Below are 72089 nucleotides of genomic sequence, written 5' to 3'. Positions count from 1 at the left end.
AGAGTTGCAGGGGTACTTTTCTTGTGATGGGCTGACTGTTCGGTTGGCTCTTCGCCCTGAGGTTTGCCAGGCCCTGCGCTGCCGGGCCCTGCCTTCTGTGGATCCTTTTGACTGCTGGTTAGCAGGGCCTGGTCATAAGGTGGCTGACTGTAGAATCTTAGGGGGCTCTGGGGCTAGAGCTAACTCGCTGGTGGGCAGAGTCAGGGTCCAAAAGACTCTGAAACTGTTGCCACCCCACTAGGTAGGTAAAGCCAGGTCCTAGAGTTCATGCCAGACTACTGGCTGCTCCTGATGCTGCTAAGTCATTTCAGTCGTGTCTGACTCTGCGGGACCCCATAGACAGCAGCCCACCAGGCTTCCCCATCCCTAGGATTCTCCAGGCAAGAACACTGGAGTGGGTTGCCATTTCCTTCTCCAATGCAGGAAAGTGAAAAGTGAAAGTGAAGTGTCCGACTTCATTTCAGTCATTTCAGTCGTGTCCGACTCTTCGTGACCCCATCGACTGTAGCCCACCAGGCCCCTCCATCCATGGGATTTTCCAGGCAAGACTACTGGCAGGCAGAGCCAAATCCTGGAGTCTGGCTGCAGGACTCAGGGATCCAAGAGCTGGTATCAGGTTGCAGGTTGGAGGGGAACCAGTTCCTGACACCATTGCATATGGGATCCAGGTTGTCCCAAAGCTTTTGATGGCTGCTAGTGGGCAGTGCTGGGAACCAGCTGGTCCCATAGTAGGGTCTGGCCTGCTCTGTGCAAGTTGGATCCACAGACTGCAGTATTCTTTTTCTTGCATCTGGTGTCTGTCCCCTAGTGGGTGAGGCTGGTCTACAGGCTACTCCAGGCTTCCTGGAGAGAAAAGCTGATCCTTGCCCACTGGTGTGTCTTGGCCCTCTAGTGGGAAGGCCATGTAGAGAGGTATGTCTAGAGTAGCTGTGGGCTCAGAAAGTGGGTGGCGCTAGTGGTAAAGAACTCACCTGCCAGTGAAGAAGACATAAGAGACACAGGTTCAATCCCTGAGTTGGGAGGATCCCCTTGAGGAGGAAATGGTAACCCACTCTAGTATTTTTGCCTGGAGAATCCCAAGGACAGAGGAGTCCAGCGGGCTACAGTACATAGTGTCACAAAGAGTTGGACATGACTGAAGTGATTAGCACTCACTCAGGAAATCCTTATAGATAGCTTGTCAGCTGATGGGTGGGGATTTGTCCCACCTAATTACTTGTTTGGCCTGAGACATCCCAGCAACAGTTCTTGAAGCTAATGAGCTAATGAGGAAGGGTCCCATATGGTACTCACCAGCACTGGCTTCCACACCATAGAATGAGCTCCCAGGTATGACTGCTGCCAGGGTCTATGTCCCAGGGTGAGTCACAGCTGCTGCTTGCCTCTCCAGGACACTCTCCAAGGCCAGCAGTTAGGTCAGGCCTAGGCTCCTATCAAATTGCTTCTTTTGCCATGGTCCCCATGCACACGAAATTTTGTGTGCACTCTTTATGAGTGATGTCTCTGTTTCTCACAGTCCTTTGTGACACCCCAAATTAAGTCCTACCGGTCTTCAAAGTTAAATCTAGGGCCTCATTTGGTATAAGACCCTTGTGCTGGGGAGGCTGACTTAGAATCTTGCCAAAATCATGGCTCTCTGTGCACCAATGCCAAACAGAAATACAGAGACAGAGTGATGGAGGAGAAAGAAAGAGTGGCTTTATTGTTTTGCCAAGGCAAAGGGGGAACATAGTAGGATAGCGCCTCAAGTACTGTGCCTCCCTCCCTGGTGAGTAGGGAAAGATTATATCCTCAGGCAGGAGTTTACAGTAAGGATCAAGGCAGTTGTTGTCGTTGTTCAGTCTATCTATCACGTTCTACTCTTGTGACAGCATGGACTGCAGCACTCCAGGCTTGCCTGTCCTTCACCATCTCTCAGAGCTTGTTCACATTCACGTCCATTAAGTTGGTGATGCCATCCAACCATCTCATCCTCTGTTATCCCCTTCTCCTACTGCCCTCTATCCTTCCTAGCATCTGAGTATTTTCTAAAGAATTTGCTCTTCACATCAGGTGGCCAGAGTATTGGAGCTTCAGCTTCAGCTTCAGCATCAGTCCTTCCAATGAATATTCAGGACTGATTTCCTTTAGGATTCACTGGTTTAATCTCCTTGCAGACCAAGGGAATCTCAAGAGTCTTCTCCAACAGCACAGTTCAAAGAAATCAATTCTTTGATGCTAAGCTTACTTAATGGTCCAAATCTCACATCCATACCTGACTACTGGAAAAACCATAGCTTTGACTATATGGAACTTTATGTCTCTTCTTTTTAATATGTAATGTCTCTGTTTTTTAATATGCTGTCTAGGTTTGTCATAGCTTTTCTTCCAAGGAGTAAGCGTCTTTTAATTTCATGGCTGCAGTCACTATCCTCAGTGATTTTGGAGCCCAGAAAAATAAAGTCTGTCACTGTTTACATTGTTCCCCGTCTATTTGCCATGAAGTGGTGGGACCGGAAGTCATGATCTTGGTTTTTTAATATTGAGTTTTAAGCCATTTTTTTTTTTTTTTTTTACTTTCCTCTTTTACTTTCATCAAGAGGCTCTTTTATTCCTCTTCACTTTCTGACATGAGTGATGTCACCTGCATATCTGAGGTTATTGCCATTTCTCCCAACAACCTTGATTTCAGCTTTTGTTTCATCCATCCTTGCATTTTTAAGATGTCCTCTGCATATAAGTTAAATAAGCAGGATGACAATGTATAGCCTTGACATACTCATTTCCCAATTTGGAACTAGCCTGTTGTCCCATGTCCTGTTCTAACTGTTGCTTCTTGACCTACATACAGGTTTCTCAAGAGATGGGTAAGTGGCCTGGTATTCCCATCTCTTTAAGAATTATCCACAGTTTGTTGTGATCCACACAAAGGCTTCAGTACAGTCACTGAGGCAGAAGTAGAGGTTTTTCTGGAATTCTCTTGCTTTTTCTATGATCCAATGGATGTTGGAAATTTGGTCTCTGGTTCCTCTGCCTTTTCTAAATTCAGCTCGTGCATCTGGAAGTTCTTGGTTCATTTACTGTTGAAGCCTAACTTGGAGGATTTCGAGCATGACCTTGCTATCATGTGAAATGAGTGAATTGTGGGTAGTTTGAGTATTCTTTGGCATTGTCCTTCCTTGGGATTGGAATGAAAACTGGCTTTTTCCAGCCCTGTGCCACTGCTGAGTTTTCCAAATTTGCTGGCATATTTGAGTGCAGCACTTTCACTCATCTTTTAGGATTTGAAACATCTCAGCTGGAATTCCATCACCTCCACTAGCTTTGTTCATAATGATGCTTCCTAAGGCCCACTTGACTTCACATTCCAGGATGTCGGGTTCTAGGTGAGTGATCACACCATTGTGGTTATCTGGGTCATTAAGATCTCTTCTGTGTGTTCTTGCCACCTCTTCTTAAATCTGCTTCTGTTAGGTACATACTGATCAAGGCAATAATAGTTTTATATTATTCCTTCAGCAAAGTTTCAAACGGGTGGAGTTGCTGGTAAAATTAGAGTGTGTCCAGGGTCCCTGGTGGCTCAGCTGGTAAAGAATATGGCGGCAATGGCACCCCACTCCAGTACTCTTGCCTGGAAAATCCCATGGATGGAGGAGCCTGGTAGGCTGTAGTCCATGGGGTCGCTAAGAGTCGGACACGACTGAGCGACTTCACTTTCACTTTTCACTTTCATGCATTGGAGAAGGAAATGGCAACCCCCTCCAGTGTTCTTGCCTGGAGAATCCCAGGGACGGGGGAGCCTGGTGGGCTGCCGTCTATGGGGTCGCACAGAGTCGGACACGACTGAAGCGACTTAGCAGCAGCAGCAATGCAGGACACCTCAGTTCGATCCCTGGGTTGGGAAGATCCCCTGGAGAAGTGACTGGCAACCCACTCCAGTATTCTGGCCTGGAGAATCCCATGGACAGAGGATACTGGTGGGCTACAGTCCAAGGTGTTTCAAAGAGTCAGACAAGACTGAGAAACCAACACTTTTAAGACTTTCCTGGTGGCTCAGACGGTAAAGCATCTGTCTACAATGCGGGGGACCCAAGTTTGTTCCCTGGGTGGGAAAGATCTCCTGGAGAAGGATATGGCAACCCACTCCAGTATTCTTGCCCGGAAAATCCCATGGATGGAGGAGCCTGGTAGGTTACAGTCCATGGGGTTGCAAAGAGTCGGACGTGACTGAGCTTTCACTCTCACTTTTCACAGGGTCTTAGGTGATCCATCTACTAATCTTAATGATCTCTGGTCCCAAGATTCTTGCCACAAGATTTCCTTGCCATTCCTCCTTTAATTATCAACTGTTCTGCCATTTGGAACTGAGAGAAGGTCGTAAGGCTGGAGTCTTGCCTATAAGAAATGGGGGACAAAAAGGCCTCCACGCTCAAGAGTTCCACAGGGCCCTGCTCAGTGTCAAGAACTCTCACTCCTGTGGGGAACCCCTGAAATATAAGTATTCTCTAGTTTGTTGGTCTCCCGCCTCGGGGTATGGAATTTGAATATATTCTGAGTCCACCCCTTCTACATTTCATTTTGGTTCCTTCTTTATGTCTCTGGGCTTCACTGATGGCTCAGCTGGTAAAAAATCCACCTGCAATGTGAGAGACCTGGGTTTGATCCTTGGGTTGGGAAGATTCCCTGGAGAAGGAAACAGATACCCACTCCAGTATTCTGGCCTGGAAAATTCCATGAATTTTATCGTCCACGGGATCGCAAAGATTCGGACATGACTAAGCAACTTCCCTGGTGGCTCAAAAGATAAAGCATCTGCCTACAATGCGGGAGACTGGGATTCAATCCCTGGGTCGGGAAGATCCTCTGGAGAAGGAAATGGCAACCCACTCCAGTATTCTTGCCTGGAAAATCCCTTGGACGGAGGACCTGGTTGGCTACTGTCCATGGGGTGGCAAAGAGTCGGACACTACTGCACAATTTTACTTAAGCAACTTTGAGAGGAGGTGAGTTCAAGGCACTCTCTACTTTGCCATTTTGGCTGATCTCTCATTCCATTTTCTAAAGCAAATATATATAAAGCTGTAACTTTAATCATAATGCTAATGCAATTTTATTATTTTTGTTTCTCATGCTTTTCATTTGCCCTGGTACAACCTAAAATATTAAATATGCTATTCCTAAATATTTTATATATTTATATTTCAGGTTTTTTTTTATATAATTCAGAAGAACATTTCCACAGAGTTCACAGAATCTTTTCTCTAAATCCATTGGAAATAAATATCAAAAGTTCAGTTGTATTTTCATAGTATCTTCTTAAGGGTAGTTGTCATTTGGACTTCCATAGAGATTAGTTTCTTAAAGCAAAATTCAGTAAATCCAGTGAGTTTTAAGTTTACTATTAGGCATTTATTTAACTCAAGTTTTATCAAAGAACTTTTTAAAAAGTTCTTAAAATTGCAGAAAATTCACCACTTAGTTGAATGTTCTTGAAATCTTTCTATTCTCCTAAATATCTTACTCATTAAAGTTTTCCCACATTCTCATATCATCATGTACAAATTATGCAGCTCTTTATTCAACATGATTAATAATTGTATTTTTAAATAACTGCATTTATCTATCATACATATTTACACATAAATTATTTCTTTATCATTTAACCTTTATATATCCAATTTTATCCATACTCTGTCACAGATTGTGGAAGAATGTTTAAATTTAACTTCTTTAATTTTCAATTTTTCCTATATGTGTTTATAGGAATTATCATCTTTGCATCTATGAACTCAAAGAAGTTGCCCTTTAATTATTCCGAAACAAAGATGTTATTTTCCTCCTGTGTTTGGTTTAGAGATAGGCACAAAACACAATTCTGGACAATAAGATTTGAGATGATGTAGGCAGAGTCTTCTCGGAGAAGGCAATGGCAACCTGCTCCAGTACTCTTGCCTGGAAAATCCCATGGACTGAGGAGCCTGGTAGGCTGCGGTCCATGGAGTCGCTAAGGGTCAGACACGACTTCACTTTCACTTTTCACTTTCATGCATTGGAGAAGGAAATGGCAACCCACTCCAGTGTTCTTGCCTGGAGAATCCCAGGGATGGGGGAGCCTGGTGGGTTGCCATCTATGGGGTCACACAGAGTTGGACACAACTGAAGCGACTTAGCAGCAGCAGCAGCAGCAGGCAGAGTCTTCTAGAAAAGATTCTTTGTGCTTATAAAAAGTCACAAAATGTACAGATGTATTCCCTTTGGACATTGCTGTGCAAAGAAATCATGCTGCTATAACCAGCTGGCAACTAGGAGCAGGGGATCCTGAGTCCAAAACTCTCAGAGATTCAATGAAAGACCAAAAGATTTAATATTTTAATGATGTTCTTGGATTTTCTAAGCAACTGTGAGACTTTTCCAGACTTCTTTTTCTCTGAGGTTAAGCAGCCCCTATAGCTCCTATGTTTGAACTATCTTGGCTATGTTTCTATTCCTTATGACCTGCAGCAGTCTATATGGCATCTCCATAACATGAATAAGAAAACCAAACTCAAGAGAAATTATGTGGCCGAGTAAGTGGTAGAGGCATAGCTAGAATATAAATTCCTAGTTGAGTTCTCTTTCTAGTACATCATGAAGTTTCTTTCTTAAGAAATAGTTAGTTGCACAAACCATCTATTAGCACATTTATTCATGTGTAAAAGGTAGAGTGTATTCAGTAAAGAATTTTATGTGATAATGAGCGCTTGCTATTGTTTAGTCACTAAGTCTGATTCTTTTGCAACTCTATGGACGGTAGCCCACCAGGCTCCTCTGTCTATGGGATTTCCCAGGCAAGAATTCTGGAGTGGGTTGCCATTTCCTTTTCCAAGGGATCTTCCCAACCCAGGGATTAAACCAGAGTCTCCTGCATTGGCAGGTGGATTCTTTACCACCGAGCCATCAGTGAAGCCCTGATATTGAGCACAGATTGCCTGTTATGTTGGACCATATGAAACTACCATTCTTTGAATCAAAAATATTTCAAATGTTAGGAATCCCATGTGGTTCAACCTAATAGTTTTATGGAATTCCCACTGCTAACATAGAACACATATTTCTAATTAGTGCATATTAAATGCTCTTTACTTAAGAGCTTGCTAGCTAAAGTTTATGTAGAATTATGTAGAATTTCCTTCATTTTTCTGTAAATAAACTTTATCAGATATCTTTGAAGGGTAAATTCTAGCTTTTTAAAACTAGGTTGAAAAGTTTATAGCATATCCTTCCAGAACAATATTCTAAAGCTTTAAGTTTCTAAAAGACATGCCTACTTTTTAAAATGAATACATACAAGGCTCAAGCAGAAATTGTAGCTTGCTCCAGATGATAAAGTTGCATGCATATAGTAGTATGATGTAAATAAGCCATTAAAATATGATGATGTAGCAAAAGTGACAAGAAATATACCTTCCTTTAAAGATGGCTACGTCATTATGAGCAGTGACCTTTTTGTGATATTATAATTTGTTATCATTTAAAGTGATATCTTATGGCTTACTGATGTCAGCCATTTGGCAGTTTATTAAATCCTTTCTGCCCCATGTGACTCGCACTGATTTGGGGAAAGTTACATACAGGAATTAAGAGTTTCAGTGCTATTTTAAATTGTATGAGAATACAAACTGAAAAGAGGAACTCAACTGTTGTGCTAAGTTTGTTCACAAGTACATTCTGTTTACTTCCAAAAGTATATTTTCAACAAATTGTACATTAACAGGTCTTACAAAAACTAAGATTATTTACTTTCAAAAGTTTAAAAACTGCTTTAAATGCATGGAGTTCTCCACAGAAATGAGATTAGTAGCTTCAGTATTGCAGTATAGCAATATTATAAAATTATTACAGAAATCAATAATGCTTTCATTTCCACACTACCCTGATGGTAAGATCTTGTTTATATAGATATTAAACAAATGCATTATTCACATTTTGTAATGATTTTCTAGACAAAAAAAGACATTTTTTAATTGTCATAGGGAAGTGATGTAATAAATGAGTATAATTTTTATTAACAGAAAGTTAATTTACATAAAACAAATGCTCATTGAATTATTGAATATGATAATATCTACATGCCTATTCTTGTTTGTCATATTTTGTGCCTTTTGGCGACATAGAATTATAACACTCTGATTTATGTGTTAAATTTAATGCATAATATGACAACATACAGATATGTATGCCTTATAATGTATAATTTAAACAAGATTGCTATATATTTCACCCATTCTTTCATGGCTTTCCCGATTTTCTCATGCAGCCAGAAATCACGATTAAAATGCAGGTTGCCAGATATGAATGTCTGTTTGAATTAATGAATATTTTCATAAAAATACTCCAACTATGAATGTTTTAAAAACCTTGTCATAACATTCACCCAACTTGCACATGACAGCAAGCATGTGTTACTGCATTTTCATCTTAAATATTTGATGATTGCCTCTTTATATCTAAGATTCATAACCCAAAGGCTTTCATTTTCTTACACCATGTGTAATTCAAGAGACATTTATTAGTACAGTCTTTTTTTTATGCATCAACAAAACATATCTGAAAAAAAGCAATATATGAACTTCCCAGAATTGGGGGCATATTTTAAAGTGTTAATTATACATAACAATATTTTGTAATATGTATACACTATTTATACTCTTTCTTGCTCTCCTTTCCAATGGAGTAGGCATAGGGTTTACAATCAAGATGGGTCTAGTTAAACATTAAAAACTACAATACAACTAGAGTGTCTTTCAAGTTACATTTAAGATGTGCAAACATTTGTAACCTACTCATATTTTCAGGAAAAGATTACAGTACACAGTTGCATTTGACAAAGCCCTAAAAAACGCCAATGTCCTTCTAATAGTAATCTTAACAATATCAGTTTGTAGATTGCAAATTCAGATTTAACATAGGTAAATAATGGTAACAGGCCCAGTACTGTCATCTTTACTATTTAAGAAGGAAACCAACTCACAGTTGTAAGAGCAATTGCATACTGGGTTACAACTGAAGGTTGCCGAGTGATGGGTCACTCTCACTTGACCTTGGGTGTGTGGAAAGGTAGCTCACCATGGTAACCTTGGTCTTGATGCTTTCCATACAGTAAATCATTTCAGTCTCTTCATGTAATTCTTTCATTGGCTGTGCAATTGAAATGTCATGCTTCACGAACAGAGAAGCTGGTAATTTCTTATGGGTGATTAAACCACCTTTCTAATGTTTAAGCATGGATAAAGTTGTATGAAACTACTGTAACACACACTTAGTTCAGTATATCCTTCTTCTGCATTTTTAAATATTCTAGGAAACATAGTTTAACATATTTTCATAATCTTTAAATGCTTACACTCTATCAATATACTATCAAATATCTGGTATCACTTGATAAGTTATATGATGGTGTTTCTACCTACAATTTCTACATTTCTTTCCACAGGAAAAAAAAAGATGTGTCTGTGTGTGTACATATGCATATGTTTATGCAAAAAACAAAGCTCTTGAGATAATACTGAAATTTCCAAAAGCAGGCAAGTTTTGAAAGGACATTATAGGCCCTAAGCCAAAACTGACATTCCACTTTTAATTATGTGAAAATCAAAAGAATATATTTTAAAGATAAATTATGTGAAAACCATGAAAAACATACTTTCTTTAAAAAGAGAATACAAAATTACTTTTCCTTCATGAACTGTTCATAACAATATCTCTAGACAATCATTCCCTTTTGCTGTATAATAAAACTCTGTTGTTTTGAAGCTCATTGTATTTTACTATATTACACTCACAATCACATCTGTCAAGACCCTATTCACCACTCCTATCTCTTCACACACCACCACCCAGCCATCACATTTGTTGAAATCTTGGCACTTAGCTTACAATTTCTTTATTCATAACAATTTCTGCCATCACTCTAGAAGATCTGAAAAGCCACATGAACAATTCATCCCAAAATGTGGCATCTCAATTCCTTCAAATCTTCATCATCAATAACTTTCAACTCCTCTAACTTTGGCAAGTTCTCTTCCTAGAACACTGTTCCCACTCCTGAACAGACGAACTCTTATAACACTTTAGATCAGAGATCCTCAGCCTCTGGGATCTAAGGCCTGATGACCTGAGGTGGAGCTGATGCAAAAATAATAGATATAAAGTGAACAATAAGTGTAATGTGCTTAAATCATCCTCAGACCATCCCCCACCCCAGGCAATGGAAAAACTGTCTTTCATGAAACCAGTCCCTGATGCCTAAAAAGTTGGGCACTGCTGCTTTAGATCTCAGTTCAAATGTTTATTTTTCGCTGAAGACTTAGCATTGCCTCTAAATAAATCAAATTTCCCTATTTTTCAGTCTTATTTTCATCAACTGTATTTCTTACTTTCCTGCATTTTTATTTGACATGTTTATCACAAATTGAAATTCTATTTACTTGGTTATTGAATTACTATCGGCCCCCCAATACTGTTAGCATTACAAAGTCACCACTATGGCATATAGTAAGAGCTCAATAAATCTTTGATAATGAATGAATACAACAGAACAAAACACTTACATAGTGTTACTATGTACCAAGCACTATATTTATTAACTCATTTAACACAGCAACCCAATCTTCATTTTATAGATGAAAAACCTTGGCTCCAGAGTTTCTGACACAACTATACTCAACTGTTCTTGAACGGATAAGGTGAAATGATTAGGGTATGCCAACCCCAAAAGGCAAAAATATTAGAGTATAACTGTGATGAGATTTAGTCCATATTTTTATGATATACAGTATAGCTATGGAGTAGCAAAGCTGAAGTACATTAAAAGTTAAGGACTTTTTCTATCTTTTGACATTTAAAACTGAAGTGTGAAAAGGGCAATGCATTTTTATATTCATCTTGGGTACTTTAATTTCATTCTGAATTTTTTAGTAGCTAGACAACATTCTAAGACCAAGTTAATATTCAGTTCAGTTCAATCGCTCAGTCATGTCCGACTCTTTGAAACTCCATGGACTGCAGCATGCCAGGCTTCGCTGTCCATCACTAACTCCCAGAGCTTGCTTAAACTTATGTCCATTGAGTTGGTTATGCCATCCAACTATCTCATCCTCTGTCATCCCCTTCTCCTCCTGCCTTCAACATTTCCCAATATCAGGGTCATTTCCAATGAGTTAGCTCTTCACATCGGGTGGCCAAAGTATTGGAGCTTCAGCTTCAGCATCAGTCCTTCCAATGAATATTCAGGACTGGTTTCCTTTAGGATTCACTGGTTTGATCTCCTTGCTGTCCAAGGGACTCTCAAGAGTCTTCTCTGACACCACAGTTCAAAAGCATCCATTCTTTGGCACTCAGCTTTCTTTACAGTGCAACTCTCACACCCATACATGACTATTGGAAAAACCATAGCTTTGACTAGATGGATCATGGTTGGTAAATTAATGTCTCTGTTTTAAATATGCTCTCTAGGTTGGTTATAGCTTTTCTTCCAAGGAGCAAGTGTCTTTTAATTTCATGGCTGCAGCCACCATCCTCAGTGATTTTGAAGCCCAAGAAAATAAAATCTGTCACTGTTTCCATTGTTTCCCCATCTGTCTGCCATGAAGTGATGGGACTGGAAGTCATCATCTTGGTTTTCTGAATATTGAATTTTAAGCCTGTTATTTCACTCTCCTCTTTCACTTTCATCAAGAGGCTCTTTAGTTCCTCTTTGCTTTCTGCCATAAGGGTGGTGTCATCTGCTTATCCGAAGTTGATATTTCTCCATGCAATCTTGATTCCAACTTCTGCTTCACCCAGTCCAGCATTTCGCATGTTGTGATCTGCATATAAGTTAAATAAGCAATATTTAAGCTTTCATGTACTCTTTTCCCAATTTGGAACTAGTGTGTTGTTCCATGTCCAGTTCTAAATGTTGTTTCTTTACCTGCATACAAGTTTCTCAGGAGGCAGGTCAGGTGGTCTGGTATTCCCATCTCTTTCAGAATTTTCCACAGTTTGTTGTCATCCACACAGTCAAAGGCCTTAGCGTAGTCAATGAAGAAGAGTAGATGTTCTTCTGGAACGCACTTGCTTTTCCTATGATTCAGCGAATGTTGGCACTTTGATCTCTGGTTCCTCTGCCTTTTCTAATTTCAGTTTGAACTCCTGGAAGTTCTCAGGTCATGTACTCCTGAAGCCTAGCTTTGAGCATTACTTCACTAACATGTGAGATGAGTGGAATTGTGTGATAGTTTGAGCATTCTTTGGCATTGTCTTTCTTAGGGACTGGAATGAAAACTGACCTTTTCCAGTCCGTGGCCACTGCTGAGTTTTCCAAATTTGCTGGCATATTGAGTGCAGCATTTTACAGCATCATCTTTTAGCATCTGAAATAGCTCAACTGGAATTCCATCAACTCCACTAGTTTTGTTCATAGTGATGCTTCCTAAGGCCCACCTGACTTTGCACTCCAGAATGTCTGGCTCTATGTGAGCATTCACACCATCATGGTTATCTGGTCATTAAGATCTTTTTTGTATAGTTCTTCCATGTATTCTTACTACCACTTCTTAATATCCTCTGCCTTTTATGTACATACCTTTTCTGTTCTTCATTGAGCCCATCTTTGTATGAAATGTTCCCTTGGTATCTCTCATTTTCTTGAAGAGATCTCTAGCCTTTTCCATTCTATTGTTTTCCTCTATTTCTTTGTGCTGATCACTTAGGAAAGCTTTCTTATGTCTTCATGCTGAGTTAATATTAATGGTGAATAAAGAAGGATTAATATTAAAATCTAGACTATAAGACACTGTTTGACAGAATTATAGCAAATTACGTTCAGTGTACATGAGTTCTTTTGGTTGGAGCAAATGGTTATATTCAAAAGAGATATGGGGGTGCTGAAGACTGAGTCTGGTTATTGACACATAAAGAAAATTCTGTAAAGGAAGAGTATCATAATGGTAGAGGAGGGACATGGAGGGAGCACTACAGAGAAAGGGGAAATTCAGTTAAATAACATCCCTCTTCCAATCCTGGCTTCATCCCACTAAATTCTTTAGAGCTGAATCTATGTAGCCTTCAAAATAAAATAAAGAATCCCACTCATTATATTTCATTTTTTACCAACATTCTATAAAGCATTGAAGACATGAATATAATATCTGATTCAATAATCAAGAGAAGAGGAAGTAATTTTCAACAAAGCCATCCTCCATGGGAAAAGAAACACACTTGAGAGAATATAAGAAGGCTTTCAACTCAGTGGGAAGGGAATGTGAAAGCACTCCATTGAAGCTCATTGTGGCTTGTGCACAGTTTGCCTGCCAAGAAATGCTCATTGAATATAGGGAAATAAATTCCCATTCACTAATAAACATCATCAAATGCAAAGTTCCTTTACAAAGTCAAAGTCTATAAATAGCTCATAAGTGGTTTATGCTTAATGTAGTTCCTCCAAATTATATTTTATCACAAGGCTTTTGTAGTTATTCTATCCTTTACTTTGACTTCAATTGTTCGTAGCAAAATCATTATATTTTTTCATATTTCCTTGGGAGAAGCTCATAATTATCCATCCACAGGGATCATGCAGTGTGGGGATATATTTAATTTTGCAGATTTTGTACTTATGGGTAAACAAGAAGCAAGATCAATTACTAGTAGTGTTAACCATCAGCATCCAATCCTCTTGTCAGCCAAGGCTCAAGTGTCATCTCTTGACCTGAACATTGACCCAGAAGTCAGGAAAATAGCCCTGGGGTTGTATTTTCCAATAATGTACTGGAGACCTATGACAAGCTTGCAGCCAAGTAGTAAAACACTTCTTAACTCACAGGACCATCAAATAGGATTAAGTGCTTTGAAATCCTTGGATAACAGGTGCTCCAAGGACTGAAGAGCTCACCAGGTCGCCTCTTTCCCTCTGGGTCACTCATCTCCTTGCTCCTCACGTTAGGAGAATATTGATGAGAGGAAAGAGACAAGATGCGCATGGCAGCAAAAAGTGATGTCGGGGAAGCCTGTCAATTTCTCATATACAGATATTATACTGTGATGCTAAAAATTCTATAATCATCTTTAAAAACATTGATTCATTTTATCATTTGCTGCAATTTTCAAAGTCCTTAGAAAATTCTCATTAAATGATAAAGCTGGGCTTTACAGACACTTATTTGCTTTCACATTAAACTTGCTCCTTATAGGAAGTTACAATTAATAGCAAATTTTAGGAGGTTCTTTTTGAAAAAAATAAGTTTGATGAAGTATAATCATACCATAAGATAACAGTACTTCCAAATAAGGGTTTAATAATACAGAAGATGATCTAAATGTAGCAACTCAATGAGGGAAAAAATCGGTCTGGAACTTAGGAAACGGTGCATTAGTTAATAGAAGTTCACCGATTTATACAACTCAGTTACTTGAAAATCCATAGAAACTTATCTTGAAATAATCTAATTTTTTAATTTTAAAAAAGACTATCAAAAACTTATTTAAAATGAAACATAGTAGTAAAATATTATTTGATTTGGAAAAGTTACTTCAATAATTTTAGAATATACCTGTGATGGATTCATTTTGATATTTGCAAAACTAATACAATTATGTAAAGTTTAAAAATAAAATAAAATTTAAAAAAAATAATAATAATTTTAGAAATCCCTGCCTATTTGTTATTTTAAAACAGAGTATGCCTGCACTATAGCATATTCATCTTCCCAAGTGTAGGTGTACTGTCTACTAAATCAGAGACCTTCAAAATGTATTTCTTAATCCTTAGAATTACTTCTCAGTGAATTAAGATGCCCTCCCCATTTTCCCATGACAATCTGAAGATGCTCTAAGGCTATATTTCAAAACCTTTGAGTTGTAGGATGACTTTGCTGGGCTGTCCACCTCTCCAACCAACTTGAGTTTTTGTGAAATAAAACTCACTTTGTGTGCATGTTTGGTTGCTCAGTTGTGTTTGACTCATTGCATTCCCATGGACTGTAGCCCACCAGGCTCCTCTGTCCATGAAATTTTCCAGGCAAGAATACTGGAGCAGGTTACCATTTCCTACTCCAGGGATCTTCCCAACCCAGGGATCAAACCCACATCTCTCATGTCTCCTATATTGGCAAGTGGATTCTTTACCACTATGCTACATGGGTTTCATTAGATACTCATTTTCCTCATAAACATCATAACAAAGAAGACAAAAAAGAAAAGACTGTGATACAGTAAAACAGTTTTTGCACTGCTAGCTTATCTTTTCTTAAACAAAATATCTACATAATGTGGTACAATAAAATAAACATTGCTGTATTTTTTTTAACACTTCAAAAGGCATAGCAAACCTCTGCAAAAAAGAAACAATATATTGACCTTTCCATCTTGTTACAAAATTAACTTGTATTATTTGTGGAAGGGAAAATATGAGGGCAGAAATCACCTTTGAAAAATACTTAAATGTGGAAGTAAATGTCTTTAAATGTTATTCAAACTAATTTACATATCTTTCTCTAAATTTAGCTGAAGGGAAAAGTACATAATTTCAACTTGGCCTTCAAGCACACATATTATGTGCAATGGGCAGCAGAAGTAACTGAGAAATTCTGACCCAAAAGGAATAGGAAGGTGGTAGAGAAGGCAATGGCATCCCACTCCAGTACTCTTGCCTGGAAAATCCCATGGATGGAGGAGCCTGGTAGGCTGCAGTCCACGGGGTCGCTAAGAGTCGGACACGAATGAGCGACTTCCCTTTCACTTTTTCACTTTCATGCATTGGAGAAGGAAATGGCAACCCACTCCAGTGTTCTTGCCTGGAGAATCCCAGGGGCAGGAGAGCCTGGTGGGCTAATGTCTATGGGGTCACACAGAATCGGACACAACTGAAGTGACTTAGCAGCAGCAGCCCAACACTGCCAGAGAGATGGAGAATGCTGTGGCAAACTTCCCAGAGCTGATAACACAAATCTGTCCTACTGACATTGCTTCTCTCCAGATAACACGGGGGTTCTAGCGAGCCCCCAACCTGGGTCAAGTCATTAATCCACTCCTAAAGCCGTAAAAAAAGAAAGATGAAAGGCCAGATTTATTCTGTATCCCCACCAAATCCATGATTACAGTAATAACAATTGAAAACTTTTGGAAATAAACAGAGTTTATGGAACAATCTCTTCAGTTGCATCAAATGACAGTTAGATAAAAGGAGTGACAAAATTAGTAAGAGGTGAAATTCACACTCAAATATCCTAGATGAGGAGAATACACTAAACTGACTACCATTTCCTGCTCCTGCTTTGTATTACATGGCCACCTCCAAAGACATCAGGCATGAGATAAGGGTTCAATCTCTCCTTCATTATCTGAATTTAAGAAATGCAGTCATGTTAACTCTTTGCATTAGTTTCATGTGGCCTCTGGAACAAATTACCACAAACTTGGTGTCTTAGAAGAAAAAAAAATTAAAAATTCTCTCTTAGTTCCAGAGGATAGAAATCCAAAATCATTACCACTGGTCTGAAATCAAGATGACATCAAGGCCATATTCAAGGAGAGTATGCCCCTTGCCTCTTCTGGCTTCTAGTGGCTTCCAGCATTTTTTGGCTCATAGCTGTACCGCACCAATCTTCAAGGTAGAATCTTCAGATCTCCTTCTGCTCCATCTTCACATCACCTTCCCCTCTGTTTGTGTCAAGGCTCCCTGTGACTGTATCTTATAAGGGCTTTTGTGATTGCATTCAGGATCCAGTCAGTAATCCAGAACAATCTCAAATCTTCCAAATAAGATAACAGTCACAAGTTTCAGGGACTAAGTATCTTTGGGACTGATCTCAGGTGGCCTTAGCCTGCAGTGGCTTGAAGCAGGGCTCCAGCTTCTGGCCAGAAATGGAGGCCAGGTCACAGGGATAAGAGGTCACCAAACTCTAGTAGCTAGACCAGTGGTCAGTGACAAGGCCCTGGCTCTTTGGCTTTACAGAAAAAAATTTCCACATAGCTAGAAAGTAGTGAAACAAGTAAAGTGTTTATTAGGAGGGAAAAGAGTCCAGTACATGTGGATAGACACATGGGTGGACTCAGAGAGAGTTGATGAGTTGAGCCTTAATGGCAATTTGAATTACTTTTATGGGGCATTACTTCTGGGTTTCCCTTGGCTGATCATTTTCATTTGCCTGGTTCTGAGTCCATATTTGGTATATCAGGAACTGCACATCTGTGCATATCCATCTCTTAGCCAAGATGGATTTCAGTGAAGAGGCTTATGGGTAGTTGACATCATTTACTATGAGGCAGCACCCTGCGCCTTTTTGACCTCCAAGGAACATTTCTGTGCATGTGTAGTCCATCAGGAAGTCACCTTGACTTCAAGAATGAGGACTATGTAGTCTTTTATCTGCACAGAGCCTAACCCCTGCATTTATGGAGTTTCTGCTATTATCAAGTTTCTGTCCACAGGGAACAAACTCTGGCTTCTTAGCCTGGAGCCCATCCATCTCCTGCCTCAGGACAATTATCAGACTAGTATAGGACCCAATTATAAATGCAATGTCACCTGTATGAGAGATACATATGGCTGAAAGATAACGTATAAAGGAACTTTGTCAAGTAAGAAAGCTTAAGGATCTCTTATAAAGTCAATGCCCCTTCAACAGTTTGTCTATGGCTTTCAAATTTGTGCTTGTACCTACTAAACTAGACATGTAGCAAATTATCATACCTGATGCTCATTTGGGGGACCAGATGAGCTAACAATAGTTGTTGTTTTCATAATACTATGTAAGTAAAGAGTGAGACCTCCAGGTAAAATTGTGACATAAAAACCAGGTCATTTACTGTCATTTGTGACAACATGGATGAAGCTTGAGGGCTTTATGCTAAGTGAAATAAGTCAGGCAGAGAGGCAGAGAAAGACAAATACTATATGATTTCACTTATACATGAAATATAAGGGAAAGAAGCTCAACACAGAACAGAAGAGATTGATGATTGCTAGAGGCAGGGGGTGGAAGGTGACCTAAATTGGTGAAGATACAAACTTCCTGTTATAAAAATAAGTAAGTCCTGGGCCTTCCCAGGTGGCTCAGTGGTGAAGAATCTCCCTGCCAACATAGGAGGTACAAAAGATGTCAGTTTGATCCATGGGTTGGGAAGATCCCCTAGAGGAGGAAATGGCAACCTATTCTTGCCTGGAGAATCCCATGGACAGAGGAGCCTGGTAGGCTACAGTCCAGAGGGTCACAGTCAACAATACTGTATTGCATAGTTAAAAGTTGCTAAGAGAGTAGATCTTAAAAAGTCTCATTACTAGAAAAAGAAGTATGTAACTACATATGATAATGGCTGTTAATTACTTGTTGTGGTGATACTTTCACAATATATACAAACATTGAATCATTGTGCTGAAACTAATATATTTTTGTATGTCAATTATATTTCAATTTTTTTTAATTATAATAAAAAGACATTCAAAATATCAACAATAAACATGTCAACATATCTGGCTAAAAAAGTTTTTAAAAGCTCATTTAGTATATGACATCTTACTCTGTCCACAGGTTACAGGGACAGTGGCCTTGTTCATATAATGTTGGCAACTAAATATAGTGGCCACATGGTAAAAGGAAAAAAAAAAGAAACAAGATCTTGGCAGATAGGGAATTGGAATATATTAAGTTTAGACTCTTGAGTATAACTCATCTTTGGTGAAGCAGTAATCTAGAAAAGAATTGGCCAATAGCACAGCAATATAATGAAGAAACTAGATCTTAATAATTCTAACCAGAAGCATATACCTTAAATGATCTTGGGATTTAAATTTATATAAATGGTGTAGAATGGGAATCCCCATACAGGTTACTCAGCCTGGGATATATGAGAAAAACAAAACAAGCTTATGCCATAGAAATACACCCTCTAGATGACCACACACGTACACAAAACCCAACTGAAGATAAGCAAGGTAAAATAGAAAAGCAATAGGAAACTCTCAGCAATAAATAAGTTATCAGATGCAATGGACAGTAGAATTAGACTCTAGGAATTATAGAAAATAGAACAGTATGATGTATATTGGATAAAGTAAAAAATATTTAAAGTGGTTAAAGCATAAATATCTCAAGCTTATATATAAAAGAACAAACATATATGAAAGGAACTGTTCTGTTTATCAAAAATTAAAATATGAAGTTATGTTAATAAAAAATTTTGGTTAATGGATTAAACAGCCTATTTGAAGGAACTAAAGTAAATGTTAGTTAATTGGAAAATCAATCTGAAAAAAATTATCTGGAATGAACAAGACAGCAAAAGAAATTTTAAGAAAGAGAACAATGAAGTTAATCATCATAGCGAATAGAGGAAGCTCAATTATTATTTAGATGGAAATGTACAACTTTAAATAATAATATTGGAAAAGAAATACATAAAGGAAAAAAGTCTGAACATTAATGACTTGTGTTCACAGCTTGAAAGTTTTTTAAAAAAGATAAATCAAAGAAAATTAAGGAAATAAAACTATAAAATATAAACAAACATTAAAGAAATATTTAAAAAAATAGAGAAACTAAACAAACCCAATGGCCAGTTCTCTGAGGAAAAATCCGTATTGTCAACTACAAATTGGCAATTGCTAAGATGGTTGCCGACGACTGAACAACAAGGACATTCGCCATCAGCCTCTGTGGAGACTAAATCTTGCACTGTCGTGGAGTAAGGTACTCGGTGCTCCAGGCAATCTGGTGGGACAGGTCTTTAGATAGATGCTTTAGGAACAGATTTTATGATCCCAAGCCTTGCATCTCCTCATATCTAGAAAAGCACTAAATCCCTTCATGGTTACATCAGGTCCTGGTGACTAGCAACAAACTTTTTGTAAAATGAATGTTTAATGGTATTGAACTCTGCCTTCACCAAAACCTTCTATATTGACTTTCCCCCACTGCCACTTTGGAGCAGTCTCTCAGAGCTATCTGAGGTGCTTCCTCCTGGGCTGCAGTCTTCATTTTGCCCCAAATCAAACTTTATTCACAGCTCTCAAGTTGTACATCTTTTTTTAATCGACAGTATCTACCTGGACCAAGGAATTTGCAATCCATATCAATAAAAATAAATTAGAATTTGAAATAGATCTAAATATACCGCAAATCAATGAGAAAATGAAAGCATATGTACAATCAATAATAAAAAAAGAGTTCTACAGCAGCCAAAGTATACACTTGACTTTAAGAAAGGGAAAAAGAAAACTTGTTTGAGCTTCTTTTATAATTTAAAAAGAGAGACTCAAATGCTGAGATCAGTCAGAGATACAGAAAGAAAAGGCTAAAGGAGTCACAACTGGATCTGAGAATCTAGAAATCAAGGGTTATCTTTGTCAAAATATCACTGAAAGTAAAATCAGTTTGCAAACGACAGAGAAGCAAATGTGAAGAGAAGAAATGGTGACTGGTGATGGAGTGCTGCTGCTAAGTCGCTTCAGTCGTGTCCGACTCTGTGCGACCCCATAGACGGCAGCCCACCAGGCTCCCCCGTCCCTGGGATTCTCCAGGCAAGAACACTGGAGTGGGTTGCCATTTCCTTCTCCAATGCATGAAAGTGAAAAGTGAAAGGGAAGTCGCTCTGTCGTGTCTGACTCTTAGCTACCCCATGGACTGCAGCCTACCAGGCTCCTCCATCCATGGGATTTTCCAGGCAAAAGTACTGGAGTGGGGTGCCATTGCTTTCTCCAGTGATGGAGTAATGACTTTCTTTTTTTTTTTAATATAAATTTATTTATTTTAATTGGAGGCTAATTACTTTACAATATTGTATTGGTTAATATCACAGATGATCCAGTGAGAAGAGAGATGAATTTGGATGCCTGTTCAGAGTAGGTTGCTTTACTAATTTCTTCCCTTGATTGTTTCATTGTGGCTGAACTGTGAGCTTGTTATTATGCTGAGAAGTAGCCACATAAGAGAGAAAAATCCTTCAAGAGAGAGAGAAAATTAACAATAGAGCAATACTCCGAAGAAAAAAATCAATTGCCCCAATGCAAAGTTTAGCTTTGAGCAAAAGAATAAGAGGAATGCCTTAATTTTTAACTTAATGTGTATAGGAGGACAGTTGGTATGCATGAAGTTGAAGTTATTCCATAATATAAGAGAGCAAAGCAAGAAGTAGGGCTCTAACATTAGGTGAAAGAGAAACGATTTAGATATAACACTGTGGATGTCTAAGTGAATGTCAGCCCACAACCATATTTTATTCATGCAAAAACTATATTATACAAAGCTAAATTAAACATGGGCCATCATGCCCTTAAGGAGCTCACCCTCTACCAGGAAATGTGAGACCTGTTTATGCATAATGAAGATAACTAATATGCTATTCATCCCTCTTTTCTCAATATATACATATTAGTTTGTTCTTTCTCCTTTAATTTTCTAAGATTATGTAGCATTTCTGGTCCTCTTTCTCCCCAATTCTCTAAAGGAATAGCATGAAACAACATGAAAAATCTGAAGGAAAAAAAAGGTGTATTTACCAAAGTACCAAAATTAAACTCAGGCTCCCTTCCACAGCTCAGCAATGTGGTTTCTATAGCAGCTTATCAAATGCTGTGAAATAATTTGGCCAAAATGAATGAAAGAGACTAGGAAAAGGATAAATCATTAAAAGCATTTTATTTCTTCTCCTCCCATACCAAACACATTTCATCTTCAGCAAAAGTATTGCCCCTAGTCCCTAATGTGAAACTGACTTTTGTCACACAGCCAAAATATTTTAAAGATGGACATAATCAATCTATGGACCAGTTCTCAAAATCCTGTCTTTCAAAATATAATCCTAAGAGTTGTGTTCTAGGAAGGTGAAAGTTTCAAGTGTGTATTCTTCAACTTCATTGAAAGCCATTTTAATAATGATTTCACCTTTTAGATTTATTTGAAAATATTCTACCAAACAAACAAAGATGGTCAACATTTATTTTAAATATAATTTAGATCAGCCTTTGGTTTTCAGCAATAAATGTAGAGGCTAATTTACTTATCAAGAGTCATGATGCAAATAATATGCATTTTTCCAAGACAGCAATGTCTTCCTAGGCATGCTGCTAAAGGAAGCAAATTTATCACATATTATATGCCTTTTATCTTAATTTCTAAAGATTAAAATCAATTTGCCCAAATTCCAAAGAAATTCTAACATATCAAAAGTTAATTACAACTTTCTTTTCTATATTTAATTATGTTTTCTCCAAGAATAAGCATCATTCAGCAATTAACTTCATTTTATGGTTGGCACACTACATAGAATCACTGAAGCAGAGTGAAATGTTTAAAGGGGGGTTGGGGGAAACCCCAGAGCACACAGTTCTCAGCCATGCCAAGTCATTTGCTCTGTTCTACTTTTTAAAATCTCTTTACCATTTCATTAATATTCTTATTTTTAAGCACCATAAGAAATACAGAGTGTATGTCTGAAACACTATTTCTTGACTATGCAGTAACAAAGTGTATAAATTCATTTGGCTGCTCAGAGTGACAACTTGAATTTCCTTAATATATAGTTACTTTCTCTGAAATTAAACAATTAATAAGCCAGCAGCTATGTGAATCATAAATTATTCATACTTACTCTACCAATGAACATTAATCAATTATAAAGAGATACAGAAATTAAGACCAAGAGAAAAAGTCAACCATGCCCTTTTAAAATTGAGACTCTGCTAACCTAGTCTCTTTAAGCATATTTGATTTGTATAATAACTCAGTATGCACAGCTAGGCTTGCTACTCAAGTTTCCAACAAAATAACCAATTTATGAGTATACATATGCTGTCAACCAGTAACAAGAAATACTCATCACAATTCTGTAGTCTTTGACTAAAAAGGCTTATTAGAGTCCTTTCAAATAATTGTACCTCATCAAATATTTAGTATTAACTCTCCTGGCTTCACAAAGAACTTGAAGCACACTGAAAAATATCTTTAGATTTCTTTCATAGTTTGCATACCAATAGCTTTTTACCAATACATACAAAATTATAATGATCACAAAAGCAAAGCATCCACTTGGACAGTGGTCCCGTCCAGTCAGATACGATGCTCTGCATCACTAATGAACACAGCTTCAGCAACAGACTCACAACTTGCAATCATCTAATGAGAAGTTTCAACATGCTTATCCCCAGCACATACAATTTATAGATTTTGCAATTACCCATTTTGATTAATTTATTTAAAATCAGTCAAGGAAAGAGCTATAGTTCCTAGTCTGCATTTTTATCCAGAGTACGGCAATAAAATAATAAGAGTATATGGATGGTAAATAGGGATTTAAATGGGGAGATGGAATTCATCAGAGTAAGAAAATTAGAATAGCCACTTGCTTATAGCTATCAATCAAATGTTAGTGTCAAGCACTACCACGAAATAGACTTGAAACTGTTCCTCCACTGATGCTCTTCAGAAATAATGTGCTTGTGTCTTAAAATGAACAGGGAAGTGCTACTGACAGGTATCACTGGATGCATTATCTCACTGTTCTTTGAAAACTAGAAGAAATGGAGAAGCTGGGTTTATAATAGGGGAAGTTAAGAATATCTGAGTTTTAGGTACTAGTTATTTTTTTTTTTCAATTTTCTGTGCCCTTGAGCATTAGTAGAGATGGCATCTTTCACTGACCTAATGTGACAAGACATCCACAGAAGTATTGCAAAATTCTTCCATGGCAATGTAGAACTTCTTGCTATTTTGTGCCAGGGAGGAGCAGAGCCAGGACAGCATTACTGACACTCAGAAAACACCACGTGTCAGATTCGTGATCTCCGAAGATGGAGCTTTGGGACCAGGGACCCAAAGCTCTGATCATTCAAGAGCTTTTGTGTAGCAGAGGTTTATTAAAGTGAAAAAGGACAGAGAACGCTTCTGACATAGACATCAGAAGGGGATGAAGAGTGCCCCCCTCGCTAGTCTAAGCAAGGGAGTTATATACTTTTTTAAATTAGTTATTACAATAAATCAAAAGAATGTCTCAAGGTTGTAAAGATTTTTCTAGACCCACTCCCATAATTTACATTTTAAGATAACAGGATTAGCCAGAAGGTTTTCAGGAAGGAGAAACTGTCCTCAAGCAGGATGCATTGTTGATATATAGTCCTTCAGTCAGTTCAGTTCAGTCACTCAGTCGTGTTTGACTCTTTGCGACCCCATGAATCGCAGCACGCCAGGCCTCCCTGTCCATCACCAACTCCCGGAGTTCACTCAGACTCACGTCCACTGAGTAGGTGATGCCATCCAGCCATCTCATCCTCGGTCGTCCCCTTCTCCTCCTGCCCCCAATCCCTCCCAGCATCAGGGTCTTTTCCAATGAGTCAATTCTTCGCATGAGGTGGCCAAAGTACTGGAGTTTCAGCTTTAGCATCATTCCTTCCAAAGAAATCCCAGGGCTGATCTCCTTTAGAATGGACCGGTTAGATGTCCTTGCAGAGTTGTTTGTTGTGTAATGATCAGTTTCTGGCTTAAAGAAAAAAAATGTTTTATGTGACTAAGACTAAGGAATATAGGTGAGGGGGAGTTTGTCCTTTCCTCCTCCTTGAGGACTCCAGACCCCTTTCTCCTCCTCAGTGACCCCAGACTTCTTATCAACCTGCCTAGAAATTGACTCTCTCACTAGTAGTTCTCATTCAGGGTCAGGATACTGCAAAACTCTGAAAACCCAGATGCTAAGCTTGAAAAATGTGTTAGAGCCATCTGACAAATCAACGTACAGATATATACAGGGTTCATAATATACACCAGCAGTATGTTAAGTACTGTGAGAAATATAATAATATGTCAGGTGCAATTACTACAATGTAAAGGAGCACATGATTTAATGAATTAATTTCTATTAATACCAAATAATGGCATTCTACAAAAGTAAGGGGTTTCCCACATGTCCTTACTGGTAAAAAAAAAAACTGGTCTGCCAATGCAAGAGATATAAGAGACATGGGTTCAATCCTTGGGTCAGGAAGATCCCCTGGAGAAGGAAATGCAACCACTCCAGTATTCTTGTGTGGAAAATTCTATGGACAGAGGAGCCTAGCAGGCTACAGTCCATAGGTTACAAAGACTTGGACATGACTGAAGTGACTTAGCACTATAAAAGTAGAAGTTATACAAAAATAAGAGATTCTGTAGATAAAGGGGCTACTAAAGCACAGATAAGATGGAACTCTTCAGTGACCACCAACATGGTTGCTTTGTTAGAAATTCAGAGACTCAGACTCTACTCCAAACCTACTGCACCAGAATCTGCATTTTAGCAGATGCCCAGATCTTGTGATTTATATGCACATTCAAATTTGAGAAGCCCATCTTAGACATTTCGTAAGAACGATAGTACTCCAATTCGTTGTAAACTGGTGAGTTGACCAAGCACCGAGAAGAAAAAACAGGCAAGGAGACTTCAGGCAAATGGTCAAAGGAGAAAAAAGCTTAGCATGAGAGATCTGAGGCATGTTCCCAGAAGACTTTACCTAGCCAAGTTAGCTCTACCTGCCTGATGCCTACTGAGTCTCTCAGTCGTGTCTGACTTTGCGACCTCAGGAATTGTACCCCCCCAGCCTTCTCTGTCCATGAGATTTTCCAAGCAAGAATACTGGAGTGGGTTGCCATGCCCTCCTCTAAGGGATCTTTCAGCCTAGGGATTGAACTCAAGTCTCCTTTGTCTCCTGTTTTATCAGGCAAATTCTTAACCACTGAGTCATCTGGGAAGCCCCATTATATAAGGTACTATGTTAAATATATTTCAGTCACTGTCCTAAGTGATATAAGAAAAATAAAAATACAGACACAGTCCTTACTCTCTAGTACCTCTACAGTATAGTTGGAGAGATTGACAAAACTGCCATTAATAAAACATTCACAAAAATACATATAAAATAATAACTTCAGTAATTACAAATAAAAGGAAATGATATAAGACATATAACAGAAGGATTCGATCTAGTTAAAGAAGTCAGGAAGTCTTCTCTAAGGAAGTGTGAAACTGAAATGTAAGGATGAGTAGTCCATCCTAAAGGAAATCAACCCTGAATACTCATTCTGGAAGAACTGATGCTGAAGCTGAAGTTCCAATGCTTTGGCCACCTAATGGGAAGAGCTGACTCACTGGAAAAGACCCCAATGCTGGGAAAGACTGAGGGAAGGAGGAGAAGGGGATGACAGAGAACGAAATGGCTGAATAATCATCACGGGCTCAAAGGACATGAGTTTGAGCAAATTATGTTTTCCTCAGGGTATATGCCCAGTAATGGGATTGTGGGATCTTATGGCAGTTTTATTTCTTGTTTTTCAAGGAATCTCCATATGGTTCTCCATAGTGGCTATATCAATTTACATTTCCACCAAAAATGTAAGAGGGCTCCCTTTTCTCCACACCCTCTCCAGTATTTATTTCCAAGCTGATTTTAACCCTGTATATTACTCACATCAACTCGCTCATGAATCTCTGTTATAGGACTTGGGACATATGAGGTAATCAGGAAATATGAGTTAACTTCATGAAAAAAGGAGCAATAGTTCAGATCAGTTCAGTTCAGTCGCTCAGTCGTGTCCGACTCTACAACCCCATGAATCACAGCACACCAGGCCTCCCTGTCCATCACCAACTCCTGGAGTTCACTCAGACACACGTCCATCGAGTCAGTGATGCCATCCAGCCATCTCATCCTCGGTCGTCCCCTTCTCCTGCCCCCAATCCCTCCCAGCATCAGAGTCTTTTCCAAAGAGTCAACTCTTCGCATGAGGTGGCCAAAGTACTGGAGTTTCAGCTTTAGCATCATTCCTTCCAAAGAAATCCCAGGGCTGATCTCCTTTAGAATGGACTGGTTGGATCTCCTTGCAGTCCAAGGGACTCTTCAAGAGTCCTCCAACACCACAGTTCAAAAGCATCATTTCTTCACAGTCCAACTCTCACATCCATACATGACCACAGGAAAAACCATAGCCTTGACTAGACGGACCTTTGTTGGCAAAGTAATGTCTCTGCTTTTGAACATGCTATCTAGGTTGGTCATAACTTTCCTTCCAAGGAGTAAGCAAGCGTCTTTTAATTTCATGGCTGCAGTCACCATCTGCAGTGATTTTGGAGCCCAGAAAAATAAAGTCTGACACTGTTTCCACTGTTTCCCCATCTATTTCCCATGAAGTGATGCGACCGGATGCCATAAGTGTTTTTATTTAATCCTCCAGGTAACTTCCAGGTAAGAGCCTCTATTACAACAGGAAGTTAAGCACCACAGAAACATCTGTTTTAAAAAACACAGATTCCAAGGCTCATCCTAGATTTTCTGAATTAGAATCTCTATGGGCTTTCATTGTTTCTCCAATTGAAATGTGTGTTAATTTGTAACAAGCTCCCAATTGATGCTGATGGTCAGTGGCCCTGGGAAGAAGGTTCAAGTCATACCAGTGACTATTGTTATTACAAAGCTCAGGAGACTCTGAGGTCTGGTTCCTCAGATTCCTTTTTCAGATTATGCTCGGGCTGTATTCCCAAAGATTCTGCTTCAACTAGTCCAAGATGGAGTTTGGTATTGCCTGACATTTTCTTCTAAACTGCAGCCAAGATGAGGACCACAGCTATAGCTTTTGCTCCAAATTCCATGAAGTGACAGAAGCAAGACTACATTTGGGTCTCAATCCAACATCCATGCATTTTCCAAAACCCTACCCTATGCCCCTGGAGACTAAATAGAATTTATGAATTTCGTCCATTTACGCTGAGATTGGGTTAAAGTCTGGTACGCATCTGATTTACATAACAACTACCAATACATAGGTTTCTAAAAATTGCATAGTAAAGAATAGATACATTATCAGAAAATAAAAGTGGATAAACAAGATTTAATTCCTCCCAGAATTCATTAATAATCTCCTTGAATCTTTAATAAATTCATCCCTCAGAGATTCTGGAAGGTAGTTCTATGTATTCTCTGAGCAACCATTTCATCATCTGGAAACGAAACCTTTCCAACTTCCCCCTATGTTTGGAAAAAATACATGCCTCTATACTCCCCAATTCCCTTGCAAAATTCTAATAAGAGTATTAGCAAACTTTCTTTTCGCTTACATTTTCACCTTTTTTTTTTTTTTGCTGGAAATCCACAAATATTTTTCCGTAAAATTATAGTCACCCATCATGATGAGTGAAAAATACAGACATAGTTAGGCACATGTGCAGACCATCAGTTTTCAACATAACACAGCAGGCGGTAAAGCGCAAATATTTCAACAGAGGTCTCACCACTAGATGCCGCTGATGTGTCTGGAGGCCTAGGAAGTGGATTCTACAGAACTATAAAGGCTTGCATCTTGGAAAATAAAATGCTGTTACTATGGTGACCAGCTGAGATTATGGATAATGAGAGTACCATGTTTTCCACTCTCTAAGGAGCTATTGTTCTCCACATATTGCTCTATGCTGAACATTACTGACCTTCAAAATGTATCAAAATCATCAGTACCTTCCCTTTTTAGAAAAAAGAATATTTCATTCAGTACTTTTGTGTGAGTGAGAAACTGACCACCTCAGGTATTCATTCGCACACACAGACACACACACCTACAATAGGGAAAGGAATCAATATGCTTTCTCTTACAGAGGAGTGATCAATGGTCTTCACACGACATGACACCATAGTTTCTACACTTAATGTGTTTCCAAATTCTTTAAAAATTTCCATCTACAAAGGTAGGGGAATTGAAGCAGTAGCTCTTTATCATTTGCAATAGCATTAAGTATCTAGAATAGAAATATCTAGCCAGAAATAATTGTAGATAGGAACATGTTATTGGCGGGCATAAGAAATTTCTAGTTTAGTTATAGAAAATCTTGAAATAGACAGTTTTATTTTTCTACTAAAGCTAGCAGTGAATAGGGAAACAGTCACAGGGAAACAGAAATCTTGTCCATAAAACAGGATGAAACAGGAATTAAAAAATATTAAAATGATAAATGATATTGCTTATTAACAGGTTGTTGATTATTGATGCTGTTGTTTAGTCACCAAATCATGTCCAATTCTTTTGCGACACCAGGGATTGCGATCTTCCCGGCAAGAGTACTGGAGTGCATTGCCATCTCCTTTCTCCAGGGGATCTTCCTGACCAGGGATTGAACCTGCATCTCCTGCATTACAGGCGGATTCTTTACCAGTGAGCCATCAGGAAAGCCCAAATCTATACTAGTTCTAACTCCAATAGAAAATCTGTAAAAGTGAGGTTTATATTTATATATCAGCAAATTAAACATAAGGGAAATATTCAATGGATATTCTGATGGTCAATAGAAATATCTTACTAAAAAAAATTCCTAAAAAACAATTACTTGAAGTTGTATACCTCAAAGAAATAAAAATTAATAAATATATCTCAAAATACAAGCAAGAAAAGAATTAATAATTAAGTTTTTCATGTCAAAAGACTTTATTTAATAACTAAAGAGTATGAAGAGTAACAAATATGTCACTTTTTCATAATACATGATGGGTTCCCATTATTTCAGAAAAATCCACAAAGTCATTTCTTTCAAAAACTATCATCAACCTGCTTAAACCAAGTTTAATATGCAATCTTCTTGGGCCTAGTCTCCAATGCATTAAATGATTCATAGAAATTATAACTTGGTATGTAGTTCTTAACAGTAGTTTCACCTTTTAAAAACAAATAGAAGATGGAAGTGATAAAACATACCTGGAAATAAATGTTGAGACATTGTTAGAATCTTAGTAAGGTATTTGATTCATAGTTTCCCAAAATATAGGAAATTCTGAATGTACAAGTATGCGTCCACTCATATGCAGCTGTCACCTCTTTGAAAATGTAATAGAAACAGTTAACGGACTAAAAACAAGGGTGTGATATACCCTACAATATATTTAGCTCTTTGTATTAATTCCCCAAAGCTCTTCTAAAAAAGCACCACAAAGCAATTGACTTAAAATAAGTCAGAACGGAAATATATTATCTCACAATTTTAAGGACTAGGGCCCCCCCAGATGACTCAGTGGGCCCCACTCCAATGTACCCTGATTTTAACAGATTATGTCTGCAACAAACCTATTCCCACATAAGAGCACATTCTGAGGTACTGGTGGTAAGGACTTCAACATATCTTTTTGGGAGGAGGAGACACAATTCAACCCACAATACTCTCACAATAGAAAGTATTGGTATAACATAGCATTAGATCTTATAAATTACTGCCATTTCCTTCTCTTGATTTGCAATCGCTTTTTACTTTTCCTTTAAAGCATATGTTGTTTTTTTTTAAGATTTTTTTTATGTGGGTCATTTTTTTAAAGTCTTTAGTGAATTTGTTATGATGTTGTTTTTCTGTTATGTCTTGGTTTTTTGGCCACAAGGTATGTAGAATCTTAGCCCCCCTGCAAATTCGTACTCTCTGCATTGGAAAGTGAAGTCTTAACCACTGGACAACCAGGGAAATCTCACAACTGCTTTTTAGATCATGAGACTTACTATTAGATTTATGATCCTACAGTCAAGCATTAAAAATGGATTCCAATGACCAAAAAGCAGGATGGACTAGAGACCCAAAGAATACAAAGGATTGACTACAGTCTCTTCTGACAATCTCCTGTAATCAGACAGAAATGCATTAAATCATATACTCTTTAAAAACATGTTGGCAGTGTTTCCAGTTGTCATTGGCAAATAGAAATTACCCTATACAGATGGACATGAATGACATCAACAATTATCTTGAGGAAATTACTAATTCTAATAGCAATAATTATAACTTCATATTTTACTAAGAAATACCATTTTCCCCCTATGTTTCAAATAGTTTTAAAGATTATTGCTTCATGAGTATGCAGATAGCCATAAACATCTTGCATAATTCAATCTGTCCAACCAAAGGCATTCTAGTTATATTTAAGCAATGTAACTTTTCCCCAAAAACTTTCATCATGTATCCCCATCAGATTTTCTATAACACTGTACCAAAAGAGGAAACACTAATAACTCCCAACCTATCATAAAATCAAAAATGTGCTCATTGATCCATTGGTCCTTTCATTCTCATCCATGAGGATCTCCCAAATTCCAGGCATTGTGATAGGCCCTGAATTTAAACAGTCTCCGTGCCTGGCAATAAAGCTAGGCTATGGTGGTACATATGCTAAATCCTAACTAGACCATCAAGCTTCCCATATATTTATTGAATATACAGTGAGTCCTTTGTATTAGAATTTAGAGAAGAATGCAAAGGACATTGCAAAATACATATTTTGCAAATTACATTTTGATTAGGTTTCCCAACAGTGATGGTAATGTAATTTTCTTTTGGATTTCAAGGGAAGCTTTGGATTGCTTTTGCAAGTGTTCATTTGAAGAAACAAATATGCAGTCATATTTCCAACTGCTTAATGGCAATCACCTGTATGTCCTGCCAATACCACAAATTAAACAACTGAATGCATCATCTTCATTCTGTGACTATACTTATATTTGCTGCTGATTTTTCTTGTTAACATCATCAATTTTCCATCACCCAGGCTCAAAAATCAATTTTTTCTTCTTTTATAAAAAAAAAATTCCCTTTATGAGGCCTCTCATTCACTTTCTCATTTTAATGCCACAATATTTTTCTATCTACTCCCTCTTCTTTATTTTCACAGTCACCACACTCATTACCTCTTTTGAAACAATAGCTTTCCAAATTATCTTTCAACTTGCTTTTCCAGCATATTTATCTCATTGAAGCACAAATTTGATCATGATGTTCACTTAAATACAAAATCTGTTCTTCCTTCCATTGGTCCATAGAATAAAGGCCAAAAGCCTCTGTGAAACATTTGATGTCTTCCACAACTGATCTCCTATTTCTTTCCTATTTCCTACCTTCCTATTGTTCTCGTACCCAGAACACTATTTTCAAGCCAAAATAATTGCTGTTAATCTGAACATTCTCAATTCAGGACATTATTAGTTGCTCAGGGAGAATGCCTTTGTATCATATGCAATTTTTTAAATTCAATCATAAAAAGTATTCTATTTAACTATATAAAGTGAGAGACTGAGCTTATTTACTGTAGTCAAATGGTACACATTCAAATCCTTCAAAACCTATTCAGTTCAGTCAGTTCAGTTGCTCAGTTGTGTCCAACTCTTTGCAACCCCATGAATCACAGCACGCCAGGCCTCCCTGTCCATCACCAATTCCCAGACTTTACCAAAACTCATGTCTATAGAGTCAATGATGCCATCTAACCATCTCATTCATCTTCTGTCGTCCCCTTTTCCTCCTGCCCTCAATCTTTCCCAGCATCAGAGTCTTTTCAAATGAGTCAGCTCTGCGCATCAGGTGGCCAAAGTATTGGAGTTTCAGCTTCAATATCAGTCCTTCCAATGAACGCCCAGGACTGATCTCCTTTAGGATGGACTGGTTGAACCTGTTTAAACACCTCCAAGACATCCCATAAATATAATATTTTTTAAAATCTGCAAATTGAGGATTATATGCAAATTTTGTTTCCATTATTAATAGGGAAAAAGCATAAATGTGGAATTCATTATTTAAAAACTAATATGTTCTTCTTTATATAATGTAAATTATTCAAATCTATAATCACTTTATTCTGAAGTATTCCATAACAAAATTCTTCAAAAAAGTAAACCACAATTTATTAACAATTTGGTTTCCAATTATTATTTTGCTCATATAACTCTGTTTACTAGTTGATATATATTCATATTTAGTATGTTTAATATGATCACAAGAGATATGAATACTTAGTGTGAAGTAAGAATAAAAATTAAATCTCCAGTTATATGCTGGTAAAAAAAGTTACAGATTAGCTTTGCTGCAACTGGAATTATTACTATTCCAAAAAAAAGTTGTACAAATATGGAAATAAAAATAGTCAAATTCAAATTTAGTTCCATTTTAGTATAATTCTTTCAAATCAATAATTTTGTTTATATTCTGTTTAATTTTTAATTGATGTTAGAAACTTTATTGATGTCTTTCTTAATTAAATATGAGGATTTAATAATTATTTTGTTTGATTAAGTTATATTAATATAGAAAAAAGTTATGTTCTATATGTGACATTATAGAATGAGAAAAATAAGGATTTTTCACTGAAAATAAACTTTGAGACATCTACTCAAAGTGGCAGATAATTGTATTTTAACATATGTCCCATGTCCCAAATACATAGTAATAATTGATAAATTTTTAAAAACATTTGCTTGGCCTCAAAACCAAGATAACATTTCTATAAACCAGAATCTCAAAAGGAATCAGGACAGACACCCAAGACAGCTGAACTCCTGGATGGAACAGACACAGTGACAGTTTCTGTTCAGGCTATTGGTTCAGGCAATCGTCCAGAAGCAAATGGGAAGCCCAGAAACAGAGCCAGGCATATAGAGGAATAGGGTACATGATATGATGACCACACTTGTCATTTGGTTCAAAAAGGAATATCCCAGCTTACACTTGTTGTTCTGATGTTCCATCTGGCTTAGGAAAAATCTTGTTTATTTGCTTTTTTCATGTCTTAATAATTCCCAATATTTGCAGTAAATTAAGTAAGGATGTGATATCTGTTTTCCTTTCAGAATCTTCCACAGTCAGTCTAGTGTTGTGTGAGATGCATATGAAATGAATTGAGTTAAGTAGCTTTGCCTAATTCTTCCCAGATACCATGTAACTGATAACACATATTAGGGAAATATATGTGAAAACACACAGGGGATTTACTAAAAGTGTGCTCTGAGAACAGTAGTTAAAGGCTCTTCACAACCTCTAGAGATGATAAGAGAATTATTTGCTGCTGGGTGCTTTTGCAAGCCATGTATATACCAGCCTGCCTCGTCATATATTCTGATTTGCCCTAGAAGATAGATCACACTATCAGACTGCCAGTTGGTGAACTGTGCTTTGGCCTGAAAGACGTGCAGTGTTGCCAGTTGATGTGGTCCCTGTGTGTTTCGGGAAACTATAGCATGTATTTGCAAGATACAGAGATATACAGGCATGCATCCCATACTTGGAGTGCATTGTCATTTATTGTATGATGGCAGTATATAACTTTTATTTTTTGTAAATAATCCCTTTTGATGAAAATGAGCTCAAAACTATGAATGTTTATGCATAAGGGAATATTAAATATAGAATTTATGTATCCCAAAAGGTTGATGATAAATATACAACTTCCACAAAATATTTATGGCTATATGTTATTCAACATACAGCCCTAAGAATATCATAATTACATGAAAACCAAAACACACAAATTTGCCATAGAACCAGCAGCATTTTTTTCCAGGTTAGAAGTTATTTTAAGAAGACCATGCTGAAGACTACAGTTTAATGAAGAAGCCACAAGAAGTATGTTTTTAAACCTTCCTGTGAAACATGACTTTTCATTTAGATCAAATGGTTGTTCTTACATTAAGTTCACTCATCTTCAAGTTTTCTTCCATGCAATTGAAAAGTTAATCAATTTCTATTAGCGTTAGATCTAATATTAAAATAATTTTACAGTTTAATGTTCTTATTTGTATATGTGCTATTAAATACTTCAAATAAAAGATATGTTACTTCCAAAATTGATTGGATTCTTTCAACAAATTCATGTAATAAAACTAGAAATGTCAGAAGCTTATTAGGCTATACCTTAAGCATGTAAAATTATGATGAATTCTGTTATAATTTGAGATGGTTGGATGACATCATTGATTCAATGGACATGAACTTGGGTGAACTCCAGGAGATGGTGAGGGACAGAGAGGCCTGGCGTGCTGCAGGGCATGAGGTCACAGAATTAGAAACAACTTAACAACTAAACAACAGCATAAATTTAGTTTAAAAATTCAAAAGGAACAATCATCATTTTTCAGTGGTAATACAAATTTTGGTGGAGAATATTTATGTGGAAATGTGTAGAATTTATGTAGAAATGTCATACACAATTTGAAAACACTTGTAGACCAATATGAAGGACACATTAGACCACATTTTACTCATCTTTATAACATAATTAGAAAGTAATAAATATTAAAATTTTCAACAAATAGTAAGGGAACACAGAAAAGGAAGGTCTATCAGATACTCAACCTCTCTTTAAGCAAAATAAAACAAAGAGGAAATCACAGAGTTGTATTGTTTTCATCACTTTGTGAAAATGAATCTCTAGAAGCATGAACTAAAGAAATCATGACCCAATACTTCTTTCTGAAAGTGCAATCATGTGCTACTTTTATTTTAAAAGTGAACAAGATAAAAGCATTGCATTGATTCCAAATTTTCATTTGTAAGTTGTAAAATAATTATAATGCTCCCCATTAAAAAAATGAAAGTCAACTAGTAAATCATGCCTACAAAGGAAGTAAAAACTATAATTTAATATTTCAAAATTACCTTAGAGAACATAAAAAATGTAGAAACTATAAAATAAAATAATATTATAGGTTAGAAAATCTGATAGAAGTTAATGGAGTAACACATTTTAAATGCTGAGGAAAATAAAATAGAGTCTGCACATTTTATAACCAAGCCAAGCTGGTCTTTAAGTATAACCTCAGACAGCTTGTTATGAAATGCAAGAGTTTGTGGACTATTGTTCCCATGAGTCCTTCCCAGGGAATACAAAGAGAATGAGCTTCAAACAACCAGAAAATCTAGGGGTCATCGACATAAAGGCTAATGGAAAAAAACAAAAACAAAAAAGATCAATAGAACCTTAAGGCTGGTCCTACCATTAATATGGTCATTCGAATGCCATCATCAATTCCAACATTGAACTCATCATCACCTGGATTTTAGAATGTCATCAAATAGTCAAAATCTTTTGAAAGACATAAAAAGTTAAGCTATAAAAATATACATAATTATTTTAAAAATGAAAATAACTGAATAAAACAGATACTCACATAAGCTTCACCTGTCTATCTATTGCCAACTGAAAGTATCCTCATAAACATATGTCTAGAACTGATAATAAATTCTCAATAGTGTTTTCACTTTCCTGGAACTAAAATACTTCCAATAGGAAACATTCAGTTAGTATTAGATAGTATCTGTTAAATTAGCTTGGAAGGAAAAAAAATTGCTGAAATTTAGAAAATATTTGAGAACTAGATGATATATACTAAAATAGATAATTTTAAATAAATATAAATGTTTCCTTGTAGAATGATATACTCTTCAATTTCCAAATATAGGAATAAAAAGCCTTATCCTAGAGAAGGAATCAAAGACTCTGTGGTCACACAGACTCAGACCACTTCCCTCACTTCCTAGATCAAGCACAGGGCATGCAAGCTATTATTTAATCATTCTTATCTTCATCATTTGTAAAATGAGTAAATCACTTATTTTACCAAGTAGAGTTATTAGGAAGACTAAAATAGCTAATATGTGAAAAGGGTTTAACCAATCCTGAACTTATAACAGGCACTCAGTAAAATTTAGTAATTTTGCTTTTTTTTTGTTTTAACCCTAAAATGTTTACCAAAGTATAATTTCCAAAAAAATTACAAACATAACTCTCATGTAAATAATAAATGAACATGTGCCAAAAATTTTAGTCTGCCTATTAAGTAACGAAGGCTTCAGTAAGATATTAAAAAGACTAGGTCAAAAAAGTATTTGAAAAACAGATGTATATATAGGCAGCCAAGAATATTGAAATGAATTTAATTTGTGAATTAATGCAAAACTTGTTAAAATAAAATTTCTTAAATGTGATGTTGTTAATGTTAGATAACAAAACATAATATTTGGAGTTTTAAAGGCTGATAATCATTTCTCTACCAGACTAAATTTGTTTGCATTACTATGGACAAAAATTCTTTCCATCGCTATTAGTTTTCTACTCTATCCCTACTGAGTTATAGAATAGCTTAGTCAATAGACAATTTATCAAATATGTACATTTCTTTACAATAAAATAGTCCCCATAATGTACCATGAGAAGTGCCTAGTTTTCCACTGAAAGGACACTCAATAATCTCTTTAGCAAATTTCCAAATCTGGGCATGCTGTAAACTAGAAAGCTTTGGTTTATAATCCTCTGACTTTTTGAACAAGTGATTCCTCAGCTACCATTCTCTCTACAATAAACAAAACAGGCTTTTAATAGTTTAGGTTAACTATATATATTTATTTCTTAAAGTGTTTTCTCATGCATTTATATTTTCCTCTTTCTGTGTCTTCCTTGTCTGTTTGGATGGTGCATCTCCTGCAGAGATTAAGAAAACTTGCTCCAGATGTAATTCTGGCTCCTCTCCAACTAGCTGTATGATCATAGGCAAGTCCTCACTGCTCTCTAAACCTCAGTTTTCTCTTCCAAAAAATGTAGAAAGTCATGTCCCTACTCAATAAAGAGTTGTTGTAAAGGTTCAATAAGGTAAGACATGCAAAGTTTTAAAATCATTCTTGGTACACAGTAGTCATTCAGTAAATGTTGTTTTTATTTCATTTGTATTTCCTAAAGAGATGGGGACAGCATTCATTGAGCCTTTGGTCGTAGAGCTGCCGCCAAAAGAAAATGGGAAGATAAACAAGTACAAATAGCTCCTGAACGTTGATAATAATGATACATGTAACGACAAAGTAAACTTTAGGGAATGAATCAAGATTTGGGTTCAAAAATCAAAAAGAGGCACATTTATTATTTTTAGGTTAGTGCTTTTCTTTCCTCAATTAAATGGCTCCATACATTTCCACTTGGAAGATTCAGTTATAAAACAGAGGTAGAGTTACATGAAGCAAAGGTTTTGCCTCACAAATAATACCTCACAAAATTTAGCCATATTGGTTATATTTACAGTTTATTGATTTATGGAATAAAAAATAATTCTTACTCAAGTATGTGACTCAAGTACTTTATTCTGGTTTTAAAGAAAATCATTTTAAATATCTCACTGCCTTACAAGTTAAGGATGTTCAAGTATGGAACAGACAGCTTTAGAAGATAACAAGGCTCTAGTTCTTTAAGTGACAATTGGTACAGAATGAATTTGCTAAAACACTATAAAGTTATTGCTATTTCTGTGATCTGACACATACTCTGCTATAGCATAGAACCCCTGGATAATATAGATCGAACACAGACCACTGGGTTTTCATTTCTTTTGGTATTTTTGTTTTGTATTATTCTACTTCTCTTTACCTTTTGAAAGTTAGGATTAGGGGGAAAAAAATAACAGTCTGATGCAACTTCATGTCTTTGAGAACAGTTAGATTTATATCCTATGAAATCTTATTAGGCTCATTTCAACTAAAATGTTTTATGATTATTAATTGAATGTTTCCAAAATAATGTTTTTTATCCTTTAAAAAAAAAAAAAAGACATACAAAACTTTGACAAAAACACACTCAGGCTAAAAGATGACTCATATACTTAACAAAAGTCTCTATTTATCCTCTAACTAGGAAATGTACAAATATAGAACACATCTTATGTGGGGGACTAAATTTCTATGTTTGAAGCCATGAAATTACCAACCAATAGCCAAAATTTAGGGTCTCATAAATTAACTGAGCCATACCATATACTGTTTGAATTACAGTTCTCTAATATTTTACTACATAATTAAGCTGAAAATATGTAGTATTTATATAATTCCATGGTTTGGAATTTAACTACAAGCTAAGAAAGATTTTACACTATATATTATTTAAGCAACCACATTTATTTTGGAAAATAGTTGTGTTTTAGACAAAAAAGGAAAAGAAACACAGAGCAAGCTTAACATAGGGCAAAGTTTGACTTATTTTGAACACTCCATATAATAGAAGATTAAAATATATTATGAACAAAATTTGTTAGACATTGAAAAAGTAGAAATTACCCAAAATATACTACAAAAAAAAATTTCATTGTGCTATCATTTAACCAGGAAAGCTACTGAAACTCTTAACTCATTAACATAATCTACAACATTTTGCACTCAGAGCAGCAATATAGTGTGAAAGCTGGCTCCTAATTTGAATTGAATGGATATTCAAGTATCAGATTGGGACAACTTGATGATATAAGTATGGCCTTACAAATCTAAAAGAAGAAAAATTAAAATGAAGATAGATCTTACCGGTCTTTAAATGTAGATTTCTAAAGCTACATTTTCCAATTCTTTGTCTTCTCTGAGATTCCATAAAAAGATTTCAAAAGCCATTGTGGGCTAACATAAAAAATGTAGCACTGTGCTTGAGATTTCTTAAGAATGTTATCTGCTTAGAAGACAGAATCAGATACTAGTTCAGGGAATCCGCACCTAGTCACTTTTCTAAAACAGCAGACTTTTGGCTTTGTACTACCTGACAATTTCTTTGTCCAAGCCACACTAAAAATAGGTCTTTATATAATGGAAACGTTGAGACATTAACTATAGCAATGTGAATAAGCATGGCTATAATAAGGAATTCTCATCAACTCTTGGTTTATGTTGTATTAACATATGAAAAAGCGATTTAAACGTTAAAATTAATACATCATGAAACAATGGTAATGCTTCATACAAAATATAGTTTTATTTGAATCACAACTACTCACAATAGCTATGAATATCCCCATTCAAATTGCTATCATGAATATTGTATAAAATGAGAAGAATAAACTAAAAGTAAAATTAGAATAGGGCTTTATAAATTATACTATGTCAAACTAACAAATGGTAGGCTTGTCATATTGAGCAACTAAATGTCTAAATGATCATTCAGCACTCATAGTGTAGGAAGAAAAAAACATTGGCTTTGTTGCTTCTAAGGCAGTTGCTCGATTTTTCATACTGTCATTCTGCTCTATTAGCAAAGCCTAACACAATTAGGTATGAATATGCAGTAATAACATGCAAATTGTTCCCTCACAATTGCCCTAAGGCAGCAGTCTCAGCCTTTCTAAGCTTGATTCCTTCTACATCATTACAGGCTTGGCATAATTCATCAGAATAAAAAATACCTTCGCCTTATTGCATGTGGCCAGCTAGTAAAATCACCAGTAGTTGTTAACCACTCTGCCTCGATGGGTTTGTTAGTGATGCTGTCCCCAGCTCCCTGCCACTCCTGCACTTGTACATGCTTCCCTTGGGTAATGTTAGACACTACATTTGAGCCTGCCAGAACAATTAACCCTACTGTTAATTAGAATGAAATGTCAGGCGCACAGATGGTACAAGCTGGCACCCTGCCATCCCGCCAACTGCTGCTGAAAACAGCTACCCCACTGCTGACAGCTGCTCAGCCATATCCCAAACCAGCAGATGTCAAAACTTTCCAGCTGAGGGAGGTTAAAAAAAGCAAAGAGGAGGGGTTTCTCATCCCAGCAGTGATGATGACTGTTTTACTGCTATTGTATCTATTACCTGTTGTCATACTGTACCAATCAAGAGGAAGCCTTCAAGCAGCAAGACACAAATTTAAAATAATGACACTAATAATCATAACATAAATAAACACAATATGGCTATAATTCAATGCAAGTATAAAATAGGCACAGACAACAAACAAAATCTTGGAAATTTTCTCTAAGCTCTCCATAAGCTGAGCGGCATCTTCTCATGTATGTCTTCAAGAGAAAAAAAAATATTTGAGCATTCCCAAATCAGATCATTGAAAAGGCCACAAAATGTTGCCTATGTAATCTTCAGCCAAATTTCACTTTGTTTTCTGAATTCATGCCTAGAGATGATATTATTACCTTTTCCTGGTGCCTTTTGTTGCTCATAGTCTATAAACATAACTACAAGATGATAATTTATGTTTCCCTTTCTCCTCGTACACACGCAGGTCATCACCAAATAGAGACAACAAAATGTTATCCATGAAAAATATCAAAAGCTAAAATAAAGTCTAATTGGACAATGAAATACAACTGGATATCATTTTGGTTGGAAAAAGTCTTCAGAATTCTGACTTAAATACTGTTAATTTTGTGGCTCAAAAAAACAGTGATCTTATTATGAATTAGTTGGAAATTGAAGTAATTTCTAAACCCAAGAGGAATGAATCATAAATCCCCTACTACTTAGGCATGACTTTAGAAAACAATGATTTTGCCCCTGATTATTATTAAATATGGAGAGTGTAGAAGTGTGAATGTAATCTCCCTTCAATTGTGCTATTTTGAGTCATTCTCTTTAACAGCATGAATGCAAGTGGATATTATAACTTAAATGCCAGAGGAAATATGTCAGAAAATTTAAAGTTCATGTTTCTGCTATTTCCACTTCAATCAGACATCATTTATTCATAAATTATTCATTCAGTATTACCTAAGTACACACATATAAAAAAGAAAATGCAATGTAAAAGTCTTTTTGAGTATTCAAAAGGAGTTAAAAATCACACACATGCCAACCATTCCTTTTAATTAGGCAAAAACAATCATGATACTAACAGCTATATGGACCAAGCATCAGGGTTTTTCTCTTACACATAATCTAAATTAACTTATATCAAGGGGAGATTTGTCAGAAAAGTATGTACTGGTTCAGGTACATTAAAAAGACTTCTTAAAAAGCTGAAGAACTGACTTGGAAACCACAGAGACAATTTAGGGAACTAGGTGGCAGAAATAATCAACAATCTAAGATATTAAGATGAATCTTCTCAAGTCAGGTTTTTATTTTTCTTTTATTCTAATAATTTAAAGTTCAATTGGCCTATTTGCTTTGCGTGTCTAAACCATGTATGTGCAGTGCAATTTAATTAATGATTCCAACAACATTGAAACAAATTTTTAGGTGGTTGCTTCCCAGACGGCTCAGTGGTAAAGAACCTGCCTGCCAATGCAGGAGACACAGGAGATGCATGTTCAATCCCTGGGTCAGGAAGATCCCCTAGAGGGGGAAATGGCAACCCACTCCAGTATTCTTGCCTGGAAAACCCCATGGACAGAGGAGCCTGGCGGGCTACAGCCCATGGGGCTGCAAAGAGTCAGACACGACTGAACAACTGAGCACACACACATATACACACCAAAAGCAAGCAAGTGGATTCAATGTATCAAACACAATAATGACAAAGAATGATCATAATATTGTGTGAAGTCACTGCTAAAGGATTCCATGAAAGGATTTAAAGCAAGCTTGTTGTTTACTAGCTAATTTGTAGCCAACTCTTTTGAGATTTCATGGACTGTAGGCTGCCAGGCTCCTTCTGTCCATGGGATTTCCCAGGCAAAACACTGGAGTGGGTTGATATTTCCTTCTCCAGGGGATCATCCCCTACCCAGAGACTGAACCCTCATCTCCTGCTTGTCAGGTAGATTCTTTACCACTGAGCCATCGTGGAAGCCCCCAAACTAAAGACATGAGTATAAGTAAGGAAATGAATAAGTATTCTAAGTATAAATCTGAGAATAAATAAGAAGCCTGGATGATATGAGCACTAAATGTCTCGCTAGAACAAATCATTCATAATGATGGTGACAACTATCTCTGTTCTTCTAATTTCTTCTATGAAGCACTACATTTTATAGTATTTTCTATTTTATAAAATACTTTCTCAGCTAGATTCTTGTGTAAGAGTGCTGTGGCATGGTATGCTAAGTTGCTTCAGTCGTGTCCGACTCATTGCGACCCCATAGACGGCAGCCCACCAGGCTCCCTGTCCCTGGGATTCTCCAGGCAAGAACACTGGAGTGGGTTGCCATTTCCTTCTCCAATGCAGGAAAGTGAAAAGTGAAAGGGAAGTCACTCAGTCGTGTTCGACTCTTAGCCACCCCATGGACTGCAGCCTACCAGGCTCCTCTGCCCATGGGATTTTCCAGGCAAGAGTACTGGAGTGGGGTGCCATTGCCTTCTCTGTGGCATGTTATATAGATGTATTAATGTCAATATATGAAAAGACTTTGTTGCTAGCCCATATGAAGAATTTGATATTCATCAGACACAGGTTTTGGGAAAGTTAGAATTCTTTATTCAGCTGGTAATTTTTTTAACAGCATTATAAATGAAGTCTTTTAAATATCATTTCCTACTTTATCATTTTATTCCAAAAACATTATTTGAGCAACTACAAATGAGACATACCCCACCCTCAAACAACTCAGAATCTATTAATAAAATGGAGAGAAAATCATGTGTACAGGTGTAAAAATTGTTGATAATTGTTAGAACAAAGGTGGGGTGAAGTATAATATGGACAGAAGAATATAGTGGTGAGATCCTTAGTGGTAAGCCCTTAAGAAAAGCTCTTGAGATGATGTATCCATTGAGACATTGTATTTGAAAAATGTCTGTTTGAGAAATTCACAAAGTATCACTTAACACGCAAAAGAAAACAACAAAAGTATTTATGAATTAAAAGAAATACAAAACCTCATTAGAAACAAATCTGCTCCTAAAATGCACAAATATATATTAAATATACATTAAACAAAACCATAAAGTGTTTATGGCTCCTTTTTGTAAAACGTCTCTCTGAAAGTAGCATGTTAAAATTAACATGCTACTAAATTCAGTATAGGTGTTCAGCTGGAAAATGTCTCAATGTCAGTTACATTTTGAGTTTTGGAATGGCATATTAAAGATGCACATTATGTAGGATCCTGCTAATTGCAACAACACAGATGGATCTTGAGGGTATTAATGCCAAGTGAAATAAGTTAGATGGAGAAAGATAAATATCACGTGATTTCAGTCCTATGTAGAATATAATAGAACAAAGAAACAAAAGAAATGAATAATACACAATACATAATATTAAAATGTTCTTTCACTTGTGGAAGTTCTTCTGTGGAGAAGTTTCAGTACTGGAAAATGAGATATATATTAAACTGAAATTCTTGCTGTTGTTGTTCAGTTGCGAAGTAGTGTCTGACCCTTTGCAACCCCATGAACTGCAGCACATCAGGGTTTCCTGTCCTTCACCCTCTCCTGGAGTTTGCTCAAACTTATGTCCATTGAGACAGTGATGCTATCCAACCATCTCATCCTCTGTTGCCTTCTTCTAATCTTGTGTCCAAAATTGTTTTAAATATTTTTCTTGTTCAAAAAGTGACAATAACACTTGTCCCATTCAAAATTAAAGTATATGCAGTTATATACAAAATTGCATAATTTTACTTGGCTTATTAGACTGTTAAATAAAGTAAATAATATTCTGTCTATATATATTTAACTGTCTAGAAAAGCATATAATTACAATGTGGCAATTCTTTGTTTTGTGCCACTGATTTAAAATAATTCACAAAAGTTTACTTTGAGCATAAATATTATAGATAAGATGGTGTTGAACATTTGTATAATTCACAAGCAGAGAGTAAATTCAAGTCATATCATTCAATCTCAATCATAAATATGATAAAAAAATTTTTAGAGCTCTTATTTTGGTCCTTTTTCTATTATTTAACCCTCTTTTACAGATAAGGGTTTCTTCTTCTTATCTACACATAGATTATAATTTTAATTTTTCATCTTCCATACCCTACCAACATGAAATTTGTATTTTTTCCAAGATTTAAATATGCAAATAAAATTTATTATTTATAAGAATTAATAATAAAACCTTAAATTTGTACAGTGTTTTGGAGTTTGTCCATTGCTTTCACATATGGCATGTTATGTAAGCTTTAAATGCTACAATACAATAGGTGCTATCATCTTCACTTTTCGATGAGTTTCTCTGGATTAGGAACTAATCAATAGCAGAGCTAAAACCAACCCAAGGTCACAACCCATGTCTAATGCTGTTTCCAACTTGATGTCATCTACACGGCGTCCACCTACATAGCCTCCCACCGCCCAGTCACATGACTCGGATAATTCACCAGGGTAATGCAACAATATTACTGCCCTCCATGAGTTCAGTTGGTAGAGAATCCACCTGCAAATCAGGAGACCTTGGTTTGACTCCTGGGTTGCAAAGATCCACTGGAGAAGAGAGAAGCTACCCACTCCAGTATTCTTGGGCTTCTCTTGTGGCTCACCTGGTAAAGAACCTGCCTGCAATGTGGGAGACCTGGATTCGATCCCTGGGTTGGGAAGATGCCCTGGAGAAGGAAAGGGTTACCCCCTCCAGTATCCTGGCCTAGAGAATTCCATGAACTATATACTCCATGCGGTCGCAAAGAGTGGGACAGGACAGAGCAACTTTTACTTTCATACTTTCACTTAAGGCCAGGTAGCTACTGAGATATGAATGGGGATTCTGAGCCCATCCTTTGGCTCCAGAGCTCCTTGGATCAAACCACCGACAAGAGTCAGACACAACTAAGCAACTTCCACTTTTCACTTTTTTTTGTCAATTGAGCCTTGTTTCATTTATTAGAATCAGATGAGAGAGACTAGCCTCAGAGAAGCAAAACACCCAGTCATCTATTTTATTTAGCAACTGTGTTTGAAAGTCAAAGACCTCAAGACGGCCTGGAAAAATGAACCAGGGATGTTTAGAGAACAGTTGTGAAAAGATCATAGGGCAGGCCTTCAATATTAAAACAGAAATAAGCTTCTGCTCCTTGAAGACTTAAATAGTGCAAAATGACAAATTCTCCATCAGAATAAATACATTTAGATAGACAGAGATGTCTATTTAAAAAAATAAGAATTGACAGATAAAATAAAACATCTTGTTTACACAAATCTTTCCTCTCCAGACTAGGAATCATTGGTTGAGAGACAGGAGGAGAGCAAGAGAGAGGCTGAAATAAAAAAAGAAAAGCAGATGTAGACATATGAGGATAGGGAGAGGAAATTTAGGGAACTGGTGGAGGTCATTGAGTAGCATTAAAAAAAAAAACAAGAATGCAGTAAATACATTAGTTCTGATTCTAAGAACAGTCCCAGGCAGCTCCCATGGACTTGACTATCTCTCTACCCAAAACATTATTCCCCCAATACACCTAAATTTCATTTTTATTTATTTCATAAATAAAGTATTTTTTTGTCATTGTTTATCCGTTAGAGGATTATTCTATTTAAAAAGTGTTTTTTCAACAACTTGAATATCCCCATTTTAATAGGTTAAAATACTATCGATAGTGAAATCATCAGATCAGATCAGATGAGATCAGTCACTCAGTCGTGTCCGACTCTTTGCGACCCCATGAATCGCAGCATGCCAGGCCTCCCTGTCCACCACCAACTCCCGGAGTTCACTCAGACTCATGTCCATCGAGTCAGTGATGCCATCCAGCCATCTCATCCTCTGTCGTCCCCTTCTCATCCTGCCCCCAATCCCTCCCAGCATCAGAGTCTTTTCCAATGAGTCAACTCTTCGCACGAGGTGGCCAAAGTACTGGAGTTTCAGCTTTAGCATCATTCTTTCCAAAGAAATCCCAGGGCTGATCTCCTTTAGAATGGACTAGTTGGATCTCCTTGCAGTCCAAGGGACTCTCAAGAGTCTTCTCCAACACCACAGTTCAAAAGCATCAATTCTTTGGCACTCAGCCTTCTTCACAGTCCAAGTCTCACATCCATACATGACCACAGGAAAAATTCAGAGATGTGACTATGGCCTTGACTAGACAAACATTTGTTGGCAAAGTAATGCCTCTGCTTTTGAATACGCTATCTAGGTTGGTCATAACGTTCCTTCCAAGGAGTAAGCATCTTTTAATTTCACGGCTGCAGTCACCATCTGCAGTGATTTTGGAGCCCCCAAAAATAAAGTCTGACACTGTTTCTACTGTTTCCCCATCTATTTCCCATGAAGTGATGGGACCAGATGCCATGATCTTCATTTTCTGAATGTTGAGCTTTAAGCCAACTTTTTCATCTCGACTTTCACCTTCATCAAGAGGCTTTTTAGTTCCTTTTCACTTTCTGCCATAAGGGTGGTGTCATCTGCATATCTGAGGTTATTGATATTTCTCCCGGCAATCTTGATTCCAGCCTGTGTTTCTTCCAGCCCAGCGTTTCTCATGATGTACTCTACATATAAGTTAAATAAACAGGGTGACAATATACAGCCTTGACGTACTCCTTTTCCTATTTGGAACCAGTCTGTTGTTCCATGTCCAGTTCTAACTGTTGCTTCCTGACCTGCATACAAATTTCTTAAGAGGCAGATCAGGTGGTCTGGTATTCCCATCTCTTTCAGAATTTTCCACAGTTTATTGTGATCCACACAGTCAAAGGCTTTGGCATAGTCAATAAAGCAGAAATAGATGTTTTTCTGGAACTCTCTTGCTTTTTCCATGATCCAGCAGATGTTGGAAATTTGATCTCTGGTTCCTCTGCCTTTTCTAAAACCGCTTGGACATCAGGAAGTTCACGGTTCACATATTTCTGAAGCCTGGCTTGGAGAATTTTAAGCATTACTTTACTAGCCTGTGAGATGAGTGCAATTGTGCGGTAGTTTGAGCATTCTTTGGCATTGCCTTTCTTTGGGGTTGGAATGAAAACTGACCTTTTCCAGTCCTGTGGCCACTGCTGAGTTTTCCAAATTTGCTGGCATATTGAGTGCAGCACTTTCACAGCATCATCTTTCAGTATTTGGAATAGCTCCACTGGAATTCCATCACCTCCACTAGCTTTGTTCGTAGTGATGCTTTCTAAGGCCCACTTGACTTCACATTCCAGGATGTCTGGCTCTAGCTCAGTGATCACACCATCGTGATTATCTGGGTCGTGAAGATCTTTTTTGTACAGTTCTTCTGTGTATTCTTGCCATCTCTTCTTAATATCTTCTGCTTCTGTTAGGTCCATACATTTCTGTCCTTTATCGAGCCCATCTTTGCATGAAATGTTCCTTTGGTACCTCTGATTTTCTTGAAGAGATCTCTAGTCTTTCCCATTCTGTGTTTTTCCTCTATTTCTTTGCATTGATCACTGAAGAAGGCTTTCTTATCTCTTCTTGCTATTCTTTGGAACTCTGCATTCAGATGTTTATATCTTCCCTTTTCTCCTTTGCTTTTCACTTCTCTTCTTTTCACAGCTATTTGTAAGGCCTCCCCAGACAGCCATTTTGCTTTTTTGCATTTCTTTTCCATGGGGATGGTCTTGATCCCTGTCTCCTGTACAATGTCCTGGAAATAAATTTTAAAACTTTATTGTTTAGCTCAAAACCTCCATTTTAAACATAACTTACAGACTTTGGAAATTGAAACTATATACTTAAAAATCACAATTCTCAACAAAAATTGTAACTGAATACTCCAAATTTTCTCCTGAGTTTCCATGTAAGGATGCATGTGTACATGCTAAGTCCTTCAGACGTGTCCGTATCTTTGTGGCCCTATGGACTATAGCCTGCCTGGCTCCTCTGTCCATGGGATTCTCCAGGCAAGAATACTGGAGTGGCTTGCCACGCCCTCCTCGAGGGGATCTTCCCCACCCAGGGATCAAACCAGAGTCTCCTGCAACTACTATATTTCAGGCTGATTCTTTACTACTGAGACAACAGGGAAGCCCTCATGTAAGGATAACAGCCATAATCACAATAACATTTTTGAGTGTCACCTGGAGCTGCCAATGCTCTGAGCTAATTCCACATATCATAACATTAATAAGTACAGCCTGGGCAAGTTTTCATCCTGTGTTGGGCATAGGCATGAGGAGACTTTAGACTCTGTTTCGAGAAATAAACAGATGAACCAGAGAATGGATTGATTCTAGTTTCAATGAGAGGAGGTCCACACTTATTTTTGTTAGATATTGGGATTCTGCCTAAGATTTAAGAGCTTTTCTTACAAGCTTTCTTTTAATGTATCTGTCGATACCATTCATCCCTACCCTCCACCACCAAGGAAATCTAGTGAACTGCACTTTTTTTATGTGATAAAATATTATTAGATTCTGTGGCTTGAAATCAGTGTTCCATAAAGATTCTCATTATGTGTTAGAAGTTCTCAACAACCTGTAATATTATACACACATCTCACCTTTAAGAAATTACTTCAAATCTCTATTAGATATTACTTTATAAAACTCACAATGATTCCAAGTATTTGAAAGCAGTAGAAAGGAGTCATCTATAATGCATATTAGTGCTAATTTAGACCACTGCCTTCATCCATCTAGTTAGTGTGCATTTGGTAGTTCACCCTCTTCTAGAATAGGCAGATTGATGAGGCTTTTCATCCTCTCCAATGTGGTTACTTTCCATGCCCACCTGACGAAATTCTTTCTAGCCACTGAAGTTCAATTTGAATGTCACCTCCCTTATAAAACCTTCCTAAATTACCCTGCTAGAAGTAATTGCCCCTCTTTAAATTTCATATGTGATTTAATTGAGATGCTCAAAGATTTATTTGAGATTAGAGATTAGAACATATCATTTGAAATTAGAATTATTTACATGCACATCTTCCCTTTCTTCCTAGATGAGATGTAGATTTGGACCAGGGATCCAATACTCTTTACCAAAGAAGCAAGGACGGTGCCTGGCATAAACTCTCAATAAATATGTGTTTATTTTTGAATAAATGAAAGCACAAATGATTAGCAGAAGCCTATGGGGAATGTGAGGAAAGGAAAAATAAGAAAGATCCTGAATGGGATGGAGAAAATGCCTTAAGTTTCTGTTTCATATTCAATGCCTAAAGTCAATCATAATCAGTCACTAAAGATTTTATTCCCAAACTCAAATTTTCATGTTCAATGACTACCTATACTTGGATAATCATAATACACAGGTAAACAAAAAGCTGACAGCAATATCTTTAGAGGAGTATCCAAAGGTAATATATGCTGGTCCCACTAGTTGGCAACATCTAGAAGTTCTTGGAGCTTCCCTAGTGGCTTAGACGGTAAAGAAATCACCTGTCAATGGAGGAGACACAACAGATATCGGTTCGATCCCTAGCTGGGGAAGATCCCCCAGAGTAGGAAATGGAAACTCACTCCAGTATTCTTGCCTGGAGAATTCCATGGACAGAAGAGCCTGGCGGGCTACAGTCCATGAGGTCTCAAAGAGTCGGACACAACTGAGCATCTAAGAACATACACACACACACACATGAGCCCTTTTATTGGATGAGAGGAAAAAAACAAACAACCATCAATCAGGCATTTAATGTGTGCATTGGCAGGCAGATTCTTTACCACTGAGCCACCTGGAAAGTCCCTGGCATCCAGTGAATAAGCCCAAAGTTCTATGTTCCAATTCAGCTTCCTTTACTGCCTGCAACTTCTACTGGCTCTGAAGGGAAATAAGCATGGAAGACATAGACCAGATTCTGTGAAGAAAATATGGCTATCCAATCTTTTTTTCTGATCCAGAAGGGAAGTATTTTTGTTTATTTGTTGTTTTACTGAAATATAGTTGATTTATAATGTTGTGTTAGTTTCTTGTGTAGAGAAAAGTGATTCAATTATATATATATATATATATATATATAATTTTTCAGATCATTTTGCATTATAGTTTATTACAGAATATTGAATACAGTTCCCTATGTTATAGGCTATCTGATTTTAATTGTTTTTTAAATTTGTTTTCAAGCTACCTATTGACTGTTGCGGAATAATATCTAGCTCCCATCTGGGTTATCTAAAATTTACTTAAACTTGAGAAATAGCAAAGAAATTTATATATATTTAAGAGAAAATTAAACAGATTTTGCTTTCTGTGAGCAAGGCACTGTCTAGGTAAGAATCAGATATGTGATCCTGTCCTTCCGGAGGTTACAGCCCAGAAATTCAATCTTCACTAATCAATCAATCCTACAATTGAAAATTTGGTAAATAACAACAACAACAACAAAAAGAAGTATTTGGGTGAGCATTTAAGTGAGGGGTAAGTTACAGTCTTGAGAGTCGGGGAGATATTCCTCAAAAAATGACGTAGGAGCTTAGTTTTGAAGAATTTATCTATAGGTTCTCTAAAATTATCATTTAAAATCTCTATAGATTCCTGAATGAATAATAAAAAATGTATATACACTGATTTTTATTTTAACCTTGGCTTCAGAATACGTTTGCTTCACTCTAACGTAAATAAATCAATTGTTGAAAAACATTTATCAAACTGAATATGCATATTTTCATTATATTGAACACTGATTACCTAATTGAAATGCTTGTGTTTTTTTAATGTTATTTCTGAACAAAGGAAGAGGAATCACACTGGTATTTAAACCAAATAATTTTGCTGGGATGTTCTGATATATTAAGAAGAGGTTTAAGGTGCCATATAACTACATGTGTAAATACACCCTTATTGTTGACCTTACAATGCACTTAGTATCTTATACTCCACTAATGCTGTCTCTACTACCACAAGCAATTTATTCTGCCTCATGTTCCTCAAGTGCTCATAAATCAGCATTAGATCCTTTTTACTGAGTTGCTGATTTTAAGCCAGCGGAGTAAGAAGGAACATTTGGACTCAAAGTATAATATTGGCACACATATTGATTTTAATTAGTCTAATTAGTTCATTACACTAAAAATCACACAGATCATTTATTACTTCAGACCTAATGGCATATGATCAGGGATTTAATATGATAATGAAGTAGATCAATTATCACTCATAAAGGAAGTCATTAACAAGTGTAAACATTGCCAAGCTGAATACCATTACAAATTATGAAGTCGTAGCTGACAATTTACATATACACACTAAAATAATTTTACAGTCAATCTTCTCTTTTGAAAGTGAATATATGTTTATTGTTAATTTCATTTTCATTGGTCAGCTTTTACCATTTCAAGCTACATATGAGCTGGTTAACATACATTGTGACTCTATTTGGAGCATTCCAGTGGTAATAAAAGAGCAAAAAAATAATATCATTGGCTGAAACTGAAGTCCACTTAGATTCTTCCTTTTTCTCCACCTTGAAAACTCAGTGTGTTCACTTTGGCAGTTGTGTGGTCCTGGCTTGTATAACAATAAACAAACAACCAGACAGTTCTTGAGATATTTGTGATTCTTAAGATATCACGCAAGCTAATTGTTGTGATGTTGTTATCTTTCATTAAATAACAATAGCAACAAATAATTACACTGAGAAGGAGTAAGATCACTGTAAAAGATTTCAGATTACAACACTACACACTCATTTATTAATGCTTTTTGCAGCCTTAACATTACCGAGACATCTTAAATAAAAGCAGCCAACTGTGCACCCTGTTCCTAACCCAATGCATTGCCATTTATCATTATTATTGCTATCATTACCCTTTGCTTAGGGTCCCTTCACTCTGTTTTAAATCCATTTGACAGTAGTGCACATTTAAGCCATTCAGAATTTATTTTTCTGGAGAGAACTTGTAAGGTAGTTTATAAAATATTTCCCCATATCCAGATCTAATAGGATCTAATTGTCATTCCTCAAATGTTAAAATTCTCCAAGAAAGTACAATCCCCTGAATTCTCCTACATCTCTTCAGAGAGTTCCCCCAACAAAACAGGACACCTTGTTATTGACAACGATAGATATGACATCTAAATTTGCATTGTAAATGTTCCTGGGTGGTAAAGTGCAGTTGCTAATACAGTAAATGAAATAAAAAATATCTATCTAAAATATCATCTTATTCTGTTGTGAAGATAGCAAATCTGCAAACCACCCTCCATGGATTCATCACCTGGTTCCTCCACTTCCTTTTGTGTACTCATAGGTTTATTATTGTGAGGATTAATGAGATAACACCTGTAAAGAAATTAAAACAGTACCTGGCGTGTGTTAGTCACTCAGATTTTAGCTATTATTATTAGGAGGCAAGTGCTTGTGTGTTCAGTTGTCAGACATTTTCCAAGTCGAGCAGCTCCTAGAGCAGATTGTAATAAAATGAGTATACACTTGTCCATCTTTGTGCTTTGCTTTCTGCACCAAAGGCAAATTTGTCAGTGTACAACTCCTTAATTGTATTCCCCTACTGGACACTCTCGCCTCAACGCATCCTCTTTATTGCCATTATCTTTTTTTAAAAAAAAACCTTTAATTCATATTATAGTTATTAATAATGTTGTGTTAGTTTCAGGTGAACAGCAAAGTGATTCAGTTATTCGTGTATCCTTTTTCAAATTCTTTTCCCATTTAGGTTATTCCAGGGTATTGAACAGAGTTCCCTGTATATTATATCCTTGTTAGTTATCTATTTTGTTTATTTATTATTCATTTGTTACCTCCCTAATACTAATCTGATTGTGTCTTTTCATTTGTTCCTCTTGGTGAGAAGAATAAAGCCAAGTTCAGACTTTTTATCATGGTATTTTCAATTCACCCTCTTGCTGCCTCTCTGCTCAACATATGTGTGTTTCAGTGGTACCAGGTTCTGTGTGTGTGTGTGTGTGTGTGTGTGTGTGTGTATGTATGTTAGTTGGTCAGTTGTGTCTGACTCTGCAACCCCATAGACTGTAGCCTGCCAGGCTCCTCTGTCCATGGAATTCTCCAGGCAAGAGTAATGGAGTGGGTTGCTGTTCCCTTCTCCAGAGGATCTTCCTAACCCAGGGATCAAACCCAGGTCTCCTGCCTTGCAGGCAGATTCTTTCCCATCTGATCCACCATAGTTTCCTAATAAGCATTGTGCCTATTAAGTCGTGCCTGTGTAAGGCATTGTGCCTCTGAGTTGCCCACATCCTAGGCTTGTTTCCTTCTGGTTTCCCCCTTTCCTCCCTAATAAATCCCTATTGAATCTTCCATATCCATCTTCACCAAATGTATTCCACTCTTCCTTATGAGCTATACAACTCTGAGCAAGTTAACTACTCTCTTTAAACTTTAACTTCTGTGAAAAGGACTAAAAAAGATAATATAAAATTATGTTTTGTAATAAATGCTCAATTGTAGTTACTATTATGGACTTCCCTCGTGGCTCAGACGGTAAAGTGTCTGTCTACAATGCGGGAGACCTGGGTTCGATCCCTGGGTCAGGAAGATCCCCTGGAGAAGGAAATGGCAACCCTACTCCAGTACTCTTGCCTGGAAAATCCCATGGATGGAGGAGCCTGGTAGGCTGCAGTCCATGGGGCCGCTTTAACACTGCTACAATATTATTCTATCTAAAAGAGATGGAAACCTGTAATTTGTATTCAAGATACAATGAAGTTTAATCTGAGGTCAAAGCATTGGAGTCCTTGGGCAACAGGTCCCTAAGTCCTAAGCAAGGTATTAACAGATAGAACACTACCCATGAGTAAAATGGAGATAATGTAACAGAGAGACACACTGATTAGAAAACCAGCCTAACTGATGCTCAAGAGGCAACTATTATGGAAGTGAAACAGTTTCAAAAGGCAGCAACCTTGTTGACAAGGTCATTCTCAGAAAAAAAAAATTATAGGAAACATTTAAATATTGTTAGAGCCACTATGGAGAAGCGTATGGAGATTCCTTAAAAAACTAAAAATAGTACTACCATATGATCCTGCAGTCCCACTCCTGAGCATGTATCTGGAGAAACACATAATTTGAAAAGATATATCCACCCCAGTGTTCACTGCAGCACTATTTACAGTAGCCAAGACACGGAAGCAAACTAAATATCCATTGACAGAGGAATGGATAAAGAGTGGTATGTGTATGTATACAGTGGAATATTAGCCACAAAAGAGAATGAAATAATGCCATTTGCAGCAACACTGCAGGACATAGAGATTATCACACTAAGTGAAGTAAGCTAGACAAAGACAGATATCATATGAGATCACTTTTATGTGGAATCTAAAAAAAAATGATACAGATGAATTTATATACAAAACAAAAATAGACCCACAGACGTAGAAAACAAACTTATGGTTACCAAAGGAAGTGAGAACTGGGATAAATTAGGAGGTTGGGATCAACATGTACAGTTGATAACCAACAAGGACCTACTTTATAACACAAGGATCTATACTCAATATTTTGTAGTAACATATAAAGGAAAAGAATCTGAAAAAGAAAACATACACACACACACACACACATATATATAACTGAATCACTTTGCTGTACACCTGAAATTAATGGCACTGTAAATCAACTAGTCTTCACTTTCGTTAGAAAAATTTAAATAAAGTGAGAATAAATATTGCAAAATTCTATACTCTTAGAAGCTAAGAAGCATAACCAATGTGTCACTGGTTGATGACCATAAGCAATAGATGAGGCCACTCCACAAGAGTGAAGAGAAAAGGGACACCTCCTCCACCTCCTTTCATGACCTGTCAAGTAAGCACTGTGCTTTCTCTGTCTAGATCACGAGCTTTAGTGAATTAGTCATGGGGTTGTTTGGTTTTAATTCAGATAAGCTGATTGTTTGCTTTTGAAGAGGAGTGTACAGACCTGTTGCCAAGTAGAGAGGAAGCCCCCAAGGAGTACACAGAAGCCTGCCTCGAAAGCCCCTCCGGAAGCAGCACACAGACAGCTCTCCAGATTCCAGTGCCTGCATACACAGCAGTTTAATTAATCCATCATTAACATCAGAGTGCAGCACTCCACTCACCACACCTGGCTTGACAGCTGAATTGAAAGAACTGTTGACAGCTCTCGCTTGAGCTGCAGGGGCTGAAGATGGGCTTGCCTACAGAGCGAGAGCACTGCCGAGAGGTTACTTGTTGGATGAAGATAATAGTTCACGAGAATATTTTGTGCCAGGGATTGGGGATTAGTGTGTCAACTGCCTTCCAATAAGCATTACAATAAAATGCACGTCTCTGGCAATTCAATACCTAACTCCACTAAACACTGTCAGCTCAGTTCAGTCACTCAGTCATGTCCGACTCTTTGTGACCCCATGGACTGCAGCATGCCAAATCTCCCTATCCATCACCAACTCCCGGAGTTTACTCAAACTCACATCCATTAAGTCGGTGATGCCATGCAACCATCTCATCCTCTGCTGTCCCCTTCTCCTCCTGCCTTCAATCATTCCCAGCATCAGGGTCTTTTCAAATGAGTCGGTTCTTCACATCAGGTGGCCAAAGTATTGGAGTTTCAGCTTCAGCATCAGTCCTTCCAATGAATTTTCAGGACTGACTTCCTTTAGGATGGACTGGTTGGATCTCTTTGCTGTCCCAGGGACTTTCAAGAGTCTTCTCCAACAACACAGTTCAAATACTAAACACTGTAAAGTTGGGTAAATATTTGAAAAAAACTGTCTCACGTGTTAAGAAATAAGAAACACTGCTCCCACAGAGCAGTATTTTTAACTTTAAATAGTGAAATAGAATTACTGCAGGCCTGGAGGTGGGGTGGGGGCTGATTGAATTATCTCATGAACATCAAGGCAATTCACTTCTAATCCCTGGCCATGCCCCATCTGCCCATCACTGAGCTACTGAAGTAGTTTTTAGTTTAATCCCAAAGCCTTGTCTTTTCCCTAACTCAGTGGTCAGCATTTCTATTTTAGGGACTTAATCAGGTATTTGTAGCCTCCAACAACTAAGGATGAGGGAAACACTTTGTGTGGAGGGATGATTCCTTCTATTGCTTTTAAGTTCAAAGCACTTCTCTTTACTTGTTAATATAACACAGAAGGATGGGGTCAGTTTTATCTCCAGGATGGACAGGCTTAAGTGTGACTGTTCTCTAAGTGTCCTGCTCTTGCCCAGCTTTGCCCAGTGACAAATAGACAGCCAATGTACTGTATAAAACAGGGTACTGTATTCAATATTTTATAACAATCTATAAGGGAAAATAATCTTAATATATATACATATCTTTACATATATATATGTGTGTGTGTGTGTGTGTGTGTGTGTGTGTGTGTGTATGGGACTTCCCTGGTGGCTCAGATGGAAAGAGTCTGTCTGCAACGCAAGAGACCCAGATTCGATCCCTGCGTCAGGAAGATCCCCTGGAGAAGGAAATGGCAACCCATTCCAGTATTCTTGCCAAGAGAATTCCATGGACAAGAGGAGCCTGGCAGGCCACAGTCCATCAGGTTGCAAAGAGTCATACGTGACTGAAGGACTAACACACACACAAATACACACACACATGTATGTACAACTGAATCACTTTGCTGTTTACCTGAAACTAACACATTATAAATCAAATATACTCCAATGATTTTTATTTTAAAAAGTCCTTAATAGCTTTGCAGGACATATGGAATTAAGATTAAGCCTTTAATGCATTTAGATGCTACCCTGCATGCTTCCCCAATCAACCCAACCTATTCCTCAGACTCTATGTTTTCTCAAAACACACTAAGTTGTTTTCTGATCTCTGATTTTTGTTCATGGTGTCCTGGCCCACCTTTCATGACTCAGGTCAAATGTGACCACCTGGTCACTCTAGCTTCCTCTGGGCTGCACAGAAGAATGCAAGTGACTTGGGACACTACTGAGAGTTTGTTAAAGGCAAGGGATCCTGCCATGTTTATCTTTTGCCAAGCACTGGTCAGTCAATATACAAAGTATATTGTATATTGTATAAATAATACATATGTATTTGTATAATAAATTGGTTAATGACAAAAATCAAGAATAGAACCAGGTGTTGATCTCTGGTATGTTTTCCTTTCTCTCCATGCCCCACCCCACCCCTATTGCATTAGTCTACCAGCTGTGACTCAGGGAAAGAAATATAAAAGGCAAAAAGAAGAAAGCCAAATTTATCCTTTGAATTATATGTAGTATATATCCTTTTGTTAATAATAGCAGCTGCAAGTTTTAAGTCTTTATTAAGCATATTCATTATGCCTTTAATTGATGAATCACATCAATTAATGAGATAATATTACTCCCACTTTATAAGTAAGGAAAATGTGACTCAGAAAGGAAGTTGTTTTTTTTAAGGTCACAATGATAAAAAGTGATAAAAGTCCTATTTAATGGAGCTAACATTTTTGCAACAGATAGCATGTTTTAGAAACTATTCTCAGCTCTTCCCTGTAGTAAATCATTCAATCCTCCCAAGTACCTTTTGTATACATGCTCAATTGCTTCTTTCGCGGCCGATTCTTTTCGAGCCCAGAGACTGTAGCCCGCCTGGCTCCTCTGTCCATGGGACTCTCCAGCAAGAATACTGGAGTGGGATGCATTTCCTCCTCCAGGGGCTCTTCCAGATCCACGGGTCAAACCCCTGGCTCCTTCCTCCATTGCAGGCAGATTCTTTACCAGTGAGCCACCAGGGAAGACCGACTACCCTGTGAGGCAGGGAGTAATAGAAATTTCACCAGTAAGGGCTGAAGACAGAGAAGGTAAATACTGCTTGTGAGATGCTGATTGGTGGGACTTGGATTTAAACTCAGATAGTTCAGCCTCAGCTGTCATCTACTGTGCTATAGGGATTCGAGCATGTCTGTTCAAGGGCTAACATTGTTAAGTTCTCTGTGAATTGTCTCAGACAGAGCACTTACACTACTGTGCTTTAAATTATGTGTGTACACACATCCTTTAACTCCTTAAGGATATGAAATGTGGCTTCTCTACCACTATGTATCATTCAGTACCAAATACTAAGTTTTACAGAGTAGATTCTCAATAAACACTGGAGGCTTTGTACTTATGTACTTTGCCTAATTCAAGAGAAAGCTATGGAGAGACAGTTTTTCAGGAGTGTCTCATGGTTCTACACACATTGGAAAGGTACTGACTACCATTTATTCCAGGGAAAGCCTGATGGGCTGTAGTCCATGGGGTCACACAGAGTCTGACACGATTGAGCAACTGAAGAACTCTTCATGGCAATGTTCGTATAGCCAACACCCTTGAAAGATAAAGAGTATCTTCCTCTAAAGTGTGTTTCCTGCCCTAGAGGAGAGAGACAGTGTCTCCTCCAGAGCAAAGAACAGAGATGTGTACTGACCATCAGAAAACATCCAGTGCCCCCTCCTGTAACACAGTTCATTACAAACATCCATCAGGACACTATGTGGGACTTGGGGCTAAAGAAAACCGACATAAATAGGTCACACTGCTCAAGGTCATTAGATATAAAGTCCTTTATCTCTAACTAAGGATTCTTGGGTCTTCTTGCCAGCATCCTAAGAATTGTGTCAGGCTAACCTGTTTGCTCGGAGAAGGCAATGGCACCCCACTCCGGTACTCTTGCCTGGAAAATCTCATGGACAGAGGAGCCTGGTAGGCTGCAGTCCATGGGGTCGCTAGGAGTCAGACACGACTGAGCGACTTCATTTTCACTTTTCACTTTCATGCATTGGAGAAGGAAATGGCAACCCACTCCAGTGTTCTTGCCTGGAGAATCCCAGGGACGGGGTAGCCTGGTGGGCTGTCATCTACGGGATCGCACAGAGTCAGACACGACTGAAGTGACTTAGCAGCAGCAACCTGTTTGCTAGCCAGAAGGATAAGATTTCAGACCCTTCAACTGTAACATCAAGTTCAGTTCAGTTCTGTTGCTCAGTCATGTCCAACTCTTTGCAACCCCATGGACTGCAGCAAGCCAGTCTTCCCTGTCTATCGCCCACTCCCCGAGCTTGCTCAATTCCATGTCCATTGAGTCAGTGATGCCATCCAGCAATCTCATCCTCTGTCATCCCCTTCTCTTCCTGCCTTCAATCTTTCCCAGCATCAGGGTCTTTCCAAAGAGTCAGTTCTTCGCATGAAGTAGCAAAAGTATTGGAGCACTCAGCTTACTTTATTGTCCAAATCTCACATCCATACGTGACTACAGGAAAAACCATAGCTTTGACTAGATGTAACTTTATTGGCAAAGTAATATCTCTGCTTTTTAATATGCTGTCTAGGTTGCTCATAGCTTTTCTTCCAAGGAACAAGTGTCTTTTAATTTCATGGCTCCAGTCACCATCTGCAATGATTTGGGAGCCCAAGAAAATAATGTCTGTCTCTGTCCATTGTTTCCCCATCTATTTGCCATGAAGTGATGGGACCGGATGCCATGACCTTAGTTTACTGAATGCTGAGTTTTAAGCCAGCCTTTTCACTCTTTTCTTTCACTTTTATCAAGAGGCTCTTAAGTTTCCCTTGACTTTCTGCCATGAGGGTGGTGTTATCTACATAGCTCAGGATATTGATATTTCTCCCAGCAATCTTGATTTCAGCTTGTGCATCATCCAGTCCAGAATTTTGCATGATATACTCTGAATATAAATTAACTAAGCAGGGTGACAATATATATTGCCACCGTGATGTACACCTTTCCCAATTTGGAACCAGTCTATTTTTCCATGTCTGGTTTAACTGTTGCTTCTTGATCTGCATACAATTTTCTCAAGAGGCAGGAAGGTGGTCTGGTATTTCCATCTCTTTAAGAATTTTCCAGTTTGTTGTGATGCACACAGTCAAAGACTTTAGCATAGTCAATGAAGCAGAAGTAGATGTTTTTCCAGAACTCTCTTGCTTTTTCGATGATCCAGTGGATATTGGGAATTTGATCTCTGGTTCCTTTGCTTTTTCTAAATCCAGCTTGTATATCTAGAAGTTCTCACTTCTCATATTGCTGAAGCCTAGCTTGGAGAATTTTGAGCATTACTTTGTTAGAGTGTAAGATGAGTGCAATTGTGTGATGGTTTGAACATTATTTGACATTGCCTTTCTCTGGGAATGGCATGAAATCACTGTTTCCAGTCCTGTGGCCACTGCTGATTTTCCAAATTTGCTAGCATATTGAGTGTAGCACTTTAACAGCATCATCTTTTAGGATTTGAAACAGCTCAGCTGGAATTCCATCACCTCCACTAGCTTTGTTTGTAGTGATGTTTCCTAAGGCCCACTTGACTTCCCTCTCCAGAAGGTCTGGCTCTAGGTGAGTGATCACACCATCATGGTTATCTGGGTAATTAAAATCTTGTCTGTATAGTTCTGTGTATTCTTGCCACCTCTTCTTAATATCTTCTGCTTCTGTTAAGTCCATACTGTTTCTGTCCTTTATTGTGCCCATCCTTGCCTGAAATGTTCCCTTGGTATCTCTAATTTTCTTGAAGAAATCTCTAGTCTTTCTCATTTTATTGCTTTCCTCTGTTTCTTTGCATTGATCACTTAAGAAGGCTTTCTTATCTCTCCTCTCTATTCTTTGGAACTCTGGATTCAGATGGATATATCTTTCCTTTTCTTCTTTGCTTTTCAGTTCTCTTTTTTCAGCTATTTGTAAGGCCTCCTTAGACAACCATTTTGCCTTTTTGCATTTCTTTTTCTGGGGATGGCTTTGATCACAGCCTTTTGCACAGGGCTACAAACCTCTGTCCATAGCTCTTCAGGCACTGCCTATCAGATCTAATCCCTTGAATCCATTTGTCACTTCCACTGTTTAATCGTAAGGGATTTGATTTAGGTCATACCTGACTGTCTAGTTTCTTCAATTTAAGTCTGAATTTTGTAATAAGGAGTTCATGATTGAGCCATAGTCAGCTCCCGGTCTTGTTTTTGCTGACTGAATAGAGCTTCTCCATCTTTGGCTGCAAAGAATATAATCAATCTGATTTTGGTATTGACTATCTGTTGATGTCCATGTGTAGTCATCGCTTGTGTTGTTGAAAGAGAGTGTTTGCTATGACCAATGCATTCTCTTGGCAAAACACTGTTAGCCTTTGCCCTGCTTCATTTTGTACTCCGAGGCCAAACTTGCCTGTTACTCCAGGTATCTCTTGACTTCCTACCTTTGTATTCTATGAAAAGGATATCTTTTGTGTATGTTAGTTCCAGAAAGTCTTGTAGGTCTTCATAGAACTATTCAACTTCAGCTTCTTTGGCATTAGTGGTTTGGGCATAGACTGGGATTACTGTGATATTGAATGGTTTGCCTTGGAAACAAACAGAGACCATTCTATCACTTTTGAGATTGCACCCAAGTACTGCATTTCAGACTCTTTTGTTGACTATGAGGGCTACTCCATTTCTTCTAAGGGATTCTTGACCACAGTAGTAGATGTAATGGTCATCTGAATTAAATTTGCCCATTCTGTTATCAAACAAATATGCATAAAAAGTTTCCATTGGTTTCTATTGACCCTAAAAAGTTGTTTCTAAAGTGGAGATCAGAAATGTAAAAAATTTAAAATTATGAATTCAAGTGTATTTTTCTCTTAGTGAATAAATTTCCTGTCCAAAAAAAATCTGTATAATATTTCTTTTAAAAGAACTTTGGGAACTTTTAAGCTATCAATTTATAAAAAATTCAATGAAAGTTGGATCAATTAGTAGCTTTAGCTGGTTAAAGTAATGTTTTTAATCATATCATTATTTATCTTGAAGGCTCTGATTCAGTTGATAGATATCTGTCTAAATTCTCTGTTCTGTTCAAATGTAGATTGAAAACTCTGGTTTTCTTCTTTCTGGCCCACAGAAACTGTGACATAGTATCAAAATATTTGTGTTAGTAACAAATCAATGTTGAGACCGTGTCTTCTCTTTTTTTTTCTTCCTTCCTTCTTGCCTTCTTAATTTCATTTTTCTTTCATTCATTCAACAAGTAGAGTTGAGTGCCAAGCACTTGCAAGGCACTAACACTCAAAATTAATAAGACTCCCTTTTGTAGAAAAGTCAAGATGCATGTCTTCAGCCAAGCCTCTCAAATTCTATGAACCTTAAATTCCTTATCTATAAAAGTATTTAGTTACATTTTATAATCTTCCCACCTTTAAAATTATATAACTTTTCTATAAATTTTGAAAGATTGTCTTAGAAGTATAGAGTCCAAGCCATCATTGTAGACCATGGAGCACAACTCTAGAACCCAAAATATTACTTGTTCATATATACACAGGTTTTTGGAACAAGAATCCCTTAGGCATTACCTCAAGGATCTGAGGACTATGAACATACTGTGAGGTAATGCAAAGGGGATACATTGCCCTCTCCTTTTCAAGATTTTTAGAAGATATAGATATTTTACTTCATGTCTAATCGAGAAGGGGTGACTTTACTAATTAGTGAATTGAATTTGGAAGTAACTGATTCTGTCCCTTCTAGGTTTATCCCTTTCTGGGAACCTGTTCTCAAGTTGCTCTCATATCTGCTTCTCTACCTTGGTTGATCTACAGTGGCAGGATTTAATCCTAGGGCACTTGCAGTAAAAGAGAGACCTTTGATTTTGAAAGGGTATGTGCAAAAGGAGAAGTATTAGGAAACCTAATTGGATGCAGATTTAAGCCATATTCTCTTGACAACTTGAATAATAAAACTGATATACTGATCTTCATTTATAAGATTCTTATGTATTATTTTTAGATTGTTCGACAACTCCCACAAAGGTAAAGAGTGGGAAAAGCCCAACAGAAACATGCTTTTGTGAAATGTACACTGTGGAAAATATGAGTTTAGAAACAATCATTACCAAATCTCCAAGTGCCTCAAAGAACATCTCTACTGCAACTTTACCAGAAAGTTATCCTTTGCACTTTATCTTAACACTTGCCTTTCTATAATTATTGTTTAATAATTGTTTGTAATTAAAAGTAGATTTTATATATATTAAAAGCACTGATTATTCGACTCAATTTGAGCCTCAATCAAGTGCATGGAAGATAAATGCTGCTGCTGCTGCTAAGTCACTTCAGTCGTGTCTGACTCTGTGCGACCCCAAAGACGGCAGCCCACCAGGCTCCCCTGTCCCTGGGATTCTCCAGGCAAGAACACTGGAGTGGGTTGCCATTTCCTTCTCCAATGCATGAAAGTGAAAGTGAAGTCATTCAGTCGTGTCCGACTCTTAGCGACCCCATGGACTTCAGCCCACCAGGCTCCTGCATCCATGGGATTTTCCAGGCAAGAGTACTGGAGTGGGGTGCCATTGCCTTCTCTGTGGAAGATAAATACTGGATGAAAAAAAGGTGACTTTTGAATGAAAAATTCAGTCAATGGATGATGAGTCACTTATGGAATTGTACATTTCCACAAAATAAGAACCCATCTGTCCAAGAATATCTTGTATTCTACACATGACTCAGTACAGAATAGTTTATACACAAAGAGAAGTGTTCAATAAATGTTTGTAGAATATGGATTGAAGTAGGTGAAATACTGCATAAACTCATTCTTTCCTTACTGTCTTCCTTGTGTGTGTGTTAGTCACTCAGTCATGTCTGACTCTTTGTGACCCCATGGACTGTAGCCCACCAGGTTCTTCTGTCCATGGATTTCTCCAGGCAAGAATACTGGAGTGGATTGCCATTTCCTTCAGAGGACCTTCCAGAACCAGGGACTGAAGCGTAATCTCCCATTTGCAGGCAGATTATTTACCATCTGAGCCACTAGGGAAGCCTTGTTTTCTCTAATGGGTCATTTTTAAATGGCACTTACTGTAAATTTTGGACTACCTGCCTTCAAGTCTATATATTCCACATGTTTCTCTTTAAAATATATATTAAAGGAACAATATATGTGTACACGTGACATGCATAATGGATGACAGTCGACAATTTTATAATTTTGTAATGAACACAACACAGATAAGACTAGATTATGTTGCTATTCAATAGCACTACTCAGTCTGCTGCTGCTAAATCACTTCGGTCGTGTCCGACTCTGTGTGACCCCATAGACGGCAGCCCACCAGGCTCCTCCATCCATGGGATTCTCCAGGCAAGAGTACTGGAGTGGGGTGCCAGTGCCTTCTCCGCACTACTCAATAGTGCTTCACTATTTCACTATAAGGTGAAAACAATCTCATATTATTTAAATGGGCTATGTGAAATGTCTATTTGACAGATGGAGAAACTGAGGTTCAGAGAGATTAAATGCATGCTCACTTATATTCCACTGGTTGATTCTTAAGTCTCATTCATTTCATGCTGCTGCTACTGCTGCCACTAAGTCACTTCAGTCATGTCTGACTGTGTGTGACCCCATAGACGGCAGCCCACCAGGCTCCCCCGTTCCTGGGATTCTCCAGGCAAGAAGACTGGAGTGGGTTGCCATTTCCTTCTCCAATGTATGAAAGTGAAAAGTGAAAGTGAAGTCGCTCAGTTGTATCCGACTCTTCGCAACCCCATGGACTAAGCCTACCAGGCTCCTCCGTCCAAGGGATTTTCCAAGCAAGAGTACTGAAGTGGGTTGCCATTGCCTTCTCTGGTCATTTCATGCTAGATTTTAATTATTCAGCATTAATTATTCAACACAGTGACTACCTAGAAATGGATTTGTAATTAAGAAACTTCTATAACTGCAAATAATTATCTATCAGCTGCTTGCCACATCCTAAATTTTGCATTTGCTGAACTTTCATGCTAGAGCAAGAGAGGAAGGGTCACTGACAGTGAGGTCTCTGTGCAGTGCAATTTAAAAACCAAAACAAAACAGGAAGACTCCTGCTGACAAGAAGTCAATAAAAATAAAATGGGACTGATTCAGAAAAATAAAAGATTTATTTACAACAAGACTTTAAAAAATAATTAACCACCCTTGAAGATGTCATTTGATCTTTAGAACTAAAGTTCTCAACAGTTTGTGAAAACTATTTTTAGAATGCAATTAGCATGTCATCAGGATGTTTAGATTATAACCCCATGAGTTCATTGTAAACTATACAGAGGACAGACAAGAGAAATTTGGATCTTGCTTTTTTCAACAAAATCATGGATCATCTATTTGATTAAAAGTTTTATCTAAAGATTTTTAGAATCTTTAGAAAATAAATAGAAATCTTTAGAAAATAAATATAATACATCCCAAATCAATTAAAACAATGCCTCATCTAGTTTACTGTATATATGGTTTCTGTCAGTACACCAACATTTCATTCACTGGGTATTTAAAATAAATTAATTGGGCTCCCTGCTGGCTCAGAAGATAAGGAATCTGCCTGTGATGCAGAAGACAAAAGTTCGATCCCTGGGTCAAGAAGATCCCCTAGAGAAGGGAATGGTTACTCACTTCAGTATTCTTCCCTGGAGAATTTCCTGGACTGAGAAGCCTGACAGGGTATAGTGTATGTGGTCACAAAGAGAATAATGAAGTGAGTACCAGTATTGAGAAAGTAACTGTTTAGGAAAATCACCAAGAAAATGACATTTGAGTTAGATCTTAATGACCAGGTATCAGTTGACCAGGCAGGAAACAGGGATGGAGAAATCACAGGCAGAAATCACAGACCCTTTATATAGGGCCCTCCCTTTATATAGGGTCTTCCCTACCACTCCTTCCCTCAACCTAAGGAGTGGTAAATCTGTGTTGTTATATACACTGTACTTAGAGTGAGGGAGAATGGAAGTAGGTAAAGATAGAAAGAGACATCTATATGAAGAGCCTCATATATATCTGCTACTCTATCCAGCTGAAAATCAATGGATATTTTTGGAGTAAAGAAACAGTAAGTCCATACTGTGTTCTAGGAAAATCACTCTAATGGCAGTGTGGATGGAGACTGTAGCAGAGACAAAATCCCAAAATCTCAAACACCAGTTAGAAAGTTATTAGTTTCTGTCTGATGAGAAAGGATGGGACCCAAACTAACATGGTGACCTAGAACTGGAGATAGTCTTGGAGATGTGTTTCAAAGGAGACTAGAGTTGGAGTGTGATAGGCTATGGATGTGAGGCTTAGAGAAGGATCTAGAGAATGCCAACCTTTTGAGTTTAGATGGCTACATGGTACCATTGAGCTTCCCCAGTGGCTTAGTGGTAAAGAATCCGCCTGCAAGTCAGGAGCCTCAGGAGACATGGATTCTATCCATGGGTTGGGAAGATCCCCTGGAGGAGAGCATGACAACCCACTTCAGTATCTTTGCCTGGAGAATCCCATGGACAGAGGAGCCTCGTGGGCCACAGTCCATGGGTCTCAAAGAGTCAGACACGACTGAAGCAACTTAGCACACAGCACGTGGTACCATTATCAACATTAGGAAATATGGAGAGCTAAAGAAGTGTGCTCAACTGGCAGTGAATTCCATCTGAGGCACATTAAACTTAAGATGCCCCTGGAATATGCAGAAGGACTTATGAAGAAGGAAGACAGGAATACGGGACTCAGGGAATATGGGAGAACTGATCTAGGGCTACGTATTTTCAGGACATCCTGTGATTGGAATTGATGCCTGTCTAAGATCAGTTAGAGCAAGTATCCAAAAGGATGCGTATGTAACCAAGGGGCATCTCAGTTTTTAAGGCATCTGTGGAAGAAACATCAGTGAGAAAAACAGAAAGAATCTCAAAGGAAGCAGAATCCAAGGTAGAAGTTTAAACAGATAATGGTCAAGAGTGTCCAATGTGGTAAGACAGTGAAGAGGATAAAGACTGAAGACCATCCAAGTAATCCACATCCCCCCATCCCCCGAAAAATGCAACTGATGAAAATTTGGGAATAGGAGGGGAAAAAGTTGCTTACAATTAAAATATCCTACAGATAATTAAACAGAAGAGACAATTAGCACATATTTTTACTCTATTAAAATATTCAAAACTGCCAAAAGAAGTATCTTCTCTTAATTTATTCTTAAGCAGAGCAAGTTTGTGAGTCACAGAAGATTTCACTCTAAATGAAATCTTCTGTCATCATTTATGCATATGGACCCCAAAGTGGCCTTGAAAATATAGACAAGACACAGAGAATCTCCAGATATACAGAAAGAAGTTCTTCCAACATCTTTCATTTCTTTTATATTCATTGACTTTTCAGCATGGTTTCTGATGAGCCAAGTAAATAAGAACCATATTTTTACAATGTTGACCATATTTTGTGTTGACCCTCTGAACCCTTTCCTCCTAGTCTTAACATAATTTTGCATCATTTCCCAATAGAAGGGATATTGTTTATTCTAAAATCAATTTTAAAAACTTTTTTCCCAAATCAATAAGAATATATAATTTCCTCCCTACAGCACAAAATATATTAATAATAATGAAAGCTTTACTTTTATAAGATATCATAAATTGCAAAAGCTTTTCATGAACTAGCTCACCTAATATCCTCAATAACTTAAGAAAGCAAATAAGGTAGATATATTTATCTTGCAGGTAGTAAATATGACTTTAATGTTTAAGTTACCTGTCAAAAAAATCACATGGACTCTTGCTCTATTACACTGCTTCGGAGTTATCCTTAGCCAGAAAAATGAAGCTCCTCATCAGATGATCACTTTTGAATTTTTAGTGTAAAATATTCTTAATTTTATATTTTCAAAGAGAAAAATATATTGGTTGATTTTCCCTTTAATAGCCAATATATTAAGCTATGCTTAATAAGATGTTAGGTATATGAAAAGTATAATACTTCTTACATGAACTTATTTTATTATGAGAAACCACACGGCTTAGAGAGTTTGGACTCTATAGTCACATTGACCAGCTTCAAATTCTAGCTGTGCTACTTATTAACTGTATAACTTTTAGTCATGTCATTTAACCCCTCTGTGCCTCAGTTTCCTCATTTGTAAAACAAATATGACGATAATAGTAACAGTACCTACTTCATAGGTTTGATGTGTGAGTTACTATATCTAAAGTACTATGTGCTTGTGCTCAGTCACTGTCATGTCTGACGCTGTGACCCCAAGGACTGTAGTCTGCTGTGCTCCTCCATCCATGAGATTCTCCAGGCAAGCATATGGAAGTGGATTGCCATTTCCCTCCCCAGAGGCTCTTCCCGACCTAGGAATCAAACTCATGTCTCAATTGCATGCAGATTCTTTACCACTGAGCCACCAGTGAAACCCCAAACTTTAGCTATACTGTTATTTTTCTAAAATGTAGTCACACCTTCCCTAATGAAACAGAAGGAATTAACAAACACAACATTTTTTTGACCTAATGACAATTTTTAGCTCTAACAGGATTGTAAATATCTATTGAGCAAACCTAAGGAAATGAAAAAATCAGGATAAGTTTCCACCATCTTAATCACCATATTTGAAAGGATTTGAATGTACATGGCTGTGTATGACTTGAAGATATAAATCTAAATCCCAAATTTTTATCTGTTCTTATAAATTAAATAAATTTTTAAAGGCAAATATATAATTTTACATGAGCAAAAGACATGACTAAACATGGTAAAGAATTTTTAAAAAGAATAGAAGAGCTACTGAAATAAAGTTGAATCTCAGCTAAAGCTTTGGGGACCAGGGCAACCCAAGCAGGCCTTGGAATCTTGGTGGAATCTTGGAATCTTGCCTTTCCACTAAGTGTTGTTCTTAATAATATTCTGCTCCCAACAATGCCAGTCACCACGTCCCTTACTTCAATATTACAAATCTTTGGGAAATCTCTGATCCAGTTTTCATTAGATGCCCACCCTGGGAAACTGACCTACATAAGAGAGGCAAGGTGATGCAGAGATTTTCAGAATGCTGGAAACCATCCTATAAGCATAATGGACAAATCTAAATAAAGAGAGGCAGAATGGAAAGGTCTAAACAGACAACTCTCCCCAAAATTCACTATAATTAACCATAAATTTGACACTATCAGCTTACTTCCAGAGAATGTAGATTAGTAGCATAACATTACTTCATCAAAGAATGTTTTTTTATGAAGCCTCTTTGAATTATTGCCAATTTGCTTTGCAGAAAACCCGTTCTATGAGCACCTCTCTCCCAACCCAACATTCACTGAGGTTATCTCTTTTCTCATACACTTGCTAATGTTAACTGTTATAATTTGGGGAAAAGGACAATTTCAGCTTGACAGGTTAAAAAATGATAACCATTATTTTAACTTTAATTCTGTGACTCAGATACAGCACTATTCTTCAATAAATTCTTCTACCACTCTCCCTCCTTCTTTGGCCTTAGGCAAGCTCAAGATGGTTTCTCATACTTGCAAATAAAATTTGAAAAAGAAAGCTAAAAAAGTAAAGATGCCAATCTCAGTATTATTTTAACTCATGGACATTTGGAAATAATAAGTATGCATCAGTAGGAAAATAGCTAAAAATAGCTAAAATTTAAATAATAAAAAAATTTTAATAATATTTAATGGTATGAAATATGCTCATGGTGCTATTTTAGGTGCAAAAAAAATATGTTTCGAAAGATTTTGTATCTGTTCAGTTCAGTTGCCCAGTCTGTCCAACTCTTTGCAACCCCATGAATTGCAGCATGCCAGGCCTCCCTGTCCATCACCAACTCCTGGAGTTCACTCAGACTCATGTCCATCAAGTCGGTTATGCCATCCAGCCATCTCATCCTCTGTCGTCCCCTTCTTCTCCTGCCCCCAATCCCTCCCAGCATCAGAATTTTTTCCAATGAGTCAACTCTTCGCGTGAGGTGGCCAAAGTATTGGAGTTTCAGCTTTAGCATCATTCCTTCCAAAGAACACCCAGGACTGATCTCCTTTAGAATGGACTGGTTGGATCTCCTTGCAGTCCAAGGGACTCTCAAGAGTCTTCTCCAACACCACAGTTCAAAAGCATCAATTCTTTGGCGCTCAGTTTTCTTCACAGTCCAACTCTCACATCCATAATATTTTGTATACATCACCATAAAAAATGTATGAAACTAGTAAATATAAAAAATAAGAAAATAATTGATTAAAGTGCTATAATAATAGTCATTCCTACATAGTAGGATAACTTATTTTATGTATTCTCGTCTTTATACTTTATTTTCTAAGCATTTATTATCAATATAACCCACCAAGATCCAAGGCTTACCTGGATTCCCTGGTCCCCAAAACATAACTGACAGTCAACATTATTTTATTTATATAGTTGTTTGTATTCTTTCTTTTTATTCCTCTTTACAATGTTTATTCATGTTCTTTGCTCATTTAAAAACAATGTATCTGCCTTTAAAACAAATGTGTTTAGTTTTCAAATACTGAAACAAAGTCATACATAGCCATGTACTTTCCAATTGTTTCCAATATGGTGATCATGATAGTAGAAACTTGTTATCCTGATTCTTCATTTCCTTAGGTCTTCTGATAGATGTTACAGTTCTGTTAGAGTCCAGAATCATCATGAAGTCAAAAAGTGTTCTCTTTGTTAATTCCTTGTGTTTTATTAGAAAAGGTGTGACTACATTATAGAATAAACAGTGAGAGGTAACACCTACATGGTGCTTTAGATGGAATAACTCATACAACAAACTTACGAAGAGGTACTATTATCATCATCTATTTTACAAAAGAGAAAACCGAGGCTTACTCCTTGGAAGGAAGGTTATGACCAACCTAGACAGCATATTAAAAAGCAGAGACATTATTTTACCAACAATGGTCCATCTAGTCAAGGCTATGGTTTTTCCAGTGGTCATATGTGGATGTAACAGTTGGACTATAAAGAAAGCTGAGCACAGAATAATTGATGCTTTTGAACTGTGGTGTTGGAGAAGACTCTTGAGAGTCCCTTGGACTGCAAGAAGAACCAACCAGTCCATCCTAAAGGAGATCAGTCCTGGGTGTTCATTGGAAGGAATGATGCTAAAGCTGAAACTCCCATACTTTGGCCACCTGATGCGAAGAGTTGACTTATTGGAAAAGACCCTGATGCTGGGAGGGATTGGGGGCAGGAGGAGAAGGGGACGACAGAGGATGAGATGGCAGGATGGCAACACCGACTCGATGGATGTGAGTTTGAGTGAACTCCGGGAGTTTGTGATGGACAGGGAGGCCTGGCATGCTGTGATTCATGGGGTCACAAAGAGTTGGACATGACTGAGCGACTGAACTGAACTCCACTCAAAATCTTAAACTGGCTCCCTCAGCCAAGCCAAAGCACTCCCACAGGGACTGATGATGCACATGGAGAGTTTTAGAAACAGGTCTTGGTACAGCAGCCCAAGCACAGGACAAACAGTGCTAATATTTGGTAGGCAATTTGGAGAGTAGAAGGTCCTTAGTAGTAGATAGTATTGCTCTTGGAGATCTATGAATGCCTAGAGGCAAGGTGACAGGCACCCTGTGAGATGGTTTTCAGGACACCAGACCACAAAAGCAGATTGAGAATCGAATGGATGTACTGCTTTTTCCTTTCCTCTGAGACTGGGAGAGACTCTGGTGCCTTGGCACAGGACAGGGGGAGGGGCTAATGTCAAAAACCACAGACATCTCTGCCATGCATGGTAAACTACAACACTTGGAAATGTAGTTTTAAATATGGTGTATTAATAGCAAATCTGAAGTATAGAAGGCTAGAAGAGCAGGAGATCACTGACTTTTTTTTTTCTTTTTTTGCTACACTGTGCAGTTTGTGGGATCTTGAGATCTTAGCTCCCTGACCAGGGGTTGAACCCAGATCCCCAGCAGTGGAAGCATGATGTCTCAAACACTGGAGCACCAGGAAATTCCCAGGAGATAACTGATATTTAAAGATAGGTTACTACTTACAGTTCCCAAGAGGAAAAAGCACCCCACCCCTTCCCAAGATGAGGGATCTGCACAGGAGACAGAAGGAAGGGAGGGCACTATGGGCAAGGGCCTTTGTTCTAGTTTTCTTAGGA

The sequence above is a fragment of the Bos indicus genome, chromosome 14 (assembly GCF_029378745.1).
Source record: "Bos indicus isolate NIAB-ARS_2022 breed Sahiwal x Tharparkar chromosome 14, NIAB-ARS_B.indTharparkar_mat_pri_1.0, whole genome shotgun sequence".
NCBI classification, from domain to species: domain Eukaryota; kingdom Metazoa; phylum Chordata; class Mammalia; order Artiodactyla; family Bovidae; genus Bos; species Bos indicus.
The sequence above is the reverse complement of the archived record's forward strand: the minus strand, read 5'-3'. Positions refer to the sequence as shown.